Source organism: Dipodomys spectabilis, unplaced genomic scaffold, assembly GCF_019054845.1.
Source record: "Dipodomys spectabilis isolate Male_0828 unplaced genomic scaffold, ASM1905484v1 ptg000017l, whole genome shotgun sequence".
Lineage (NCBI taxonomy): Eukaryota > Metazoa > Chordata > Mammalia > Rodentia > Heteromyidae > Dipodomys > Dipodomys spectabilis.
In genome coordinates, this window is record NW_024870694.1 from 44,512 (window position 1) to 116,600 (window position 72,089).

At 40.5% G+C, this 72,089-nt stretch overlaps 2 protein-coding genes across 2 annotated transcripts in view; one reads left to right on the forward strand and one right to left on the reverse strand.

Moving 5' to 3' along the window:
• The first annotated feature begins 29,308 nt into the window (after window positions 1-29,308).
• On the forward strand, window positions 29,309-45,685 carry Tigit (T cell immunoreceptor with Ig and ITIM domains). Its single transcript, XM_042668841.1, has 4 exons — window positions 29,309-29,474; window positions 30,960-31,289; window positions 34,159-34,265; window positions 44,046-45,685. Exons 1-4 carry the CDS (start codon window positions 29,411-29,413, stop codon window positions 44,277-44,279), a joined length of 735 nt encoding a protein of 244 aa, XP_042524775.1. The 5' UTR covers window positions 29,309-29,410; the 3' UTR covers window positions 44,280-45,685.
• A 25,576-nt stretch (window positions 45,686-71,261) lies between these two features.
• The window catches only part of Zbtb20 (zinc finger and BTB domain containing 20), a 699,482-nt gene continuing 698,654 nt past the window's right edge, over window positions 71,262-72,089 (reverse strand). Inside the window, exon 13 of the mRNA XM_042667352.1 lies at window positions 71,262-72,089. This exon is cut by the window's right edge and continues 115 nt beyond it. Coding sequence (XP_042523286.1) covers window positions 71,783-72,089 — 307 coding nt within the window. The 3' untranslated portion in view covers window positions 71,262-71,782.

The window sequence follows — 72,089 nt, forward strand, 5'->3', positions numbered from 1 at the left end:
GAAAATGCCTTAGGGCAGGGCAGCAGGTGGGGCCATGGCACATAGTAGTTGGAAGGAATAGAATTTAGTGGACAAAAAAGAAAATACACTTAAGTAACCCATTGTGATCTATAGACGCGGCAATCTGTCAGGTTAAATCACTTCCTCTCAGAAACAGGAGGGGCTTGCAGCTTTCTCAGTAACACAGATGTGTAATTTCAGCTTTTCAGGTCTCTCCCACAACCCCAAAAAGGGGGAAAACTAGAATAATAAAGAATTTTTGTTTTTCTGGTTCTACTGTTTTCTAGGTAGGATTTAGAACCCTTCAAATTCTCAGCTCAGGGAGTCCTTGGTAATAAAGGTGTCTCTCCTTTACTATGGTCTAGTGTGTTTATATGTGCACCTGTGCGTGTGCATGCATGTGTGTGTATGTCACAGGGTAACTGAGCTTGAACCTAGGACCTGGGCACTGTCTCTTAGCTTTTTCATTCAAAGCTGGCCCTTGACCACTTGAGCCATACCTTCACATCTGGTGTTTTGGTGGTAAGTTGGAAATATCTTGGATTTGTCTGCCTGGATTGGCTTCGAACCACGATCCTCAGATTTCACCTTCCTGAGTTGCTAAGACTACAAGCATGAGTAACTAGTGCCTGGGATCTCTACTGTTTTAATACCCATGGGAGTCTCACTGCAAGGGTTCAAATTCCAAATCTGCTTATTTGTCCAAAACACTTTTTTAAAAAACACTCACGAGACATCTAACCAACACTGCTGTAGATGCTGAGGAAAGGGCAGTCTGAGAGCTCATGGATGTTAGGGTCAGGTGAAGGGTTATAAATATAAACAAACAAGTAAGTGAATAATGTTTCAAATTAAGTGCTATAGAGGGAGCAAAGGCCTGCCTGTATTCAAAAAAGGAGAAGTAGAAGAATTGGAGAGAGTGAGGAGAATCATTTTAAGCTCACTGAAAAGGAAAAGACACAGAATCCTTTGACTTAGATGTGGAATTAATGAAATTTATGTTGCTGTTATTTGTGGTTTTTCGCTGCAGAAATAGTGCAATGTTTACATACTCATGTGATGGAGAAAACAAAGGGATGATGCTATAGCAATGTCTCCTGGTCCCAGGAGAGGATGGGATGGGTTCTAAAGCTAATGGAGGGGAGTTATAGTGCAGAGGCAGGCAGTTCATCTTCAGCAATGGCAGAACACGCAAAAGTGCATGGCATATATACAGAAAAGTGGGGAAATACGACGGCAGAGTCAGAAATTCTTTGTCTGATCACTCCTGTCTACTGAGTGAGGTAGGAAGCAAAGTTATCAGCTCAGAGTGAGGAGCAAACAAAGGTGTTGGAGGTTTGAAGAGAGAGGAAGATGCGAGAGAGTTCTGGAAATGTGAGTAGACCTGGAAAACACAGAAGGCTGCCAGACAGCAGAGATGACTGCCTGGAGGTATGTGATAATGACTTGAAATGGAGACCAGTCTTTGGGGTTGTTTTTTATTCTCTCAGATTTGTTTCAATACCCAGGTGTAGGCATGCGGAAACAGAGTTTGGGCTTTAACTTAGCTGAAGGTTTGGCTATCTAGGATGCCGAATGGAGGGGATCTACTTGAAGGGGTCTACAGTGAGTAATCCAGGAAAGATCATGGGACTGGAAGTAGGCGGGGAGGGAAAGAGGTAAGCAAGGTGAGGGAGGACAAGGAATCGGTGCCAGGAGAAGTGGTTCGTAGATCCTGCTGCAGTTCAAGAGTTGTTGGAATTGGAAGTCTAGAGATCATGAGCTGGGCAGACAGGAGGTGGGCTGTGAACTGAGCATGGCTAGCAGAGTTGTGTACAAACAAAATCACTGGAGGAAAGGAGATGAGCTCCCTGGGGGCCAGCACTATCCTTGTAGAAACAGGACATCTTCATGGCCACTTTTCATGCTGTGCTTCCCATTGGTGGTGCACCTGGGAACCCAACTCCATGAAGTGTAGGTGGATGTTGAAAATACTAAGATCCCTAGCTTTGGAAACCAGTGTCTTTGAGTAATCCATGTAAAGGAAGCAGAGGTCAGGTGATTACAGTAAAAATTGGAGGGATGATGGATTAGAAGAGACAAAGAACAGTGTCCCAAGGTTCAAGTAAGGGCTGGGCCTCTGCTTATTACTTTTGTGATTTCAGAGAATTAACTTTCTGGTGCCTCATTTCTTCCCCCCGCCCATATAAAATAGAGACAATAATCCCTAATTTATTTACAGACTTGTTCTGGGTACTTCAGGACATAATATCTTCAATGTGCTCATCACAAGTACCTGGTCCAATGTCTCTATGTGTGTTGTGTGTGTGTGTGTGTATGCACACACATATGTGCACACACATGCATGGTTTTCTCAGCTCTGTGCTCTGTAACAGACTCCTAGCCTATTTGTTTGTTTATTTATTTATTTATAGCTCTGGGGTTTAAACTCAGGACTTCCTGCAAGGTAGATGCTCTCCCACTTGAGTCAATCCTCAAGCCCACCACCTCCTATCCTTTTGAATGGATAGGTGAATCTTAGAAGGTTCTAAGAAGCTTCTTAAAGAAGTTGAGGCGTAAGGCTAAGCCAAAGGTTTCTAACTTGGCCATGAGAAAAGAGATTCAGAGGACAGCAAACCCACATCCAAGACTGAGTGATATACTATGTGAGGACTGAGAATCCTGACAGAAGAAACAAAGGTAAAACATATTTCCAATCAGAGCTATGAGAAGGGCCACCTGGAGGCTCTATTGGTAATTGATGTGTTTCTAACCATAATGATAAGCAATTTCTGGGGGCTTACGGGGTAAAATCACCTAGTGGTATTATTTACTACAGAGAGTAGTGTCTGGAGGGAACGTAGATGCTACTGTTTCTTGAGAACCCATTAGAAAGTGACTTCACAATGAATAGATTTTTTTTCAAACTGTTTGACATTCCCTGACTTTTTATTTCATTCCTCTTAGTCACAGAGGCCATTACCATAAAGACAATACCTGGATTTATCTTTGTTAATGGCAGAAGACATGTAAGAAAGAAATCATCCCTCTGTGGACCTCCAACTTATGAATAGAATAACTTTGCCTTCCCCAAGCCTCTGAGACACCTGAGGGATTCTGGGAGTACAGTGGGCCCTGGGCACATCTTCAGTCTTTCCTTTGTTCCATACTCACCTATGAAGGCCAAGGGGCTGGATTGGCATGCATGGAATTACTTGTTTCTACTGAGAGCCGTATTTATGTCATTTGATGCTAAATCATATAATGTAAACAGTCCTTAACACAGGCACAGGCACAAAATGCAACTCATTACTTATTATTTTGGAGGGTTCTTCTGCTAAGGGACTTTTCATATTGTGCATATGCCACGCCCTAGTGACTGGGTTAGGGTTGGAGTAGAGCTAGTAGCATTACTGAGCCATGATACTAGTGGACTGGATTTCTCTGGGGAGGCCCAACTTGCAGCGGCGTGAGTTTTCTCATGACTTGGCTTTGCTTCAGATAGAATTCTAAGAAGCAAGATGCCAAATTCCAGATCACTTGCAAGAGTATCACAAAGGGACTTGGAAGTCAAAGCTTTTAGATCAGAAAGTATCCATGTGCCTTCCACTTCCTCTGTGCCGGAAGCTCAGTGGGAAGTGAAGTGAGGCTCAGGAAAGGAGACCCAGAGGTGCCCTACCTAATTGTAACCTAGTCTCTAAGCTAAAGAGTCCAAAGGAGTCTTGACAGCTCTTGCTAGGCTCCCAACCAGTTAGGAAACTCCCCAGACCTACAGCTGCTTCTCAAAATGGGTCCTGTTGGGAGAGTGTATCAAACAGTTCAGGATAGGTAGCATCCCTGGCTGATGCACATTCCATGCCAGTAGTCACCTACCTAACAAGCATCATAATGACCAGAAAGACCACACACATTTCCTCCAGTTGAGAACCTCAGTACAACAAGGTAACCAGCATATCCTCATTGCAAACATACCTCTGTGTAAATCTATTTTCATTCTAGCTGGTCAGCCAGCCACCTGGTCCCAGCTAGGTCATTTCTCATCCTTGCTTGAGAATGGAGGAGGCTTCAGAGTTATCTTCAGAGCTGAACATGTATCCAAACAATGAAGATCCTGGTTTCTTCCTCTGGGGAAGTGATCGTCTCCGGAACACCTGTATGATTCACACCGTCTCCAGCCTTGTATGAGTGTCCTTGTTTATCACACACCTCCAGCAGAGGGGCACTTATTCTGAAGTGAATAAGGCCTGGAATCCAGAGCCTCTTCCAAGGCTCCATTCTGAAATTTTACATGACATTCATTCCAGTAATGCCTCATTTGAGGAGCTTGGCTGTGGGATGATATCAAGAATGACTGCAAATTATTACAAGTCAGCATACAGAAGGTGCTTTCAACGGTCCTGAGAACTCCTTTTTTCATTACACCTGCGTGTAGTTGAGAAAACTGAGGTGCAGAGTGGTCAAATGCCTCTCTTACAATCACACAGCTCACATAAGAAAATCAGGACTAGAACTTCAGACTTTCTGAATGACTGGCATTCAGTTACACTGGTTCTTAAAAAGGGGAATGATTAATACTTGGAGATGCCAGTTAGAGCAGGGTTCTGAAGGGTGGGGCACCCTTAGCTGGTTTGACAGCAGAGGTGAAGCACGGGACCCCTGAGGCCAGAGGCATATGGCTGACAGGCCAGAATGTAAGCTGGCGCAGAGAGCCCTTCCCCTGAGCGTGGGCAAGACTCAGGAGCAAGATGGAGTTAGACCAGGAAGTGCCTGTTTCTAGCCATGGCTCAATTATGAAATTATTTTTCTTAGGGAAAAAATGATGCTATTCTCCTCTTTGCTAATAAGCGGACACAGAGCCCTCATATTTATAGGTATGAAGCAGAGTTTTAGGGCCAACTGAGTGAACAGAAAAGCCATCAGCCAACAGAGGGACCAACCATGGGAGGAGATTGCTGGAAAAGATTTGGTATTTCAGGTGTTTTTTTGGTCCAGGACAGGTGTTGAAAGTACACACTGGCTGAAAATAGTGACTGAATCATGTATATGGGAGAAGCTAATGGATAGAGAAAGGGAGTGATAGAGAATTCCAGACAGATCTTTAGAAAGGGTCACTTTTTTGTTTTGCAGTACTGAAGTTTGCGTTCAGGGTTTTTCTTCCTGATTGGATATAGACTTGATCAATCTATTATAGGCTTCCTGTCATTTCTGAGATGTCAGGAATATACTACTATTCTCAAGTCCTTTTCATTGAGATAGAGTATCATGAACATTTCTGCCAGGGCTGGCCTGAAACCTTGATTTTCTCAATCTCAGCCTCCTATGCCATTAGGATGACAGGTGTACACTACTGCACTCAGTTAGTTGACAAGAGCCTGGGCTGTCCTGAGTCTCCCCAATCTCAGTTTCCAAGGTCACTTGATTACAGAAGTGAGCTACTGGTGTCCAGCAAAATTACTAACAACATGTGAAATACTTCTCCAGTTTCAGTAGTGAGGAAGTTTGAAATGTATATGAGAAACCTTATTTATATCATTTATTCTGTCTTGCAAACCATTATGCTTAAGTAAGCTATGGGCAAAACACATCACAATATAGAGCCATTATCAACATCCTCCTCCTTCCCCCCCCCCCCCCCCCCCAGTCCTGGGGCTTGACTCAGGGCCTGGACACTGTTCTAGAGCCTCTCTGTGCTCAAGGCTAGCACTCTACCACTTGAGCCCACAGAGCCACTTCCAGCTTTTTCTGTATATGTGGTACTGAGGAATCAAACCCAGGACTTCATGCATGCTAGGCAAGCATTCTACCTCTAAGCCGTATACCCAACCCTCCTCTTTTTTTTTCTATCATGAAGAGGTAAAGATGCAAAATGTATATGATGTAGGAGTCACTTGTAGGAATGTATCATAAAGAGCTACTAGCATGCATATATAAAGACATATGGATAAAGATTTTTTACTATAGCACCTGTTGAAAGAAGCACATTTTAGCTAACCATCATCAAACGATATTGAATATTAAGTAAAAAAAAATCAACATGCAAAATAATTTCATTGTGCGATGTGTCATTCTATTAAAATGCTGCAGGAGCATATACCTGCTGACACATATTTGTGTAAACATTCAAGAAAAAAAAACATCTTGACATATACTGTATACCTCTGAGAGCTAAAGTTAGAAATAAGAAAGGATTTTTCAGCTTTCTCATCAAACGCTGAAGTAGTAGGATTGTAGGTGATTTTTATTTTTATTTTGTTGTGACTTTTCTGTATTTTCCAGCATGCAGGACATGAGATTGGTAGGGGATTGAGTGAGACTCTGTGTTTAAAAGGTGTGGCCAGCAAATGATTTATGTCTTCAGTGCTGCTAGCCTTGGCAATCTGTCCTGTACATGGAAATACGTATACATTTAAGAACTGATGGTTACAGCAGGTGGAAATGGTAAGCAGTCCTCACTGAGAAAAGGGGCATGTCACAGAGACAAAGACCAATTCACAAACCGTAGGTCATGGGTCACTTTAGCCATATATAGTTGTATGACTCAAGGACCTTACACTACAAACTCCAGTTTCTCTATTTGTAAACAGTATTCTTGGGAGGGATAGTCAATAGATGTAAAAATCATTTATAACTCTAAATGTTGATACCTTCCAACATCATATTTGAGTCATTTATTTCTTTTTTTTTTTTTGAGTCATTTATTTCTTTCCCAAGAGTTAGTATTGCTTCAAGAATATGCTGGACAGGGGCTGGGAAGGTGGCTCAGTGGCAGAGTGCTTACTTCGCATGCAAGAGGTCCTGGGTTCAACTCCTCAGTACCACAAAAGCAGAAAAAAACGGAAGTGGTGCTGTGGCTCAAGTGGTAGAGCACTAGCCTTGAGCTGAAAAGATAAGGGACAGTGCCCAGGCCCAGAGTTCAGGCCTTATAACCAATAACAAAAAGGAATATGCTAGACAAAAATTATGCACACACTAACATGCCAGTCAAAGGTAAGATATCACCTGGGAGTTCAAAAGACAGGCACTTTTCTTTCAATTTCTCAATATGAAGACTGTGAACTATAGATCACAATAAAATATCATGGTGGAAAAAAAAGGTGTGATTAGGGTTTAAGAAGAACTAGTTCCTAGTAGGTGGGAAGATCAAGTTCAGGGGTCCAAGTAGATAAGATGATATCAAGCAAAGGTCTGTGCTTTGCTCTTTTCAGAGATTGAAGGAAAGGACTCAACCAGACAGAAACAAGGTGTTGAGAAGATGAAGGTAGTAGACTCATCTAATTATTTTTCTCTCTAATGGATTAGGAGTAAGAGACTACAGGGACAGCTTTTGAAAGATCCATTATTTTTGGTTCCTCTCTACTTTCTTGTGTTCTAGTTATCTTTCCCTCATTCTTCCAGGCTTACCTCCTGTCTGTTTTTTGGGGATTGGAGTCTGAATGTGAAACAGAGAGACTGTTCTCATCCCTCCACCCTGACAAATCAGGGACCAAGGCAGCCCACTCTTTCCCCAAGGTCTGCAATCTTGTTATCAACTCTGGCCAGACCAGATCCATTGCTTTTTTATTATCACCGGCTTTCTTCATACTGAGGTTTAGATCAAAGAGTAGACACTAGGAGCGGGATTCTGTCCACAGTATAAATTGGTTTCTCAGAATTTACTGTTTGGCTCTAAGGCCATGGTTGCTCAAAATGACTCATGGCCTCGGTTGTGATTTCTTTTCAGATAAATCACAGGGCAGACAGTCTTAGTGTGTTTGAAAGTCACAGTGGCCAATTCGACTCTCAACGTGTTTGTGCCCTTTGACTTGATTGTTTAATGACTGCAGAAGGCCCCAGGTACAGAAAATGGTCACCTGGTAACCCGTGTTAGGACAATTACACCCTGAAAAAGAACTTGAGTATTGTGGAGCTCCATGTACAAGAACAAGCCCTTCCTCTTGCTAGTGAGACTGAGCTATGTCAGTTTGCCTCTTGAGGTCACTTTCAGCTCTGAGAATTCAAATCTGGACATACACGCATTGTTACTGTTCAGGATGATTCAATGTCTGGCCATAATTATTACAGCTAGCGTTTGGAACCTCCCACCAATTTCCCTTTCCTTCCCTCCTGGCTTGTGCTTTAGCCCCTCAAGCTTGCATGGAACACTTGCTCATGTCTGATAGTGGTATCTGACAGCTAAGATACATTCACCTCTCTTAGCCAGCACATGCTGTCATGCACAGAGCTTTTGTGTTACTTTCCCGATTGGCTCTCTTAAAGGCAAGATTTTCCACTTTTATTTCTTGGTTAAAAAAACCTGTAGGAGTTAGCATCTTTTCTGTCAAAGTCATTGCTTGACATAAGCGCTGCCATTTTAAAGGTAGCTGCCATCTTGCAAGAAACTGTTTTAATTAATTAAAGCTAATTTAATTAAAGTTTTAAGAATCGTTTTTCTAAAGGCTGGGGGCGTGGCTCAAGCAGTAGAGCATCAGCTGAGTAAAATTGTATTTTCTGAGTAACTGCTTTGGATAGATGTCCTGGGTTTAGATGATTGTTCAGGTCAACTTTTAACCCTTTCAAACTAGCCAAACATGCAAAATTGTGAACCTAAGTTCTGACCAATCAGAACAAGGGACCGTAACACATCAGGAATAAAACCCAGGCAAACTGGCTGCTAAGGATGTTTGTTTATTTGGCTTCTTGTCAGTAGATTTCCCTTCTTCATGCCGAATTCCTTTCAAGGTAGGGTGCTCTTGTTTCTATTTGACACCCCAGCATCATAAAACATTTTCAACACTTTGAGCAAACCAAGGCAACAAGGTAAGGTGTCTTCCCATTGTGGTCTGTTTTAGCCCTTGCTCATGGATTCTTGTTTTATTGTCCAATTAAAAGCTACATCATGTGGTTGTCCAAATGTGCCAAAGTTTTGTCAATTGGAAAGTTCTATGAGGTGTGTTATTATATTAGGACTTCAACTGAAGTCCCTTTGAAGATTTTTTGACTTCCCTTCCATGACAGTAAAAAGAACTCATCTGTGAGCATCCCAATGCTTTGTTGACTATGGATAAAGAGAAGATGGATAACTTTCATGCTAGTCTCTGGGTTTGCCCTATACATATCAGAATGATTTATCTCAGCTCATTCATTCTCCACTTTCTTCATAACATAGTGCTCAGCTTTATAGATTTTTTATTGTGCTCCATAGGTCAAAACTTTTTCCTCAGAGCTCAAAAAGAATAACTCTTCAGAGACCTAGAAAGCCCCAAAGCCAGGTTCCCATGAGAAACTCCTCCTAACAGAGGAGTTATACATCCTTTTAAATATCCAACTGGTCTGCTTCCTAAGTATTTCTCTGCTTCCTAAGTATTTTGCTTATTTATTAATTGTAAATAATGAAATTAATGGACTCTGGTGGGGCCTAAGATCAAATAGCGCCATTTCTCACTAGTCTTTTCTCTTCAATGTGAAAATTTTAGCAAATAACAAGTTCAAAAAGACTCTGAAAGGTGGGAGAAGAATACGACCTCAGGACTGTGGAACAATACCTGGTTTTCATTTATTTCCAATAGTTGCTGAACTGCACGTATAAGAGATGTCTGCAATCTGGAATTATCAATAGGCAAACACAAAAGAAGCTAACAAAGGCCGTTGAAAGAGGAAGAGGGAGACAAGGCAAGGCACTATGGTAGAGGAGGCGAATTTTTTCCAAGTTTACTGTGCACATGTATAGGAATAGCACAACAAAATGTCCTCATACTACAAATATATACTAATTCAAAAACAAAATAATTTTTTTATTGTGAAAATATTGTACAGAGGGGTTACAATCACATGGGCAAGATAATGAGTACATTTCTTAACAAGTATTGTAGCCTCCTCCTTTGTTTCCCCTTCCCATCCCTTCCCATCCTCCCCTGCCCCCCACCCAATTCTCCCTGCTCCCCTCTCCCCTCGTCCCCTTCTCCCCCCCTCCCCCACCCCGCACCAAAGTTGTAAAGTTCGTTTTCAACATAACGACTTGCACATCTCATTGTTGCAATGGGTCCACCTGTATCCCTATTTAAACAATTTGTTTTTCCCCTTCCCCTCCACAAATTATACCGACATCAAATACAGTGAAAGCAGGGGTTATACTGTGGGGGAGGGACATACAAAGCAACAAAGAAATCATCTTATAAATGTGTTAGAAACAATCTCATGAAAGAAAAAAAAATTTGAATATATATCTTAGGGTTCATTTCCCTAACATCAACTTTTCTGCTTGACTCATACATATACTAGATATTGCAAATAAGGGAAACCATGGGACCTATGTTTCTTTGGGCCTGGCTTACTTCACTTAATATAATTTTTTCCACGCCTTTCCATTTTCTAACAAATGGGGCAATGTCATTCTTTCTGATGGAGGCATAGAATTCCATTGTGTATATATACCACATTTTCTTGATCCATTCATCTACTGAGGGGCATCTGGGTTGGTTCCATATCTTAGCTATAGTAAATAATGCTGCAATAAACATAGTTGTGCTGGTAGCTTTAGTGTGATCTTGTTTGTGAACATTTGGGTAAATGCCCAAAAGTGGGATTGCTGGGTCATAGGGGAGCTCTATGTGGAGTCTTTTGAGGAACCTCCATACTGCTTTCCAAAGTGGTTGAACAAGTTTACACTTCCACCAACAATGCAGTAAGGTTCCCTTCTGTCCACATCCCCTCCAGCATCTGTTGTTATTAGAGTTCTTGATTTTTGCCATTCTAACTGGGGTGAAGTGGTATCTCAATGTTGTTTTGATTTGCATTTCTTTTATGGCTAGGGAGGTTGAGCATTTCTTCATGTGTCTATTGGCCATCCTTCTTTCCTCTTCAGAGAAGTTTAAGTCTTTAGCCCACTTATTTATTGGGCACTTGTTTCTTTGAGGATTTGTTGTTGAGGGATTTAATTTTTTAAGTTCTAAGTATATTTTAGATATGAGACCCTTGTCTGTTGTATGGCTAGTGAAGATCTTCTCCCAATCCGTGGGCTTTCTATTGATCTTGCTAACTATGTCCTTTGCCATGCAGAAGCTCTGCAATTTCATGTAATCCCATTTGTCCAACCTTTCTTTGATTTGTTGTATTTCTGGGTCTCTATTAAGAAAATTTCAGCCTGTGCCAACAAGACCTAGGGTTTCTCCTATTCCATCCTGTAATGTTTTCAGAGTGTCTGCTTTGACTCCGAGGTCTTTGATCCATTTGGAGTTGATTCTGGTGCAGGGTGATATATAAGTATCTAGCTTTAGTTTCTACAGGTAGTTAACCAATTTTGCCAGCACCCTTTACTGAAGAGGCTGTCTTTCTTCCATTCTATTTTTTTAGCTCCCTTATCGAAGATTAGATGGCTATAGGTCTGTAGGTTCATTTTTGGGTTTTCAATTCTATTCTATTGGTCCTGAGGTCTGTTCTTGTGCCAGTACCAAGCTGTTTTGATTACTATGGCTTTATAGTAGAGTTTGAAATTTGGTATTGATATTCCTCCAGCAGTGTTCTTTCTGTTGAGGATCATTTTTGCTATTCTGGGTCATTTATTGTTCCATATGAATTTTTGGATTGCCTCTTCTAATTCCTTGAAGAATGAGGTTGGAATTTTGATAGGTATTGCATTGAATTTTTAGATAGCCTTGGGAAGTATTGCCATTTTCACCATGTTGATCTTTCCAATCCAGGAGCATGAGAATTTTTGCCACTTTCTAAGTTCTGTTTTGACTTCCTTTTTCAAGTTTTTATAGTTTTCATCATAGATGTCCTTCACTTCTTTGGTTAAGTTAATTCCTAAGTATTTTATTTTTTGTGGGGCTATTACAAATGGAGTTGCTTTCCTAATTTCAGCCACACTTTTCTCATTGTTGGCATACAGAAAAGCCATTGATTTTTGAGGGTTAATTTTATACCCTGCTACTTTGCTGAAGTTTTGAATCAGCTTGAGTGATTTGGGAGTGGAGTCTATGGGATTCTTTAAATATAAGATCATGTCCTCTGCAAAGAAGGAGAGTCAAAAACAAAATGATTTTTAGAAAAGAAGCTCCAAGAGCAGAAAACAACCTACTTTCTTCCAGGCATATGTTAAAGGAAAAATAATGACTGATTTATAGTGACAGATATGTGAAATATGAAAATGTATGAAAAGAGATGAGACTAGAGATATAGTTGGGGTCTGTGAGTATGGAGAACTGGATGATGTACCTTTGTTAAGAATCTTTAGACTCTATTTTGTACATTTAGGGGAACTCCAGATACAGTGTAGGGAAATTACAAAAGGGTCACATGTGAGTTTTAGGTGAATCACTCTGAGGGTATGTGGACCCAATTGCACTGTTCTAATCAAAAGAGGCTAGGTATCTCTTTGATCAGGTGCTACGAGGGTGTGAAGCCAAGGCAAGGTTCCAGATGTAAAGGCTTAGTTACTGGATGTGGACGGGGGATGTGTGTGAAGATTACACGAGTGGTCCAGAAGGAGCTGACATGATTTCTACTTAGCTGACAGGGCAGATGGAACATCATCAACTGTAGATAGGGATCCCAGGAGGTAAAAATGTTGATTCAGCTTTGAGCCTAGCAAGTTTGAGGTACCTCTGAGTCATCTAGATAGTTTTCCCCACATCATTGTACAAGTCTGAAGAAAACTATCTAGATGGAAGAAGTAGGTTAGCAGCCAATTGCCATGTACTGATGACCACTAGTCTCATGCGCATGATTCTGGGCACATAGTCATGATGAAGCCATAATCTTTCCCCAGAATGCAGACTCATTTCATTCATGCAAGGCCTTTCAGGCATTTGTCTTCTCCCAGGCTGCACATCTAAAAGTCCAGGAGCTTTAGAAGAGACTTGGGTCATTTGTACTATTCACTACCCATCGATCACATCACATTGGGTCAAATTAAACTCTCAGAGGCATCCTATTTTAATGTGAATCCTCTGAACAGAAGTGAAGGGTTTGAACGACCATTCAAGTGGGAGCAATCTCCCCTCCCCCAAAATACGACTCTGATTTCCAGCAGGAGAGGAAGCAGGGAGTTGCTGTTGTAGACATCTTAAAAGGAGAGCCTGAAAAGACAGTGAGTTGTTCTATGAGAAGAGAGTGCAGTCCTCGGCCCTCCGCCACTTCCCAAACACCAGTGCTGTAACTCCTGGGATGGCTGGGGTGCGGCCTTAATAATATGTCTCTGAGAACCCTGGTCCAGACTATCTTCAATTAGCTTGAATTACTGGATGTTCTTACAGAGACAGCTGGCAGCTCTCAGATTTGTAAACCAGCAAATACCAAGTTAAGAGCCCAGGTGCTCTGCTTCCCTATCTGCAGGAACTCCCTAGTACACAGGGGTGAGGCAGGTGAGATTCAGACTCCCAGCCCCTGGCAACAAAGCCAGTCACTAGGAAAGGACATAGGCCCTGGCCAAGTTAAGAACAATACCTCATAATCCCACAGAAGTAATTTAATCAATGAAGCATGGATATGACATTGTGCTAGAAATACGCATGTGCGCACACACACGTGAAGATGAAGTCTAAAAGTCACTGTTTAAAATTATTCTGTTTATTCATCCATCAGGAAGAATGATAGGTAGTCTGCAGAGAAATGAATAGGCTTAGGAAAAAACTTTTGAATGAAGTCAATTGAGCTCAGAGAGACAAAGAGCTCAAATTTTCACTTGTACTCAGAAGTTAGATCTAAAAGATAAACATATATGAAAACACATACAGCCCCATGGGCCTGTACAAAGGAGCAAACTGACTAGGGTGTGGTATACTCAGGCATAGATTTCTACAGTGTGACCTCTGTGAATAATTAATAGAGAGCTTGATAAAATGAATACCAGGATGCAAAAACATGTCTCGTTTATGGGTGGAAGATTACAGGGAGGATAACAGTTAAATGGAGATGAGAATAGTGGGTGGATACAGTCACAATAGTCAATGTACATAGATGAGAACAGAATTAGGAAATGAAGATGGGTAGGGGTAGAACAGATGGTGAGGGAGAAGGATGGAAGAGGTAACACTGAGCAAAAGGCATTATAAACCTAAGTGGACATGTTAAACTGAAACCCCTTTATGCAACTATTTAGCAGTAGTAAAAACCTGTGAAATCACGAGAGATACAGTTAAAGCCAAAGGATAAGTAGAATACTTAGACTTATGCAGCAATTCTATTAATTTTAACTCATTAAATTTTTGGTTCTTCAAATAGCCCTTTAAGGTTAACAAGCAGGTGATCAAACTCACATTTTACAGATTAAGAATTTTAGTTCAAGCCTGGAATGAGGCTTAGTGGTAGAGTGCTTTGCCTAGCATGCATGAAGCCCTGGGTTTGATTCCTCAGTACCACAAAAAAATCGAAAAAGCTGGAAGTGGAGCTGTGACTTAAGTGGTAGATTGCCAGCCTTGAACAAACGCAGCTGAGGGACAGTGCGCAGGTCCTGAATTCAAGCCCCAGGACTGACAAACAAACAAAAATAAAATTAGTTCAGAAAGCTTGCAGTGTGTGAGGTTACAGCACTTCATAGTGGCAAGATCTGAACAAGGATATATGCTTCCTTGACTAGGCCTAGGCTGTAAGTTGCAAGGAAAGGTCCATGGGTCAGAAGAGGCCCTGCCCATGGCTCTATTCTCTAGGATGGGAAAGAAGACCAAAGCACAGGAGCAACATGGTGACTCTTCTTTTGCTATGGTTTGTCAGATCCTCCTTTGTAGATTCAAATGGAGGATGGCAATTTTGTGATTCGAACCTTACTCCTCTTCACCCCTATTCATTGATTGTAGCTTCCTGCTCCCAATTATCTTCCCTGGCTATTTATTTGCATCCTCACCAGAAGGGGGGGCGGGCTTCGTTTAGAGGGTCTCGGCTAGTAGATAGCACAGGAAAGTATCACTGGTGCCCTAGAGGTCCTCATTCACAGAAAAAGGAAGGAACTTCCCTTTTTTATTGAAATTCACAATCCTAAGGGAGACTCAAATTAGGGAGAGGAATAGGTCTTTATTTTTCTTTAAAGTCTAGATTTTCTCTGAGGGATGGGAGCCAGGAGGGATTCAGGGGTGATGCATTCAGAATCTAACAGAAACAGAAATTCTGAGAGCTCAGACTTTCTTCCTTATCAGAACATCAGGGTTTCACACTGGCTCCTCCCTGGAGAATCTCCTCTCTTGGGCTTTTCCATCTCTCTGGCAAACAGGTTCTGACAGATCTGCCCTAGTCTGGTTCAAACATACCCACATTCCCTTTTAACAACAACCAAAGGAGTCAGGATGAGAGGAGGGGGAGTGGCACGCAAGATACACAATGGTCGCTCTGAAGGAGCTGAGCCCAGGAAAATAGCTCTGAGGAAGATGGAAGGGATCATCAAAGGTCTGCCAGAACCTGATGAAGAGATGTAAAGAATGCAGACTCTGTGAAGTCAGGACTTCCCCATGACTAGACCTTGCAGGGAGATTAGTGAAAGAGCATTCTTTGTTCCAAAGTTGAAGTGTCTGCACTAGCCGCTGCCCTCCATAAAATATCTGACCACATCAGACAATCAGAATGGAGAGGTCGTGGATGAAGGCACGTTAGTCAGCAGCCATAACTGAGCTCAGCGTGTCGCTATCCTCACTGAGGCCATTTCATTCCCTTCAGACGAGCACATTTTCTAACTGAGTCACACTGAGTGACATCAGTGCACATTGCAAGGAGAAAAAAACCCCTCTTCTAGACTAATATGGGCTGAATCGTGTCCCTACCCCCTCCATATATCAAAATCATCACTTCCACAGCTCAAAATGTTACCATAGTTGGAGGCATAATTTTAAAGAGATGATCAAGGTAAAATGAGGTCACATGAACTGTATTCATAAGCAACTAGTATCCTGGTTAGAAGAGATCTGGTCACAGACACACACAGAGGCCATAGGGAGGCATAGGAAGAAGGCGGTCCCCAGTGAGCTAACGAGAGACCTCAGAAGAAATCAACTTCCCTAGCCTCCAGACCTGAGAACATATTTGTTTCTTTCCTTTGCAGCTTGTGGTACTTTGTTATACAGCCATATAGCCAACAAATATACTCAGGTAGCTGAGAATTGATCACACAGAGGAATTGTAAAAGATGGTAAGGTGGCTACTATTTTAAGTGAATAAATGTTGGCTTTGTTCCACAGCAACAGGAACAGGATGAAGCTTGGATTTCTAAAGTTCCTGTTGATATAAAGGTTGTCAATACACTGGGTAGGATGGACTTCAGTGGGCAAAGTAGAAGAATTGATGGACACCAGCAGAAAGGATGGGATCAAAGGCCAAAGGCCGAAGGCCACAATTAGGGCTTCTATGGGCCTTGAGATGCCATTAAAAAAAAAGAGCTTAAAAACACAGTCTCATGAATCTGAGAAATAGTAAAAACTGCATGCAATGCAACTTTCTAGAGCTGTTTTATGGACATGGCATTTGATCAGGTGGGATTCCTTGGGAGTGAGAATTACAGTAGCAGATTGCAAGCCTAGGGCCTCGTCTGACCCAGATTCTAATTTTTTAAAAGAGTGATTATAGCTCTGGAGGTGGGGGTCAGGTCTTAGGGCCTCTACCAGGAAGTGCTTTTCCTAGCCATGGGGGATACTATATTACAGCTAATTACAGGCTGTCTGCTAAGATTTTCTAATTACTTTATTTGCATTCATCTTGATTTCTAAAGGAGGCTCTTTGAACGCGTCTTGAGGACAGGAATATACTTTTCTGGGTTTTCCACCTAGGCAGAGGCTTCCTCAGTACCAGGCACCCCAAAAATACTGAACAGGGTCAAACACTGTAATTCTAGTCAAACACTAGTAATCCCAGGTACTCAGAAGGTGAAGATCATGAGGTTGTGGTTTGAGAGCTGCCAGGCAAAAAGGTAGCAAAACTTGATCTCTACCACCAAGGCAGGTTTAATCAAGTGCTTTTGTCACCCTACCTAAGTAGACTGAGGCATAGATAATGAGGATTGTGGTCCAAGGTGGGTACAGAGCAAAAACCAAGAACCTATTTGAAAAATAACCTAACGGAAAGATGACTGTAGGTATGGCTCAAGTGTTAGAACATTTGTCTAGTAAGTTCAAGGCCCTGAATTCAAACCCCAGTATTGCTAACAACCATCACAAAACTGTGCTGAATAGTAGAACGTAAGGCACTGTAAACATGGTCTCCGGGGTCAGCCTGGGAGGGCCTAACTCCAAGTAGCTATGGGATGTTGGGCTTAAAACCTTTTCAAACCAGTTTCTTCATCTATCCAACAGGAATATTAATAAGCATGTATCCTAGAAAGCACTTGGAGCAATGCCTGCTCATTTCTTGTTAGTAAATATTTACAATAATTGACGATTTGGCTCCTGAAGCACTACCATTAGGTTTAGTGTTTGCATGTGAGGAGAGAAATAGGGAGGCAGGTTGACAGATGCTGCAGGAGTTAAAGAACTTGGCTTTTGGAAAGTGGATCCCGTACCAATATGTTAGAGCTGGGTGCATTTACATGACCTGTGTCTTGATTCAGGGCAGGTAGTGGGAATTTTCAAGGGAGGATGATGTCCCTTCCTGCCAAAGTACTGTCTCCTCACTCCCACATGGATAAATCGAGGAGAACCATTTGGCTCCAAGATGTAGCCTGCTCTTTGTTTTCTTTTTCTTTCTTTCTTTTAAAAAAATACTTGGAGATCTCCACAAAGTGTCTAAGTATCCTTCCCAGTCATAGCAAGGACACTGAGAAATCAAAACCCAGCTGGTTTATTAGAACATGGGTTTTTCTAGTGGAAAAAGGAACTCGCTGAAAAGCAGGCCTTCACAAAGAAGGTTTGCATCCAAGAATTAAGTGCTAGAGGTGTTTTGTGCTTGTGAGTCTCAGATATGAACATTCCTCCCCCCCAAAACCAACTTCATGTTCAGTGTTATCATATTGGTAGCTTGAAACCAGTCATAGTGGGAGTGTTCATATCATTGGAGTAGACAAATGATCCAGACAGTGGTATGGTTACTAAAGTACTTATTGCCACATCACTGTGAAAATCTAACTTGGACTCCTCCTCAGAAAGTCCCTGTCTCTGGTGCTGCCTAGGTAGCAAATCTAGACACTTATCATGGAACCACAACCCTCACAATATCTTAATGTCTTTAAAGCTGATGTCACAAGGTAATTTGCATAAGACAGAATGCAGAAAGAAAATACTTCATTGCTTATTTTTAATTTTTGACTATTCTTGGGTTTTTGCTTTATAATATATGGCCAATAAGTGTGTGTGTGTGTGTGTGTGTGTGTGTGTGTGTGTGTGTGTGTGTAATTGAGAAGTCTTTGCTCAGTTATTTTTAACTGGTTAGAGAGAAAGAGACAAAGAGACAAAGAGTGAAGATAGAAGGAAGAAAAGGTGGATTTTTTTTCTATTTCATGTGGAGATACTTTAATTAACATGCAAGAAGTAAGGTAGGTCCCTGTAGAGATCAAGGTGGGTGTCTTCACCAGTCCTGGGAGGAGCATGATAATGGACATCCTTTAACAATTCCTGAGAAGCCTGAAGGCCTTGGTGTACTGCGGATTGCCAGGAGTCAGCCCTGAGATTTCGATGCAACAGGTCTAGGATAGGAGTCATTTGGGTCCCATTTTTTTTTTCACATCTCAGTTTTTAAAGTAATTATCAAGTCTGGGAATATAGCTCAGTGGTAGAGCATTTTCATAGTATGTACAAGTCCCTGGGCTCAGACCCTTAGCACTTTAAAAATCAATATAAATTATTAGTATATGAATGACCATTTTTATTATATTACTCACAATCAATTTGCTACAGACCTCTCAACTTCTACTCTCAATTTCTTTACTTCTCTTGTTATAGGCCAGTAACAAATGCTTAGTACTGGCACTCCAGTTGGAATAGAGATGATATGAATTCATCAGGGGTAAATAAATGAGGTATTCTTTAGATAAGCATTCTTCTCTGAATTCTTTTTTTTCCTGTGTTGGTTTTTATATCTAAACAAATTGACATAAAGTAAATCCAGATGGCAGTTGAAGGGAACTAACAAGTTTGGGGGTTTTAATTGGTTCTTTTGATTTATTTATTTTTATATAATTAAAAAATAGCCCTTAAGTAATTACACAAAAAGCTTTTAATTCAACATGTCAGTTTATGTATATGTTGCATCTTGATCAATGTACTCACAACTTTTTAAGAGATGTGATGCTATAGTTATACAGACTTTAGAGGTTCACAATCATAGATAGGTATTTTTGTTCTATCTCTCCTTTTTTGGGGATATGAAAGCAGATCTAATACCACCACAGAACACAGTTTTAAGACAAAAACCAATCCTGAGCCTTGGAAAAAAATCATATTAAGTGAAGTAAGCCAGACCCCAAAAAAAGACTCCATAGTTTTCCTTATTTGTAATAATTAGTATATGTCTAGGATAGTCCTAGCAGAGGATCACAATAGCTCAATAGCTATGTATATATGACCATATAAAAAGATGCTAATTGAAATGAACTCTAAGATATGGAAACAAGAGGTTTTGCTTTAAAATGTACTGTGAGAAGGTATTTCTTTTTTCTTTTCTTTTTTCCCCTTTGGCTTATCCCCTGTTGTCACTGTTTTTGATTTTGGTACCCTGTGTCTTGTATATATGCTTATCTGATATGGGGAAGGAAAAAGGAATAACAAAATGGCGAGACAAAGAACAAAAGGTGAACCAATGCAACAGTGACACTCACAAGACACTATGTTGGAAATGAACTTTACAACTTGGGAAGGAGAGTCAGGAAGGAGGGAAGGTGGGAGCAGGAGAGGAAGGGGGTAGCAATGTTCAACAAGAAATGTTTTCGTTACCTTCCCTATGTAACTGTATAACCCCTTGGTACAATAAAATCAAATTAAACTTAAAAGAAAGAGATGTGATGCTGCTGCTAGGCTAGGCCTACACTTTCAAAACCAGAAATTTGAAGAAAGGTTTTAAGATAAAAGGGATTTTGCTGATGACAACAGTATCAGCGGGCAGAATGGAGAGAGTCTGGAGTAGGGAATAGATTGAGAAGTATAAGAACTTGGTCAGCTTGGAGAAATTAATGAAGAAACCAAGCCAGACACCACAGGCTCCCTCCTATAATCCTGGCTACTCAGAAGGTTGAGTGCTGAAGCCAGCCCAGGAAGAAAAAAACTGGGAGACTCTTTTTTTTTCATTTGTTCATATATTTAATGAAAATCTTTCATTTCTCAACTACTGTGAAAAATGCTGGGGATACCAAAATAAATTCTTGTCTGCTCAATATGCCTACATATATTTGAGAAGCATTTTGTTTCTTTTTTATATGTTTTTTGTATTGTAAAAATACTGTATAGTGGGGTTACAGTTACATGAGCAAGGTAATGAGTACATTTCCTATCCAGCATTGTTACCTCCTCCTTTGTTTTTCCCTTATCCTCCCTTCCCTCCCCATCTCCCCAACTTCTCCTCCCTCCCCCGCCCCAAGTTGTAAAGTTCGTTTTCAACATAGTGTCTCATGCATCTCATTGTTACAATGGGTCAACCTGTATCCTTATTTCAGCGTTTGTTATTTCCCTTCCCCTCCCCAAATTAGAAAAATGTGTATATAAGATGCAGGGCACCGACATCAAATACAGTGAAAAAAACAGGGGTTATACCGTGGGGGAAGAACATACAAAAGAAACAAAAAAAATTACACGATACATTACAAATACATTGAAAACAACTGCAAGAAAAGATAAAACCACTTGTGTCCCTATCTTGGGGTTCATTTCACTTAACATCATCTTATATGGTCATATGTACATAGCTTTTGACCTTTTCTGCTTGTCCTAGACTTATACTAGTTATTGCAAATAAGGGAAACCATGGGACCTATGTTTTTTTGGGCCTGGCTTACTTCATTTAATATAATTTTTTCCAAGTCTTTCCATTTCCTAACAAATGTGGCAATGCCATTCCTTCTGATGGAAGAATAGAATTCCAGTGTGTGTGTGTGTGTGTGTGTGTGTGTGTGTGTGTGTGTGTGTGTGTGTGTGTGTACCCACATTTTCTTGATCCATTCATCTACTGAGGGGTATCTGGGTTGGTTCCATATCTTAGGTATGATGAATAATGCTGCGATAAACATAGTTGTGCTGGTAGCTTTAGTATGGCCTTGTTTGTGATCATTTGGGTAAATGCCAAAAAGTGGGATTGCTGGGTCATAGGGGAGCTCTCTGTGGAGTCTTTTGAGGAATCTCCATACTGCTTTCGAAAGTGGTTGAACAAGTTTACACTGGGAGACTCATCTCCAGGAAACTAGCAAAAAAGTCAGAACTGGAAGTGTGACGCCAACTTGTGAGCTTGCCAGCTGTGATTAGAAAATCTGAGCAAGAGCATGAGACCCTGAGTTTAAGCTCTAGTACCAGTACAGAAAGAAAGAGAAGAATTCGAATAAGCAGCAGCAGCAGTAGCAGTAGAATCCAGGCACTGAGCAGTGACCAATGCGATGACTTGGCTACAGGGACTGAGTTTTTATGTTATGTAGATGTATCTTCTTGCTCTGAGATTACAGAGCTTTGTTTCATCCACCCAATTACCTCATTGTTTTTGGATACAAATGACAAACCTACAAACCATCCTTCACGTGTCTGAACCAAATCTATTTGCTCTTAGGGGTTACCTTATTTTTAACATTATTTTTGTTTGTGTCTAAAACTTCCAACAAGTTGTAAACTCCTGGAGTAAACTTGTTCTTCTTTGAATCAACTACAATGTCTAAACCTAGCAGTTCTGTAAAGGAAGTTCTCCAGTACTGTTGATTGACATGAAGAAGGGTAGTTATGCTCTTAAATTTGTTATGACAGAGAAACAAACAGTCTTAGATTAGGAACTGTCTAACCACGATGAGAAATTGGGCTACATACTGAAAAACTCTTTTAATTATTATGACATCTTAAATGAATTCTATATTTCCAACTGCATTTTTCAGTATATACATAATTATTACTATGCCAAATAATGTTTATACTTAAATGTTTAGTAGTTCCTTTAAGCAATTAGGGTCAGTAATGTTCTATAGCCAATGTAAATCCATTTAAAATTTTCTTCTTTTCCAGCATTACCAATATTAGTGCTTCTGATGTAACATACAATTTAATTTTAATCATCTTATATAATGTTCAGTGGATAAAAAGAAAACAAAACAAGTGAATTCTAGACTTGATGATCTATGCATCCAAAGCACTGGGGAAACAAAACAACGGTGTAAGACCAAAATGGGAGGTTTGGAAAAATCCAGAGCCAATCCAGTAGATAACAGTATCCATTTCCTGAGGGCACCATAGAAGCAGAACACAAAGGAAGTCCACTCAAGTGCACACAAGACACTTTATACCACAAGCAACCACTCCACCAAAGGAAACCAGTTTCCAGCATACCAAGGTTTGACTTCATTTCTTGGCCTTATGATGTTATGAAAGTGCTATACATGCAGTAAAAATGGGTCTCAGCCTTTTGAGCTTTATCCTTTCTCCAGGCTAATGATGTAGGTAAGAAACTGTCTTGTGATGCCAGGCCTGGCAGGTAGCTGTAGCTCCCAATCAGCGTTCAGTCAGGAGGGTGAGCACCACTCATGCTCCACAGTGTGATGTGTTGTGACTACAGGCCAGGTGTGTTAAACGCATTTTGATTGATGACATTTTCTACTATGCAGGCTTTCTGAGGCAGCAACTCCACAATAAGTAGATGAATGTCCATTCCACCAAACAAGTTAGGTCTCAAGCTCATTTGAATCATGCACAACTACTTTGCCCAGATGATTATGTTATCATCTTATATGCAATTAGATTAATTTGTTTTTATTGGGTGACTTCCAGCTATGTCTTCACATAGTGGCGGGGCTAACCATCTAACTCCTCACAGCTTTTTAATAAACATACTAATCCCAACAAGGCTAGGATTGCCTCTCAGTAGCTGCACACTGGGCATTTAATTTCAGCCAAAGTATGGCGGGAGAACACAAACACTCAGACTCGAGCAACCTATATTCTTCAACTATGTAAAATGGTTATGTTTTAGAAGTTAAAGGCCATACCTAAAGAAGTTTCTCTTTCATCTCAGTTTCCTACCCCTCCACTACCTTGCCTGCATAAAGGTAAACAGTTTTAAAAACAAATTATTTCTGTCTCACTGTTTTGTTTTTCCCTTTCCCTTTGCAACAGCAATACTCACAAGACATTATGTTGGAAATGAACTTCCCCTTGGGGAAGGGGGTGGGGAAAGGGAGTGTGTGTGGGGAAAATAAGGATGGGGGAACAATGTTCGACAAGAAATGTCCTCCTTGTTACTTACTTATGTCACTGTAACCCCTCTGACACCACCCTTACAGTTAAATAAAATTAAAAAAAGAAAAGTAAAATATTATCTCCCCCCAAATATTTCTGGTTCTTACAGTTTTTAAAACAATTACATATAGAGGCAAAATTACATTCCCCTTGCTTCTGTCATAAAGATATCAGATTTTGTGCAGTTTTTGTCTTTTTGATTTTTGTTTTTTAAGTTTGGTTGTTTGTTTTGTCCCAGTTCTGAGGCTTGAACTCAAGCCCTGGGGCATAGTCCCTAAACTTTTCTGCTTAGGCTGGCATTCTATCACTTGAACCACAGATCTGCCTTTTTGGTGATTTATTTGAGATTACAGCCTTTCAGACATTTCTGCCAGGGGTGGCTTTGAACTATAATCATCAGATCTCAGTAGCCCAGATTACAGGCATGAATCACAGGGACTTGGCTTCTCCTTGCTTTTTTTTAATTAAAAAAATATCTTGTAAGGATCACTCCATCACAATATACTGAGCTCAATAAACGGCTTCCTAGTTCTCCATTTAAAGTGCTACTGAGTCTTTGTGTGTGTGTGTGTGTGTGTGTGTGTGTGTGTGTGTGTACAATTATTGCTAGCTAAAGATAAATTTATTTCTAATTCTTATACCTTCAGATGCTTCTCTTACTTACTTGAATTGGCTAGTACTTTCAGTATTTTATTCCTGACTTTAGTGGGGATATTGCTAGTGTTCTGTCATCAAAAGAGATATTATAATCACGTGGCTCATGCTTGTAATCCTAGCTGCTCAGGAGGATGAGAGCTGAGGGATGGTGTTTGAATTTAGCCTGGGCAGGTAAGTCCATGAGACTCTTATCTCCAATTAACCACTAAAAAGCTGGAACTTCTCTAGCCTTTAGCAACAAAAGCTCAATGATAGCATTCTGATCCTGAGTTCAATCCCCAGAAATGACACACACACACACACACACACACACACACACACACACACACACACACATACATTTAATGGCAGCAGTGTCCCATATTTTGAAGCATCATAGATATCCTGGAATAATATAACCATTGAGCTTCTTTTGCTCAAGGATAGCATTCTATCACTTGAGCCACAGTTCCACTTTGGGCTTTTTTGGTAGTTTAGTGGAGATGAGAGTCTCACAGACTTTCTTGCCCAGGCTGGCTTCAAACTGTGTTCCTCAGATCTCAAGTCTTCTGAGTAACTAGGATTCTAGGCATGAGTCATGGGCACCTGGCTTTAGAACAATAATTTTATTTAGTGATTTTCCTTCAGTATTTGGAAACAAGATTATGATCTGGTTTTCTTTAATTATATACAGCTTTAATCATCTTTATATCAATTTTCAATTCACTTCATAGAAATAATTAAGCAGTGTTTCTCTAAATTCTATCTGCACGTCCTAAGTCACATTGAAATGATCTACTCATTCACAGTTCATTGGAGTTGCCATTTAGGCCTGCTGCTGTTTTTGCTGGGTGATAGAATTTTTGTTGGCTGAAAGGTACTTGGAATGACATGCTCATCCATAGTTCTATCCCAGTCCTCATCATTCTAGATGACTGTGGGCTTCAGGGAATAGGAAACAGAAACTAAGCTTCAGGTGTACAAAATACTTCCCCCAGGCAGCTGGGAGCCAGGCAGTAGTTGATAGTATACAGGAATAACAGTAACAAAGCCTATTTACTTGACCTTACTTTTGCCAGGCTCTGAACCTTTTGGACCCATCTGTTTCTTTATAGAATCCATTCCTGAAAAAGTACCCTGCTAAGTCTTCTGAGCAGGAACCCTCTACTCTGTATCTGATCTGATCTGATCACACTCCTTGTCTGATAGGTTCCTCACCTTTCACTTTTTTTTTTCCAGGTGGTATTTGATTATCCTGCCCTGTCCCTAGCAAGAAGCTTGTTAAGTCTGTTTAGCCAAAATTCCTCTTACCCCTGATATTTCCCTCTCCATGGTGTTTCATGCTCTGACTATCCCACCCCCCCATTTCCACTTGCCTATGCTGTGTTTGGAAATAAGCTCAATTCTCCCCTCTCCCCTCCCCCCCCCCCATCTCCCCTACACAATCCCATTGCCTTGGTACTTATAGCATTCAAGATGGTCTTGAATAAAGTCTGCTTTACTGGGTCTGAACAAGTGTCATTGGAGAGTTTTTTCTAACTCTACAATATCATAATCCCATGTGGGATGGGGAAGGAGGAGGGAAGCCATGTCAGAGAGGCTGAGGAAGAGCAAGATGAGCAGGAGACAGAATCAGCCTCTTCCCAGAGATTTTCCTTCTGATTCTGCATTCCAACTTCTCCTGGAAGTCTCTGTCCTGTTTTTACAGCTGGGAAGGGAAAAAAAGCCTCACAGAGTCCACTGAATGTCTTGGCAGCCTTTGGGAGACGAAAGGATCCTCTGAGTCGCTTTACCCAAGAGAATGTGGACCCCAAAAAGCCAATGATTACACCCCTTGATTTCCCCTCATTTGTCTTCACCCTGAGCCAGTGTCAGCCCTGCCTCTGGGGCTCACGCTGATCAACTAGTCCCACATCATAGACGTTGCTTTCAGGTTGAGCCTTTGATTTTCTGAGGTCGCTCTCTGTGCAACTGGCTTTGGAACAAACAACTGCCACATGGCTCAGTCATCTCCACCGTGAGAAAGCTTTGCAGTGGTTGTGAAGTAGGGTACGAGGTCAGGACCTAAGGCCCAGAGTGACCTTATGGTCTTCTCTGCTCCAGCTTCCTGTCACATTCTCCCTTAGCTCTTCGTAGTCGGCACCAACAGGGCCTTCTTTCGGCCTTCTGCCAGAATACAAAATGCCACTAGGGGGCGCTGGCCTATGGGGCTGGATGAGAACGTCATTGCCCTCCACAGCCGATATTGTTAGATTAGTAAGTAGCTCTGATCAATGGCTAGGACAGGTGGGGAAAGACAATCGTGAGAGCCCTGGAGCCCTCACCACCACTTCGGAGCCCCAGTATGATTGTGGAGAGATTGAAGCCTGAACCCCTTGCTGAGCAATTGCTTCCAGAGAAAGCCCCAGGTTGTTTCCTGTGGGCAAATCACAGGCTCCTGCAGATGGGGGTTCATGAGGAACTCAGCAGGCCAAGAAGGTTAGGTTGTGAATGTATGTCTGGGGAGGGCTTAACATCTAAGCCCCCAGTTTTCAGGCAAATATGAGATCCTTTCCCCAACACCTGCACTCACCCAACTGTGTCAAAGGCTGACCAGACCTGTCCAGCCCACAACCTCAGAAGATAGGGGAGAAAAAGTAGCATGATGACTCATTTCAGAACTTTCCACTGGCAAGAAGTCAGCACCTGACTGGGCTCAGAGAGTCTCACTGTGCCCTAGGAGAAGCTGAGGGGCCCCAAAACACCAGGTGTTGCTGTGAACCTTCATACCAGGCCTGCTTCCCAGTGAGGTGCTCCTGGGGGCCAGGAGGTGCTAAGTGGGTGCAGGCCAGCCAGCTTCCCACGCTGAGTCCCATACAAGGCTCAGAGGGATTTGTACAAGGTTGGGATGAGGGATTTTTCTGTCATCTACTTTGAACCCAGGTAAGTAGTCTCAGGGGCTGGCTTGCTCGGGGGCCACTTTCTTGCCTACACTTTAGATCCTCATATTTTCACATCAGATCCATCTGAAGAATGAAGACATCTTTTAGAATCCCAGCTTTGGAGTCTGGAGATAAGGATTTTATTCTTGGTAAAATATGCTAGATAGAGAGGATTGCCTCCTCTGATTTTCCAGGCCCCGTGCTAAGCACCTTATTCAAATTAGTTCATTCTCACAACCACCCTATGAAGGATGTACTGTTGTCCTATATGCAGATGAGGAATTAGAGGCTTGAGGTGGCTGGGTCATTTTTTTTTTTTTGTTGGTCGTGGGGCTTGAACTCTGGGCCTGGGCGCTGTCCCTCAGCTCTTCAGCTCAAGGTGAGCGCTCTACCACTTGAGCTACAGCACCACTTCCGGTTTTCTGGTGGTTTATTGGAGATAAGAGTCTCACAGTCTCTCCTGCCTGGGCTGGCTTTGAACCGCGATCCTCAGATCTCAGCCTCCTGAGTAGCTAGGATTACAGGCGTGAGCCACCAGCGCCCGGCGGCTGGGTCATTTTTCCAAAGTCACAGAACCAGGATGATTTCGGTCCCAGATGGGACTCCATGGTCTAGTGCTACTCATGAATGTCTCTGAACAGCACCACAGATCAAAAGGTACTTGACCATGATCCTCTTTAGAAATAAACAGAAAACTTCTTACTTCTTTAATATTTTACTTTGCAGCGCAAATCATTTCTCATCATTTCTTCTTATGTAAGACAGGTCCTGTCTCTTCAGCTCCCTCCCACCTCACTCTGCAAGCATACAAACACAGGCTGAACTTTTCTTTCTTTATGTCAGCCATAGGGCTTGAACTCAGAGCTCTTTTACTCATGGCTAATGCTCTACCATTTTGAGCCACAGCGTCACTTCTGGTTTTCTGGTGGTTAATTGGAGATAAGAGTCTCACAGACTTTCTTGCCTGGGCTGGCTTTGAACTGTGATCCTCAGATCTCCTGAGTAGCTAGGATTACAGGCGTGAGCCACTGGTGCCCAGCTAGGCTGAACATTTTTATTGTCCCTTTTCTGTGCTATATACTCACCAGCTGTCCAGGGGTCTCCCACTCCTGGGTCCTCTCTGCCTCAGGAACTAATTTTGGCAACACCTTTTATGTCCTACTCCAGAAGCTTCTCTTGGACATATTGGGTATTCTTGCTTCTTTGGCCCAGGGACTGTGGCTGTTGGATGTCCCTTGAGAGACAGGTTGAATTTAAGAGGGCAGAGAGAAGTTGGAAAGGCATTGCTGTCAAAGGGTCTGGCAGAGGGGAAAGGAGAGCATATGGATTATGGTATAGAATTGAAAATGGATGCAGGGGTGGAGGGGTGGACAACTGGTCTGAGGTAGAGTAGCCTGAACAAGAGGAGAGGAGGACAGTGGGGAATGCTCAGAGTGTTTGGTCATTATGGCACCAGGATTTGAATGGATGGAAATGCAGATACTCGGGATTTCCACATAGAGCATGCCCAGGGCTGCTGCGGTGAGAGGTGGAGAGGCAGGGAATGCAGTCCCTCCGTCTTCTCTCCTTCAGGGGCTTCACCAGTGAACACACTCAGTAAACTCACTGCAGATGGAGACAAGCTTATGCATCTTTGTACCTCAGATGGAGATGAGATTATTCATCTTTGTATTTTCTGAACCTGGTGCTTGCTCAGTACAGTGCTTTGGAAGAATTCAGGAACTTTTAAATGGCAGGATGGAAAAAAAACAGAAGCAAAGGGAAAGGGAGAGTGGCTCAATGGATATCCATAAACCAGTCCCTTTCCAGGGTTAGGTGTGTGGGGCTCACCCGTCTCTACCCTACAGCCCTCGTAGGGTAACAACTATGTATTAGAAAACTCTCTTTTAACCTTTTCTGAACGTGCAATGTCAGAGGAACTGAGAAGAATTAAAAAAAATCTGCACAATTCAATCTGTATAAAAGAAATAAGATTTGAGAACAGGCTCTCATTCAAGAGACAGTTGCTCTGTTTATCCAGGACCTTGGATCTATCTACCCCAATGGAGTTATGACTCATCCATACACCTGTTTGTAAATACCTCTCCTTACAGGTGTCTGGGATGGTTGTGCGTTCTTCAGCAGAGTGAAGTCAGGGAAATGCAGTGGACAGACCCTATCAGTAGCAGGCTTCGCAGAGCCCTGCACACATGGCTCTGAACTTTTCACACAAGGGTTGACTTTTTAAAAAGTACAGTAAAACTGAAAGTTTAAAAACAGTAGCTTCACAAATTGTCACCGAAGACTCCAGTACCTGAGACCACGTCTTTTTGTTTATTTGTAAATGCGTTTCTGTCAGTCTTTCTTGTGGTTCACTCTATGTAGTCTGTGTACTTGTTACTTTATCGTGTTGACCTTACTTTCTTTTTTTTTTTTTTTTTGAGAGCTTCATCTTATTGACATTGCTTTTGCTGAACTCAGGTTTTTCAAGACCCACCTCTCTCAGAGGTTCAGTTTCACCCTGCCATCTGTAGTTGGACATTTTGGTCACAAAAGAGGCCACATCTGCTTCCTGGAGGCCTCTTGGCCAGAAGCATGCACGGCTGGCTGCTCCTGCTGTGGGCCCAGGGGCTGAGGCAAGCCGGCCTCCTCGCCTCAGGTAAGGCCTACAAATCCAGGAGAGCAGGGGAGAGGAAAGAAGGCCAAACGTGGTGCAGAGAAGGCCTGGAGTCTATACTACAAGTGTTTAGGGAAGGGAATGTGGATGTGAGTCCTGCGTACCCTCAGATGAGAAGATGAACTTCAGATCGGAGGTCACAGATTTTCATGGCTTGGGGTCCTGACTGGCCAGTGCAAAAAAGGAGAGGCGGGAGGGAGGAGGAGAAGAAACTAAGAAAATGGGGATGGGGGCCCAAGATGGAGGAATTCTCAATTGGGTTTTAGAATTCTTGCTCTATCTTCTATTTTTGACAGACTTCCAGATAAACGTGGCAGGTAGTTTTCTGTGGATGAAAAATGTCTCCTACCTAGCTTCCAGAGTCATAGACTGCATTTTGTTAAGTTTATTTCTTTTATATTAAAAGTCTTAAACAAATATTTCAGAGAAATAGAGGACACAGCACTTAAAGGTAGTATAGTTGGGCGCCAGTGGCTCACCCTGTAATTTTAGCAACTTAGGAGGCTGAGATCTGAGGCTCACAATTTGAAGCCAGGCCCAGCATACAAACCTGAAACTTTTATCTCCAATTAACCACCAAAAAAAAAAAAATGAGCAGGAAGTGAAGCTGTAGCTTAAGGGCCAACCTACTTTAACAACAACAACAAAAAGTTAAGGGACAGCATGCTGGTCCTGAGTCTAAGCCTCAGTAAGGCACACACACAAACGAAACACGGAACAAGACGAACAAAAAAACCTTGCGGTAAAAATGAATGAGCATTCTGAGGATGGAGTGCTGGTCAGTGTGCTAGGGAGTGATGTATTGAAGAGGTGGATTTTTCCTAGGAGAACAGTTTCTTGCTCAGTTTCCTTTCCTTTGGATATCTTGGCTCTACTAATACTTTTCTGGGTACCCTAAATGGCAATCCACCAGATAGCAGGATTTTATTTGAAGGGCAGGAGTAGGCATGAGATTAGGTTTCTTAAGGACTTGTAGAAACCATGTGTGGTGCTTAAGAGGGCTTATGTCATGTAGTAGGGAGAGAAAACAGCAAGCTAGTCATGAAGCTGTACAGCAGAATGCCCAGAGAGGGCAACACACTAAGTCATGGAGCCATATGACAAGTAGTGAATGTGTTAATTGTATAATGCAGACAGTGCAAGGAACCTGTGCAAGGAACACAGGTTGCTATGAGCTGGGGTCCTCCAAGAGGTGGAGGTCTTAGACGCTCTACGTGCATGGAGCAGATGGCAGATCTGGAGGCAGGCATGGTGGGCTGGATTGGAATGGAGATATGAGAACAAGAATATTAGAAAGGAGCCAAAGGCTTGGGCTTGGAACCTTGAAGGACAGGCATCCAGAGGACATGTCTCAACATGAGAAATCAGGAATCTATGGACTTTGGCAGAGCCGAATTGACTGGGAAACATCTACATGAAGGCTGGCTGCTGGCCAGTGATTCACGTGTGCTTCTCCCTCTCCTCTAGGAGTTATGACAGGAGTACTGATAACCAAGGGGAACATTTCTGCAGAGGAAGGTGACTCTGTCATCTTACAATGCCTCCTCTCCTCCACCATGGCTAACGTGACTCAGGTCAACTGGGAGCAACAGGAGAAATTTCTGGCCACTTACCATACTGACTTTGGGTGGCACATTAACCCAAGCTTCAGAGAGCGGTTGATCCCAGGCCCCAGCTTGGGCCTCACCATCCTGTCACTGACCAGGAACGACACAGGGGAGTACTTGTGCATCTACCATACCTACCCTGATGGGATTTATAAGGGAAGAATCTTCCTGGAGGTCCTGGAACGCTCAGGTATGCCTTCTGCAGAGTGGCTGATGAACCTCCTTCTCTAGCATAGAAAATGCCATCTTGGAAAACTCTCTGGGGACAAAGGGCTTCTCAGTTCTAGAGCACATTTGACTTATCAAAGATTTTTTATCTGGGAAGGGAAAGAGAATCACAGAAAGAGTAGCACAAAGGATGACCTAATGCAGCAGTGATACTCACTTAAATGAGAGAGGGGGTAACAGTGTTTTTAAAAAAATGTATTGGTGATGTGGCTCTAGAGGTAGAGTGCTAGCCTTGAGCAAAAGAAGCTCAGAGACAGTGCCCAGGCCTTGACTTCAAGCCCCAGGACTGGCAAAAAAAAGAAAAAAGAAAAAAGAAGGAAGGAAAGAAGGGAGGAAGGAAAAAAAGAAAGAAAGGAAGGAAGGAAGGAAGGAAAAGGAAGGAAGAAATAAAGGTATTCATTACCTTACATGTAACTGTAATGCCCTGCTTATCACCTTTACAATAAAGACAAAAAATTAATAAAATTTGTTTAGGTTGTAAGAAATACTACAAATAAAAATGTTCATAAAAGAGAGAGGGGAGAGAGAGAGAGAGAGAGAGAGCGCATCCCTAGTGCTTAGTGCTGGTGGGTCATACCTGTAATCCTGACATCTGAGGATCATGGTTCGAAGTTAGACTGGGAAGGAAAGTTCATGAGTCTCTTCTCTCCAATTACTCATAGAAAGAGCAGAAGTGGCACTGTAGCTCAAGTTGTAGGGTGCTAGCCTCTAGCAAAAAGAGCCCAGGGACAGTGCCCAGGCCCAGAGTTCAAACCCCAGAACTGGCAAAACAAATTCAGTTTCCTGAACAAACATACATATACTAACATATACAAACACTTATATGCATATATATAATGTATAAACATGTATTAAATAATACATGTATGTATTATTTTATGTATTTATATATTATATCAAAACATATACATAACATATTTATATACGCACATACATTTGTGTATATATCTATATCTATCTAGCATCTATCGATATCGATATCTATATCTATCTATCCATCTATCTATATCTATATCTATACAGAGAGAGAGAGGGAGAGGGAGAGAGAGAGAGAGGGAGAAGGTGAGGCAAGGGGGGAGAGAGATGAAGTCAGAGACTTTGTGGGCTGAGCTACCATGTGATGTTCCAGAAGCGTCTGTATCCTTGTCATGTATAACCATGACTGAAAACCACAGATTTTTGCATTAGAAGCGCATCTTTTAAAAAAATTATTCATTTTTATTGTTATTATAAAGGGGATGTACAGAAGGGTTACAGTTACGTAAGTCAGATAAAGAGTAGATTTCTTTTGGACAATGTTATCCCTTCCCTCACTCTCTTCCAGGTCTTCCCTCTCATTCCCAGCCACCAGTTGCATAGTTCATTTTCAACATAGTGTCTAGTGAGTACCACTGCTGAATTTGTTTACCTTTCGTCCCTCCATTTCTTATCCTCCCAAAGACAGATAAATGAGCGAACAAGATAAAAAGAAAACTAAAAAGCAACAAAAAACCCTCTTGTTTCCATTTCCTGGAATTCATTTGGATAAATATTATTTTATATGATCAGATGCATGTAGGTATTGCATCTTTGTGTTCTTCTCCTGAGTATCTTCCTTTGAGTTCACTGTGTGAATGTCTAGAGTTCCGTATAATTTCTCATGTCCCAGGGTATTTCTTATCTAGCATCTGTATATGAGAGAAAATGTGTGTCATTTGTCCCTTTGAGAGGAAGCACGTCTTATCTATGGACAGGACCAGGTAATGTGGTTACATGCAAAGGGTCATCATACTAGTTTAGTAATGGTCATACAAATTAGAATTAATCCTTATGTTTGTAAAGATTAGATTCTTGTTAAAAAAAGAAAACCAAAACCAAATAAAACAAAAACAACAAGGCACAACCAGTGCTATTTTAAGTGTACAATAATTGACATTTGTGAGATGCTTCAGAATTTCCAAGATTTCCTCATAGGTGTATCCACCTGGGCACTTAACTCAATTTTAAAAGTTGGAAAATGATGAGTATATTGTTATAGCACAGTGAATAAGAGCCCAGACTCTGATGCTGGAGAGCCTGGATCCAAATCCTGCTCTGTTGTTCACCTTAGCTCCTGGTGGATCTTTCCTCATCTGTATAAGACACTATGATGTGCTGATATAGAGTTGACTCACCCACTGCTAGAAAATGCCCCTAGGACAGCGGCTGAAACACGGATAAACATGTTGTTGACAATGAATCTGATTCTTGCCAATCACTTGCTCAGGCATCCCTTCATGTTGCTAATATCATTGAGCTTCTACTATGCATCAAGACCTGGGGAAACAGGCTCCAGGGTTTCACAGCCTAGTGGGAAAGAAGTATTATAGGGCACAAGATGAAGGAGAACTCTGTGCTTTTTCTTTGTGCAATGCGATCCTAATGTTATTTTGATTTCTAATTAAAAGGGCTTGACATTGATCAAGATGCATTGCATTCATAAACTGCTTTGTTGAATGTCCACTCTTTTGTGCAACTTCTGAAAGATAATAAAAATATATTCAAGAAAAAAGCTGTTATATGTAGATAGGAAGTGTGGAAGAAGAAAATGACTATTGACTAGAGGAAAAGAGAACCACCGTGGTTTGCTCTGGGTCAGGTACAGGGGGCATGCCACTACTTGGGACATCTCTCATTGATTTGATGACAGGCCAGATAGATGCTCTGTTGTGCCAAGAATTGGGCTCAATGATTTCAGAGTTGGGATTAGAGGAAGGGCCTGGGCCAACCCTGATCTCTGAGCAGTAAAACCCAGGCCAGGCAGGGTGGGGGAGGCAGCTTTGCCACTTACATATATTTTGTCTTCTCTCTAGCGAGTAAGAACAGTACCTGGGTCCTAATTCCATGGCTGGGAGCCATGGCCACAGTACTGGGGGCCATCTGCAGTGCAGTCATCCGGGCGGTCACATTGTCAAGAAAGGTAATGGCTCTTCCTGCAAATCCAGCCCCAGGCATCCCCATCCGTGCCTGCCCGCTGCTGTCAGCCGTCTCTAGGCCGGGAGACACCCCAAGGTCACCTTGCCGGTGCTCCTTGTCCCTTTCACAGGACTGCTCTACTTTTTCATGCACTCCTTCGTATTCTTCTGTGCTGCTCTTTCAGGCTCAGAGCTCCTGGAAGTTGGACCTCTATCCTTCCTGTCTTGATGTCTGTTACCTACAGTTACTAGTTTTTGCCTGTTGCATAAGCTGCTGCTTTGAGTGTGTGACTACTGTGAGTCTCAAGTATCTGAGTATGTCTAGTGTTGTGCGAGGGCTTTGGGGCTAGAGCCTCATTCAATTCCCAACTGGGTAATCCAGTACCCTTGGCTGAGTAAGGGTCTACATTTTAGTATTAATCTATTAGCACTTTCACCTTTTTCTGGATTATGCAAGAATCTTAGAGTATATTAACACATTAAAAAAATCTCCTCCCTCTCCAACTTCCTTCTATTGTTTTCAGGTCTTGTAATGTTCTCTATACTTTTGACAAATAGATAATCATTGTGGTTTTATGAGTCAATATTGACTTCAATCTATTCTTCCTGTAACTCTATCCTGAATGTTCTATTGTGTTTTATTTTTTTTCCATCTGAAGAATATCTGAGAGTAATCATTTAGTTCAGGTTTATTGGTAATGGAGTATTTTGGTTTCTGTTTGTCCAAAATTATTTTTACCCATTAAATTAAAAATGATATATTTGTTTAGCGAGGTATAGAATTCTGCGCTGGCAATTACTTTCAGCATGTGGAAAATATTATCCCATTGTCTACATTCTTATAATTTTATTGGGAATTTAGATTTTTTACCCCTTCTGTTTCTCTTTTGAAAGATGTCTTTAGTTTTCAGAAAGTGTACAGTGATATAATTAAGCTGTTTATTATATTTGGAGCTTGATGATGTCTGTCAGTTTGGGGTCAATCGAAGCCATTCTGTCATCATATATATCATTTCACTAGTTTTTGCTTTTTTTCTTTTTCTAAAGCTCTAAGTACAGGTATTGTAGACATTTTCTGTTTTGTCACAATGTCTCTTAGCCTCTTTTTGTGTATTTTTTTAATCCATTTGTCTCATTATACTTTATAGTGGATGTTTTCTTCTGACATACCTTCCAGTTAACTAAGTGTCTCCTTTCATGTGTCTCATCTTTAAGTAGTATAACAGTCTATCAAAATCCCCAATCTTGCTTTTTAATTTTTTTGAAAAATGTTAATTATTTTGAAGTGTGTGCCTCATAATCCTATTAATTGGTACTCTTGGGATTTTTTTTTCTGTTGTCTACTTTTACCTGTTTATAGGTCATATCTTGTCTCCTTGACTGATACATTTTTTATTGTGTGCTATAAATGCTACATGCAAAACTGATACAATGTCTTCTCCAGAGTGTTCCTACTGCACGTGACAGATGCCTCATCTGAGGCTCCAGCTATCTCTGTCACCAGATAAATCAGTCATGAGAAGCGGGGGCTAGATTTCCTGTTCTGCTGCTCCTTTCCTCTCGGATGTGGTCTTTGGGATTCCAGTTCAAATCCTATGGTGCTTTCCAGTCTCCTCTCCTTGGCAGTTTCAGATCCCCAGATGTTGCCTTTCTAGATAGGAGCTGTGTGTGTGTGTGTGTGTGTGTGTGTGTGTGTGTGTGTGTGTGTGTGTGTGTGTGTGTTGTTGTTGTTGTTGTTGTTTTAATTTTATCTGCTTCTCAAGTGTAACTTCAGGCAATTACCTCTAGGAGATAATGTCCCCAAATTCTCATCTCATTTTCTAGGTTTTCTTCTACTCCCAGTTCTTATTTACAGCCTACACATTCCACATGGGTTAGATCCCTAATTTCTTCAGACAGATGTTTCTAATATTTTCATCATCTTTTCTAGTTGTTCCCAGTGGAAGGATGAGTCCAAAGCAACACAGTCAAGCAGAGCTCTGCCAGAAGCACAACTTCTTTTTTTGATGTTATATCTTACACCTCCATTTTAAGTATGACTTTTGCAGGCTAAGAAGACTTAGCTGGCCTAGTGGCTCTGCAGGGTCAGGTCAGGACTCCACTAAAGTTCCAGGTTCCAGGTCAGTTCCTACTTCCTAGCCACCTCTTTTCCTCTCTCTGACCTAATATCAGTCTGAATGACAGGGGGAGCTGGAGAACTCCCTGGTCTTAAGCTCTTGCTTTTGTATTGTGAATTTTTGCCCTCTTTTTTCCTTTTCTTTTCCCAGAAAAAGGAGCATTCTCTGATTTTCTTTTCTTTCTAATTTAAGTTCTATTTGACTTTTTCTTTCTTTTTTTCCTTTCTCTTTCATTTCTTTCCTCTTCTTCCTTCCTTCCTTTCCTCCCTTCCCCCTCCCTCCCTCCCTTCCCCCCTTCCTCATTTCCTCCCTTTCTCTTTCTTCTTTCTTTTTTACTGTCGCTGCTCTTTTGAAGACCATAGAGACATCTGAGTCTGAGATGGAATGAATTGTACAAATTAGAATTACTTAATAAGGGAGTGTTGTTGAAATGTTCTGTTTAGACCTCGTGATATTTTAGTGTTTTATTTTATTTTGTTCTTTTATTGAATTAATTTTTATCATCTCTAGTTATACAAATATGATTCAATTCATGACCATTTATGAGTACAATGCATCTTGTCCAGTGTGACCCCTTCCATTATTCTCTGTCTATTCTAATACCACCCATCTTTTCAAGTTACCTAGTTTCATTTTCATGCAGGTATATATTGGGTATTATGACTGTTTATACCCACTATTCCTCTCTCCATTTGTCTGCCCTTTTCCTCTTAAGCTCCACCCACATTTTTCATTTTAAACAATGTTAGTTCTATATCCTTGCCTTTAATTGTCCCCACCATGTTTGTTTGTTTGGATTGTTAATTATTCTGTTATGGAGTCATGCCTTTTCTGCACAATCATATCTATTATCAATTACTAGTCTTGGACTACTTTTTGGTGGTATTGGGGTTTTGAACCCAGACCCTTATGCTTGTGAAGCAAGAGCTCTACCACTTAGTCATGTCCCCACCCCTGTTCTTGGAATTCTGTCCATTTTCTGGATAGGTAAACATACTCTATATTCTTTAACTAGCATCAGTAGCAAGGGTAATGGTATAATAAATAATGTTTTGTTTGACATACATTTTTCTCCAACCTTTGTTCTACAAACAAAGAGAATCTAAGACCTTTCACTGTAATCTACTTGATCAAGGAAAGGTTGGAGTGTACCTGGGGAAAGGTCTGAACCACTCTTCTAAGTGAACTGCCATAGTGCTTGAGGCACCTGCAGGATCTTGCTAACTGGTTCCATGGGAGTGACAGAAAGTCTCCAATAGCAGAAAAATCTCACATGAGAGGTGATTTCTCTTGAAAATCACCTAAGCCCTTATCCCAGTAGAAAGTTGTCTAACATACTACCTTGTTTGCAAAAATCCCATAATTCAAACCACTTCCCGGTTATGTGGCTAACATTGAGGTTGTGGGCCTACCTGGTTCATACTTCTTCATCATTGACAGATCTAGTTGAACAGGGTGTTAGGGACCAAGAAGTGGCTGAGATGTGGCTAGTGCTGTCAAGAAAGCCAGTGAATGTATTTTCCTATACATCTTGGATATTATGAGAGACATGATTAGGAAATGGGACTTCTAAAGGAAAGTGAAAATGAGAGAAATGCTTGACTAAACAAAGAGATGACAAGAATAACAGCTGATATCCCAGCTGGGCAGGGAACCACAGGGGGTTGGCAAATGTCCCCTTCTTCCACCAGCATTCTGCATCTCTGAGGTGGATCAAAGGCTCTTTACAGGTAGCAGTTTGGAGTCAAGGCTGGTTAATTTTTATGCCAGGCAACCAGATGAACTTTGTCCATCACAGAGGTTGCAAAAGAAGAAAAGTTAGAGTGGGTTGCTATCAAGTCCCGTTGCTCACTTCTACAAGGTTTTATTCACTTGTCCTCCATTTCACAGCCTCATTTCATCTTGTCTAGTTCAAGTCTCTGCTTCTTTGTATACTTGGGCTGGAGTTTCTAGTGATTCCTCCCTTTCCTCACTCGAAGTACTTACTTGCATTCGTCAAGGTCCCAGCAGGGTACATATAACTCTCTGAAATAGGTTGGTGGAAGACAGTTTAATAATAGGATTTACAAAAATGTAAGCAGAATATAAGGAAGCCATAGTGTTGGGTAGCAGTGTGTCATAACAATCCCTTGTTATTTTGGGAGAGGATAAATAGTTGTTACTAGAACCTGGAAGGAAAGAAAGAGTATATATGAAGATTATACCTTAAGAAATGTCATTTCCTTTGCTCACAACCAGGCAAGGCCACCCTGCAAAGAGGCCTTGCCTTACTCTCTTTTCCTCCTTCCCTCTTCTGTTGCTCTTTGTGGCAGATAAGGAACCCATTGGTGAGGTTCGAATAGTGAAGTTGTGCTAGTGTACAGAATGAAGTGGAGAAGGTTGGTGATGGGAGCAGAGGGACAAATGGGCCATATTTACACCGGTACTCTTCATGGAAATGGGGCAAGGAATATGGCTTTAGCCTTCTCTCATGTATTCTTGACATTTTTTGTTGCATGTGTAAGCAATGCTTTTGTTGGCTGTCCATCTATATTTCTCCTAGAACACAATGCTGTTTTAACCATCTTAATATCCCTGTGGATCAGGCTTCCTTGGTTCCACAATTACATCCTCTTGGCTTCTTAAGTGCTACCATCTTCCTTTCCTCCTGCCACTTAATGTCTTCCATCCTCATTGCTGCTAGGGACCCAGGTGTGTAGAAGTGTCTTCTACCATCACCCAGATTGGCAGAGTTTCTCTGGAGAGCAATAGATAGCAGATCTTCTAGGCTTTGTGGACTGTATGGTCTCTGTTGTAACAATAGCATGAGGACACAATGCATAATACACAAATGAACATGCTTCTCTTCCAGTAAACCCTCATTTATAAACACTGAAATATAAGTGTCATATAATTTTTATGTGTCATAAAATATCACTCTTCTTTTTTTTAAAAAAAAATCTAGCTGCTTGAAAATGGAAAAAATCACTTGTGGTTTGTGGACTGAACAAAATGTAGCAATGGGCCAGAGCTGCTCCTGTCCCAGGACCATTCTAGAATTCTTCCTCTGTGAGAATTCTATTTCCTTTTCTCTGCAGTTTTCCAAAGCAGTGTTAGAATCTCTATGAAAAGCAGTGTCCTAGAGATTTGTCTCCCAGGGCCCCTGTGAAGTATAAAATCTAAGTTATGGGATGAATCCCAATATTATCAAGTTTTCTCTCATTTAACCTTACAGTCTACTAGACTTGCTCACTTCTGATTCAGCACCTTCAAGATTGGCTCCTAGGCATCATCTCCTAGCTCTTGCCAGGTACTTTTAGTGACATCTTTTTCTGTATACTCTTCCCCTTCCTTTAGCTGGCCAAGCACTTTCTCCCTTAGTGTAAAGCTGATGCTTTACTGTAATTAAGAGTTTGCTGGCCAGTAGAAATGTTGGAGGCACATCCTACTAGGGCATATTTTCTATCAGGAAAGTGGCAAGTTCTGCAGCTCCAGGTCATACAAGAGGAGCAGCTGGTTCAAGGTTCTCAAAAGCATTTGCCCAGAAACATCCATCCAGGACTCAAAGACCCTTGCTTTCCACTTGAGACACTGATTTTGGATTAGGCCCTGTGAGTACAGTGTGACTACAGCCTTCTTTGAAATTCTTTTACTTTTATCCCCTGTGCCTGGTCCTCAGATGCTGTGGGTAAAGATGTGTTTACAAGCTACCAACGAGTAGCTGTGCCTTTCTGCTTGGCTTTAAGTTGATAAAGATGAGCCTGTCATTTTCTCTGCTCAGGGTTATCACTGGGAAAAAGTCCAGTTCATAATCCCTTTCCTTCTGTGTCTCTTCCCATTTCACCATCACCCATGGACACCCAGTGCCTCCCACGGTGAGCAACCCCTCTGCCTAATTCAGTCCTCAGAGGCTGCCTGAAGCATCATTGAGCAGGAACGACGAGTTTGCATTAGGGTCTCAGAAAGGGGTTGGCATGCAAATGCTGCTACAGTCATTTATCATGATAGGCGTCTGCTGTGAAGACAGAGTAGGGTCCAAGTCTGTCATGGATGCAATTTCTGCTGGGGGATGTGATTTCCTGACTGAAGCAAGACTTATATTCAGAGCTGGTCACATCTTGAGGCAGGGATCTGGTCTTTTGGAACCTGACTGCTAGCTGCTCACTCAGGAGGACCCAACCTAAGAATGAATTACCTGAGAAGGAGCAGCTGTGAGCTTGCAAGCTGTGTTGCCAGCATCTGAGGACTGGGAGCACCCATCAGGTAGAAGAATCAAAGCAAGGCAGCAGCAGTCATTATGGTCCCCAACAGCCAGCCAATAGAACTGTTTAGGAGCATGTTTTGGGGGGACAAGGTGGGGGGGGTGCAGACAACAGATCTAGCTTTGGATCCTAGCCTTATCCTTCAGCTCTACCATACAACTTTTCTGAGCTTCATTTTTCTCTTCCGTAAAATAGGAAAAAATGTGATATTACCCTTATATGGTTGTGGATACACTTGAGTCAGTTCACATAGATACTTGTGATTTATTTCTGACATGTATTCATGATTACTATGTATGAGGTTCCTGTATTTATTCTAAGCATATTACAAGTATTTGCAGTGCATCAACTTACCATGAATACATGCTATTTGCTAAGTGGTTACTGGGGAAAGTGTTCTCAAGGGATTTTTTTTCCATGAAGAAAAGGAAAAATATGTATGTCAAGATCTTGGACAATGGATTATGCCAACTCCATAGTTCACTCTCCTCACATTCTCCTCCAGGGAAATATTCATTTGTTCTGGGAGCACTTAGCTGCAATCTCTGAGCCCCTTTTGTTCTAGAGGATAATACATGTTCTCAGTGCATTAATCTCAGACGTAATTTTTTTAAAACATTGATTATAATTATAGAGTCTTCCACGCAGCATAGATGAAAATGGAACCACCAGTGTTAAGATTACAAGCTTGTACCAACAATAGGAACAAGGACACACAGTGCAAAAGGTCAACATTTACTTGAAGAATTGACTATTCATGTCTTCAAAATGGATTAGAGACACCAAGGGCCGTAGTAGATATTTTAAACTTATGTTCATGAGCAATGATAGCCTTTTCCTTTCTTCATTCTAGAGTGTGTGTTTAGTTACTTCTTCTGAACATGTATGAATGAAGTAGTATGTGGAGAGAGGTCGCTGACTTGTGTATGTGTTGCTGAGACCATGGTCTCTTTTTAGGAACAAATCCTCAGGCCCCCAAAGGGAGCTCCATTCAGAATTTCTGACACCTGCTTGCCATGCACAGACCCATGGCCCCTGAACCATCTGTCTCAGCCTCTCTGCCTATATTGGTGCACTGCACTGCTAGGCTTGACTCTGGTTGAGACTGATGCTGGTGTTTCCTGTCCCGGAAGCAGAGAGTGACAGAGGGAGATTTGGTATGTGTTTGTTGCTGTTATTTTCCAAGTCTTTGGCTGTTTATAATTCTGTCACTCAGACCTACAGTAGGGTGCAATGCGGGAGTGGGGGGAGGTGGGGTGTGACTTGCGTTAGAGGAGTCTTCAGTGGTGCTGGGATGGCATCAACATTGCCCTTAGACATCAGTAAGCATTTCTCTTGCCATCCTACAGTGCCTGCTGTTCTTTGATTTTCTTTTCCTTATCTTCCTTTCTGCCTAACTCTCACCTACAGTGCACTTCTGCGGATGGGGTGGTCGTTTTGACATCCCTGATTTCCCTAAATAGTTTGCTCTGTGCTGTTTGTCACCATGGGCGAATCTATAGTTGGCTGGCAATGAGATGTTTCCTTGATTTGGAACATTAGGCTCTTATAGGACAAGGATGTATGAGAGTATGTGTGAGTGTGTACGCATAGGCATACGTGTGCCCAAGTATGTACCACCAGTTTTCAGTTGGAAGACATATATTGAATCTCTAATGTTATAAAGAATGTAGCACAGACCCTTCTCCTGTCTGTGCCTTTTAGTGTATCCCAAAGTAGGTACAGTAATGGTGTGGCCTCTGAGCTCAGGGGGAAGCTAGCCCAGCTCCAAGTAGAGTCCTATTTCGGTATCTCTCTGGTATCTAAGCTTCAGAAGTCAGGGTGTTGTTTTTGGGAGGCACGGCAGAAGAAGCTGGAAAGGCATGACCGAGTTACACAGGTTATTGGGGCCATCATAATTTTTTGTGTGTGGGGAATGCAATGAATCATGGACCTTTTTTTCTTTTTCTTGCCAGTGCTGGCAAGGGCTTGGGCACTGTCCCGGAGCTGCTTCTGCTCAAGGCTGGTGCACTGCCACTTTGAGCCATAGCACCACTTCCAGCCTTTCTGAGTTTATTGGAGATGAGAATCTCATGGCTTTTTCTGCCCAGGCTGGCTTTGAACTGCCATCCTCAGATCTCAGTCTCCTGAATAGCTAAGACTACAGGTGTGAGTCGCTGGCATCCAGCTTGAATTATGGATTTTCTTCCAGAAGAATGTACCTTTATCTAAAAGTCTTAACAGAATTTGAGAACATTTACACATGTCCTGTGCACCCCGGGTGAAGTGACCCTTCTGTAGGGGCTGTTGAAGGCTTTTAGGCAGAAGTATGGGCTGATCCAATATTCATCTTTTGAGAGATCATTGTGTTGATGGCCATGTAAAGTTAAGAGAAGTGTAGTGGTGGATGAGTATGAATGTAGGCAGGAGAGAAGACATGGAAGGGAGGAAGGAGTCAGCCTGGATGGAGGCTGTGTGGGTCACTGGAGTGCAGCGTTAGCTTTCCAGGTTCTGATAAGTTGTGACATAGCCAGAACAGACAAGGTCGGTTGGGGTATAGGAGACACCTTGGTTTTTGGTGGAGATACCTTGGTTTCATTTGAGACACGCTGAGTCTAAACTGGCTGTGGATCATCTTGATTTCATTTGAGACAAGTTGAGTATCTAAACTGGCTGTGGATCATCAGTCAGCGATGCCCACAAGTTAGTGGGTGGACATCTGGTTTTGAAACTCAGGGCAGAGCCTTGGGCTGATTTAGGTAGAAATATTGGATCTTCAGAGGACAGATGGTGATTATGGAGTTGTACAGGAATGAAAGGATGCTGGGAGAGTACAGTAATGTAAACACAAGGAGCAGAATCCTGGGGGGACCCCTTGGCTTGGGGGACTGCTGTGCAAACATCAGACCTGTCTGAAGGCAAAGGTGTGGGTTCAAAGGAAAAGAAGGAGAATGAGGGGAAGTGATGCTATAAGAGGAGGAAGGAAGAAATCATAGTGTATGGCTTAGTATAATAAAAATATAAGTAAATTCATTACTATTGTCAAATGCAGTAGAAAGTAAAAAATAAAAGGGCGGACTGGTGCATGGCTGAAATGGCAGAGCACCAACCTAGCAAATGTGAAGCCCTGAGTTCAAACTCAACACTGCCAAAAAAGAGAGAGAATAAATAAGAAAGTACGGATTGCCAGAGCTCTCTCCGGACTTAGGGAACAGGAAAGAAGTGGGTATGGACACATTGCATTGTAAGTGTGACAAGGTGGTTTTGGTAGACCAGTTGGTATTTGGTCTGTAGTTATAGCAAGATGGAGAAATCAAGGACTAAGGCACTGCTGTGGTAAGAACCCAAGTTGGCCACTGTGTGTCTGTATGTTTGCACATGTGGGGATAAGGAAGGGAGCAATTTCTGAACAACATCCCTATATTTTCACTTTGTTTGCTTCTCGCAGAAACCTCTCACAATCACTTCTGTGGAAAGTAGACCAAGAAGCACACCAGCTGAGCTACAGGAGTGGAGCCCCAGCATTCCCTGTTCCTCCAGAAGCTGTGTTCAAGAGGAAGCCAGCTCAGCTGTCCCCTGTGGACAGGAGAGGGGAGATGACTATGCTGAGCCACATGACTACTTTAATGTCTTGAGTTACAGAAGCTTGGGGAGTTTCAGTTTCTTAGCAGAGACTGATTAGTGACCAGAGACATCTTCTGTCTTTGTATTTCAGGTGGATGTGTAATCCTCTGTAGTGCCCAGTGTGTGTGTGTGTGTGTGTGTGTGTGTGTGTGTGTGTGTGTTGAGTGAATGGCATCCTCTTCTCCATCTCCACACCGTCCACTTTTCTTTTCCATTCTTTTTTGGCAGCCTTCAGGGGAAGATCCTGTACCTTCATCATGAATGTTCATTTTGTAAAAATGAACATAGCAATAACTAGGCGCTGGTGGCTCATACCTATGAACCTAGCTACGTGGGACATTGAGATTAAGAAGACAATGGTTCAAGGACAGCCTTTGCAGAAATGTCAGGGAGAATCCATCTCACTGCAGGGAAGCTGGACGTGGTGATACCCACCATCAACTCAGCTAGGACAGGACGTCTAAAATAGATGGATGGAGGTTTAGGCACACTGGGAAAAGAAGCACGATCCAAATTTTAAGATCACTGGTGAACAACAGGGCTGGAAGCAGGGCCTATTAGTAGAGCACCTGCCTGCCTGCCAAGCATAAGGCTCTGATTTCAAACTACAGTACGAAAAAAAATACAAGCAAAGAAGATCCATGTTGGTCTGGCTTTAAAGCCACTGTTTTGAGCCATGTTGGTGCTTGAACAAGCACATTCCTCACAATAGCACAGAACAAGGTTTGGTGATACAGGTGGATGATGAGGGTGGCCTAATTACAGAGCCATCCGTCTCTCACTTCTTGCTGTCATGGATACTGATGCACTGAAGGTGTTTAAGGCATGCTACCAGCCTCTGGGATGGGGGATACAAGGATGACAGACATTGCTTTGTGCCCTTGGGAATATACAGGGGAGTAAAAAGATAACTATAAAAAATAGTAAAGAGGTAAGGATAGTACATGAACTCTGGGGAAAAGATGTCAGCTCAGGATGAGGTGGTCAGATGGAATAAGCAACGTGGACTCCCCTGGTAGCACAAAAGAGCTCAATGAGTCTGGTCTGGTATGGAGATCCCCTCCCCCCCACCCTGGGGAAACTTTGGATCTAACGCTGGTATTGGTCAGAGTCCCACAAGAAAGGCTCTGGTACCAAGGCAACCAACAAACCAGATTTTCTTCTTTTGGAAGTCATTCCAAGTATCTTTCATATATAATGTTTTACAAGTCCTTTGTGATGTCCTGATAGAGAGAACCACTGTCCATCCAGATGTGCATTGGGTTTATCCCCAGGAAATACCTATCCAGCCAACAAGCTGAGTGCCAGTGCCGGAGCCCAAGATCCATCTTGGGCTAGAATCTATCTTCCATTGAAAGAAAATCTAGATTTCAAAAATTGGAGTTTTCCTTGGGGGGAAAGTGTATATGTGGTGTGTGTATGTGTGTGTGTGTGTGTGTGTGTGTGCGTGTGTGTGTGTGTGTGTGTGAGATATAGAAAGTTTAAAATGGACAATGGTACTCACTAGACACTATGTTGAAAATGAACTATAAAACTTGTGGGTGGGGCTGGGAGGGCAAAACTTGGAGAGAGCAAGGGAAAGGGTGACATTGTCCAAGAAGAAAAGTACTGTTTACCTGACTTATATGACTGTAACCCCTCTGTAGATCACCTTTCTAATAACATTTTTTTAAATTAGAGGTCCTTTTCATCCTTGGCCTATGTGTGGAGATTAAGATGATTGAGCCATTGATTTCTATTAAACAAACTTAGGCTAGATCTAAGAAGACTTTTACCATTTTCTAGAGGAATGAGCAAGGACACTGGGTTTCCAGTGCATGATGTCCTTGCATGGACACAGAACTGAGAGAAAGGAAAGTGAATTTGTGTCTTGCCAGGAGCTAAAACAAAGCATTGCTCTGTTTAAAAATGTGCTATAAAGACCGTTTACTTCCTTCCCCTCTTTGGATTTTCATTTTTACTTTTTTCTCCCTTCTGCCAAATGGATATTAGTAATGACTATTAGTAACAATTAGTGGAAACATTGTCCGAGCATCAGCTCTTTAGAAGAAAGCTAGGATATGTGTGAATTCTGTTGCTCAAAGTAACAGTTCATAGGCTTTTTTATTCTCTTGCAAAACTAGTGCAATGTCTTGGAAGTAGAACACAACTCATGAATTGGAAATGGATGAACATATAACTGGAAAGGTATCTCTGGCTGAGGTTGGACTGGGATGTGAGCTGGATGTTACTTGCCATAATTATGGTAATTGTGAAACATTAAGAAATGCCCTTTAGATAAGTGATTAAAAGTACAAAAGAGCCTATAGATGTTGGAAATGGGTCAGCTTACTAAAATGAGATTCAGTTTGACAGAAAATCAATTTCAAGATGGAACTCATGGAATGAGGTTCTCCTTTGGGAACCAGCGAAGACAATCTCCCTGGAAGCTGGACTCAAGGAGACATGTGCGGTTTTCTACATGTGACTGTCTCAGTGCTTGTGCTGGGGGTAAACTCAACAGGACTGCACCACGAGTAAAACATACACGAGATTTTTTTTTAAGACAATGGGAGTCATAAAATGTAAACTCCCATTGATTTTAAAATACTGCTGACATGACAAAATGATGTTTTAGATATATTGGGTAAAATAAAATATATTGTTAAAATTAATTTCATCTGTTTCCTTTTGCTCATTAGGCCCATCTCCTTGGAAATCTAAAGTTGCAAATGTGGTCCTCAGTAGATTTCTAGTGGATGATGCAGCTCTGGACTGTAATCCCAAATTGGGCTGATGATCAGGGTGGGTGTGGTGTCTCTGTCTGTGGATTTCTGTTTAAAGTTGAGGAGGAAAAACTGGAGGAAGTTTTTCTTTCTTAAGTCTTTCAAGAAGTATCCAAGACAGAATCATAAAGGAGACTGAGAGGCAGGAGAGCACTAAGTGCTGATAGGTAGAAACCTCAGATTTTCTTGGATTCCCTCTTGGAATCTCTGACAGGAAGAAGTAAGGACAAATGCAATAATGAACAAGAATTCAAGAATGAACTCATTTACCCATTCTCTGCACACATTCCAAGGCTGGGCTTATATAGCCTGAGCTACCATCCACAGAATTATACTGATCAAATGTGAAATAGTTTCAAATCCTGCAGCTTTGAGATAGGTGTTCTTCATGAGTGGACAGCACTGAATTTCACATGGGAAAGGAATGACAAAATGTGGATTCATTTGTGCAGTGCAAGTGAGCTGTGTCATCAGTTTTGAGGCTGCGACAGGTGTAGGTTAATGTCACACACTGACTTCTACATCACCACCAGTCCTGAAATTCCAACTTGTTGTGTCAGGAGCACTGAAGGATCAGTCTATTTTTCTGGCCTTGTAGGTATTATCCACAATTTGGATGATCTTAGGTAAGGCTAGACTACAGTCTACGGAGTCTAGACTAGACTAGAGTGTATGGAGAGCTACTTCTTGCCTTAAAGAAGACACAACAGGAAACCAAGACAAGAGAGTTTTTTTTAATTATTCCTTCATATTCAAACTTCACAAACAGTGTGAACTTGTACAATACCTCGGAAAGTGAAACTTACAAAAAAAGTGCTGGTAACATTTAAAAAAAAAACAACAAAAACCCCAAAAAACAAACATCATTCTTAGCAACATCAATTACTCTTCCACACAAAACAGAAACCTTGTAAAATTTATTTTCGTATTTTTAAGGCGTAATACTTCCGTATAAAGTATATGCAAGAGATAAAACTTCACAGTATTCCAAAATGTCACAATAATAATAATAATATAATAGTATAATGAAGCGCTACAGTTAATTTTTCTTTTTTTTTGAATGTTTTTTTTCCTGTTTAAATAACAAATACAAGTCACAGGTAAATATACGTGAGAAAAATACGAGGCTAATATTAAATGGCAGGTAAGGATACTGTCACTGTAAGAAAAACTGGCAGGATGTGTGTATTTAGTCTATATTTTTAAAGCACTTGATAGAAAAGGCGTATGCAAGGTTCTTCAAAACAATTTTTCTGTTTGTTTGATAACTGACAACAAGTTAAGAGTATAATGAGAGAAACAAAAAAAGGAACAAACTTCCTCTCAAAACTATTGACCTGCTCATCACAAACCATGTATCTACGGGAGGATGGGTGTGTGTTCATGTATGTGTGGATTTCTACGGCACACGGATTGGTACAAGCAGTGTTCTATGCCCACCTGTCAGGACAGAGGGTACATCTGCAGTCATTCCGCTCACGTTCCTCTTAGAACATTATTCTTCCCGTCTAAAGCTGTCTTTCCTTCTCTCTCTCTCTCTCTTTTCCCAAACACTTCCCCAGTTCCCAGGTCTTCAGTCTGAAAAGATAGTCTTGGTCAGAAAAGTTTCCTTCCATTCAAAATTCACTGGGAAATGGAAACTGCAGAAACAGTCTGTGACACCCACGCGTACACTGGAAATATCACTTGGACAAATGAATTATGCTTGTGTGTGTATATGTGTGTGGTGTGCGTGCGCATGTGCACGTGTGTTTATGTATTTAGGTCTGAATATACAGTGTGTGTGCGCATATGTCTATGTGTATGTATACACAGTAGCAATTGCAAAAAAGGGACCACATTCCTTTCTGTATGAAGATCCAATGTGATAAGAAATGTTCCTGTACAGGGAAAAGGGTTCCTTCAAATCTTATCACAACACTGTGGTGGGAAAATCAGGAAATGGGTTCACCTTTCAGCAGTCACCACAGTAAACTTCATTGAGGACACGCATGCCCAGATGTCTGGTCTGCGCACATATGTGTGTTAACAGCTAGCTAGTCAGCCAACAGGTAACAGAAAGACAGCAGATAGCAAAAACACGTCAATAAGGTGCTCAAAGAAAAAAGTGGCACCCACTCCTCAGATGGATAGCCACGTTAAGGTGCTTCAAAAAGTTTTTTTTTTCAGTTTTTATTTCAAACATTAAAAGAGTATTGATTTGCACATGATAGCTCTGAGCCAGGCCAAGGGTTTTGAGATTTCTGACATCTTCCTCTGAAAAGGGCTTTCACTGTAGTTGTTTTTGTTCACTTGAATGTGGTCACTTGAGTTTAGAACACTTTTTAATAGCCAAGAACTGAAATCAAATCAACATGACTAAAAGAAAGCAGATGAAATGGTATAGAACATTACTGCATTGGATCGAGATGGTTTTGCCCAGTCTCCCTCTCTTCCCTAACACTGTTCCTTTTGTTCTTTGTTACAATCCATTCCTTATGAACATACAGAAATGACCAAAGTCACTGCAAATGGCTGTTTTTATTTTTTGTGATCTGTTGCAAGAGTCCAACCTTGTTTCCTCTGCTGCTGTTTGTGTAGCATCTGGATTTGTAATGAGCATCTGGATTTGTAATGAGCATTGATTCTGTTATGTGCACGTGTGTATATATGCACATACAACACACCTATATATGTATAATATATACACTATATATGTGGCTATATATAGCAAGTGTGTATACATTTATACATAATATAGTGTATATTGTTTCAACTGGAGATAAACTGAACTGGGTTCAGACACTATAGCATGTTTATCTTTCCCCTGCTCCCTCTGTATATTTTAAACAGTCTGGAGCTTTTATTTTATTTTTTAAAGTGCATTTTCAATGCAGAGTAACTGTAATCCATTGATTCCTTGGAAAACATTTTTGATGAGAAAAAAAATCTGACTGTTCTCAGCCCCAAACAAGAGAAACCTGAGTTTGGTCGTGCCAGGGGCTGGTGTGGCAGTGCCAGGCTTGTGCCTGAGTGATTACTGGGCATTCTGGACTCCGGGCACCTTCGCAGCAGCAGCAGCACCTTTATGAGAAGGTAGAGATAGAAAACGAAGCAGGAAGGAAAGCTAAGACTAGAAAGAATGAATGTGTTGTTTGTGTGTGTCTGCATATGAGATTTGCTAACTTTGACTGGAATAGATTTGTGCAGTCCCTGCTTGGCTTTAGCTGAGATGTCATCTATTTTCCCTCACCAACTGACACTGACCTCCTATGTGACCCCTGCATACTCAAACTTCCCCCCTAAAAAAATCCCCACTCCCGAGGGTGATTTCTGTGTCAGTTTCTAGAGGGTATGTCAGTGCCAGCATCAAGTAGGAATAAGGCACCAGAGAAATCAAAATGTTACAAAAAGATGCAAAACCCCATTTCAAAGAGCCTCTTCCATTGCTCCATTAAAATATTGCATGTGATACCATTCATTTTGTATGCAAAGTATGTCAAAAACAGTCTCTGAAAGGCCCTTCAGCACCAGAGATCTTTAGGAATGCACCCTTTGTCAAAACACCCCCCACCCCACCCCCACCCTCACGCCCATCCTACAACAGGAGCAAAAGCACCAATCAGGAGAATGAGGCAGCTTGCCATGCTCACCTCATTTTGATAAAATCAAAGAGGTCCATGCAATAGAAACTGCAGGAATTGCTCTAAATTCAAGTGGATTTAAGTTGTCAGGTATCTGATTATTTGATGATCTAGATGTCTAAAAGGTGTTATGAAGGGCTTCAGATGTTTGTGTTGAATAGGGGGAGTGTGCTAAACAAAAATTATTCTTCAAATGATGCCCAAGACTTCCACTAACACTTCAGCCTCCCTATCTTTTTTTCCCCCTTAACATTGTAAAAAAGAAGAGGTTCATCTAACTATAAAAGGGAAAAAATGAAGGCACATGATTTTATTCGGTCCCACAATCCTTAAGAAAATGATACTTTCCAAGTGTGTGTGTGTGTGTGTGTGTGTGTGTGTGTGTGTGTGTATCTGTATATGAAGTGAGAGGCTGAGAGCAATGGAGCAGTCATTTGGGGGAAATTGGAACAAGAGAGAATTTTGAAACAAAGAGAAGAAAGGAGAAAGGAGAAGATGGAGGCCTCTCTTCAGCTTTCTATCATTGACAGTCTCAAGATTTGGCTGCTTTAGAGTCCAGAAAAGAACGTATTTGACTTGGTCTAGAAAGTGCCCCAGTTAAATATCTCCAGTTAATCATATTACAGCTTTTGGTATTTCCCTTTTCCCTTCCCTCCAGCCAAATGATTTTTTTCAAAAAAAAAATACCACAGTTTCTTTTTTTAAAATTATGTTTTTCAATGTTGAAAAACTATGGAAAAGCTATTGGAAAGCCTCAGGGCACACTGCCTCTCCATCTTCACAGTGAGCAGATGGATGGACAATCCACAGAGTCAAAGAGGAGGCCGGCAAGGTCCCATGTGCTGAGTGGTCCCCTGCCCTGCCCAGGGCTGATGGTGCCCTTCACAGCACCAGTAGCCATATCTTCCATTTGGATTCCTGCCCCCTCCCATCCATGGGATGTCAGCTGCTGAGAAAACACAGCCATGGGAGGGAGCTAGAAGCTGAAGGTGAAGGAGACAGCAGTCATTGTTGGTGTTGTGCTCTCCAGGCAGCCTTGCCTAGGATGGGGAAGGTTGGCTGCCCCTGAAAGACTGAAGTCCCACTTACATTTGTTTCTGTGAGACCTCAGCATTCAGGTTCACCACCTTTATGCCTCTCTCTGTAACAGAGTTGCCCCCCTGGTCCCTAAGAAGGCAATGATCTAAGATAGAGAGGCAGAGCCTACTGGCTAGGTTATTAAAACAACAACAACAACAATAAAGGCAATGGACAATAGGATTTCAGAAACAAATTTAACTTTGGTTTTCCAACTTTTTAAAACCATATAAATTAAAGCAGGGCTTCGGTGGCTTCAATCATCTGAGAGCTGTTATATTTTTTTTTCTCTCTCATTTGGCAAGGCGAAGGCAGGGGGAAGAGAAAAGGGGTTTCCCATAATTGGTTGAAGACACAGGGTGGTAAAATGCTTCCACACTTAAACTCACAGTCCAGTGTTTTTGACATTTCATAAATAGCTTTTTTCTCTAAAAAAAAAAAGAATAAAACAAGAACAATCCCTTTACTTACTCATCTGAAACAAAATAAACAGCAGTGGGTACAAACTTCTTCTTGTAACAATTACAAAAAACAACAATATAATCCCAACTTTTAACACGCATCTTGAATCAGTTTTTTTTTTTTAACCTCAAAACTGCAGCATATCCTTAAGGGCAAACTTTTCGATTAGTTTTTTTCTTTTTTTTTTTTTAAATAATGTCTTCACCAAAAAAACAGTCTTGTACCAATAAAATGCATTCAAAAATAGAAAATATTACACAACAAAAATATGTATCCTTCCTTTCCAAAAAAGATTCTTCACAAAAAAATGTAGAAAAAATTCCAACAATTTTTCCCCTCTCCTAAACATTAACTTTCAGTCTAGGGCACAATTATTTATTGATTTAAATGTCTATTTTTGCATAAAACATGGAAGATGCAAAACATTTACTGTATTAGGATTGTGAAGTTACATCCACTCCCACCCCTACTCCAAAACAAAACAAAACCAGAAAAACCCAGCAAATATCACACAAGTGATGTAATCAGTTGGTAAAGAGCTATGTTTTCACTGTGCATTGGTACGGCTAGCTGGCCCTGTTGGTATTGGGAAGTACTGATAAAGGAAGAGCAGTCTGGATTCAAGAGTTTCTTTAGCATATGCCAATATCCAATGAGTCACTGGTGGTCTCCCATGTTGCAGGACCTTCACTGTAAATGAGTGAGGTAACACATGGGCGGTCAGGATGCCAAAGTGTGTGTTTGTGTACTGTATACAAATCATTTTCAATATGTGTGTGTTTATATGAGTAATTTTCTTCTCTAAATGGAGCTGAAGCATAGGATACAAAAATAATGCAGAGCTCCAGTGACATCAAGAAGGCTTGTGGTTATTTCCTTGACAGTCCACAATCTCCTCCATATCCAAATTGTTTAGTATTAATGGGGACAATGACAAGATCTCTCATCAAAAAGAAATTCCTTGTTTTCTACATTTCCATTGAACACAGGCTCCTCATTCAGCATTGGACACACACATATATCTATAATTTTTTTGCTTGCTGATATTTATCTTTCACGTGGGATGTAGTTTGCGTGTGTTTTCAGAATGGACAGACTTTTTCAAAGCTTATTCCCCCTTTTATTTGCTTGCTGGTTTTTTCTTCATGGTTGCTGTTTTGTTTTGTTTTTGACTTTTAAACAGTGAATTGTGTCCAATTTTATTTCCAGTGCATTAAACAAATTTTAAATTAAAAGAAGAAATAAAACTTTCCCCCTCATTCTTCTAAAGGAAATGACTGATAAAATTACAATATAATAAAATCAGGCATTGTCAAAAATAGCATGATGTGCAACCTCAATTACATCAAATAAAACAAACAGACAAATAAGAATTATAGAACATAAGCTTGAAGAAGCCAAGATAATATACTTCCAACTATGGTATGATTGGCAAGCACTGGTTAAAAACTAGGTAAGGCTACTCTTAGATTTCTAACTCAACATAGTTAACCACTGCTCTTCTGTCGTTCAACTCTTAAATCTTTCACTCACTAGTTCTTTATATCTTTAAAATGAACAAATTTGTTTTTATATTTTTGGTCTACAGTAGAATTACATATTAAAAACATAATAAAAAGATACTTCATTAACAGGTTGGTGCTGCATCCATGTAGGGAAAATAGAAAAAGAGCACTCAAATAGACATAGCAAATGGCCTCTATTCTTATAAAAATAACCACAAATGCAATAGAAATGACCATCAAGGGCAAGAAATTAAACTGAACACAGGTGTAGAAAGATATATTTTGGAAAAGTAAACTCTCCTGACAAGCTGTGCCCTAGAACTGCAGCCTCTGAACTTTTCTCATGATATCCACCTTTCTATAGCCTCACCCAAAATTCAAATGGAAATAGAACCAAAAATAAAAATGAATTATCTTTGTTGACTTGTCAAGACCAGGTAGATACCATTTGGGAAACTGGCTGGCCACAGGGAAGCTATTAATGGTATTTGTTTTTAATTTTGGAGGAGTTTCCAGACCACTGAAAAAGAGAGAAACCAAGAAATCAAATAGTGTTTCTGGTAACCTATGTGAGATGAAATATAATTCCCAGAGAGAGAGGACATGGTGGGAAGGCAGGTAAAAGAAGAGACAAAAGAAGTAGGCAGACTTTGGGTATCATCTCTTTTTGTTTACTTCAACACATTGGTTTCCTTCCTTCTGAGCACCATTTAGGATGATGTGCCTTTAGGTTCCAATGTCTTTCAGTAAATATATGTCAGCTCATTTGTTAATACAATATCCATACTTGCCTCCAAAAAAGCTGCTGGGCTGTGTAGGGTGAGTGTATGTCTCTCTACTCCTCTTTGCCCACGGTTGCCAGCCCTTGATGATTCAGAGAAAGTGAGAAAAGGGAGGCTCCTTGTATGAACTATCCCTGACCAATGACTGATCCACACTGATGGCTTGGCGTGGGGCAAAAAATGGAAAAGAATGGATAAGGGTTGATCTTGTTAAGGAATAGATGTAAAGTATCCTCCCCCAAAAAAAGAAGAGAAAGAGGAAAAGTAAGCACAAGAATGAAGAGGTAGAAGAAAAGGTGGAGGGGAAGAAGGGAAAGAAGGAAAAGAAAGAAGAAGCAGAAGAGAAGAAGAGGAGAGAAGGAGGAAAAATAAGAAAAGAGAAGTAATAGGAGAAGGAGGAGGAGGAGAAGAAGGAAGAGGAGGAGCAGGAGGAGGAGGAGGAGGAGGAGGAGGAGCCGGAGGAGGAGGAGGAGGAGGAGAAATCAGGCAATACTGCTACTGCTTTTGGTTTTTTTTCTTCCTTTCAGTTGTCCTTGGTTTTTCTCTCATTCAGTCACTCCAGTTAAAAAAGTTTAGAATCTAGTGCAAACATCAAATCACAGCATTCCAAGAGTAATATCCCATCCCTTTATCCTAAATGGATACCATCCTTTTAGATCTCTTCAGAAGACTGGGGAAAATGGTCCAAAAAATTATAACAGAATAAATCATTAATTGAGTACTTGCTACAACAAGAAAGGCACTATCATAACAGGTTAGCCTCCAAGTATTTTCCTTGCCATGGTCACAGACATTTCAATTACTCTAGGAATACCAACACCACCTATCTAGATGGTGGCTTTTCATTGGCCAGTTGTCTGTTACCCCCACAATTCACTACTGTTGGCCTGGGCCTCACAGAGACGTTATCTGCACTTGTTACATGCTGTCCTAGAGTTCACTAATGATCCTTGTTCAGTTCCAAATGATTTAGCTCACTCTCAGCCATGGAAATTTCTTTGTCTTTATCAGACTCTAGGTCATGACTCTATTAAAAATAGTTGACAGGGCCAAGCACTAGTATGTATTTTCCAAACCTCTGACCAGACCCTAAGTCATAAGGACAGTTCAGTAGCTCCTCCAATGCCCAGGTCTCCTGTAAATACCACTGTGAACAGAAGAAAAACCAAAGTTTCATCCCTTGACCACCAAAAGCATAACCCTTGACCCCACTGTAGCTCTTTTCTCTGGGAAAGAGAAGGTTGGGTTGTAGAGATGAAAATCTTTGGTGACAGAACCAGAAGGGATATGCGAGATTCAAGGAAAAAGTTCTTCCTCAAAGCTTCACGAGAAATATCCTAGGGCAGTTAATAGAAGTATATGTTTAAAAGGTCTATGTTTTTCTTTCTAAAGCTTTGGTTTGGTGCAGTTATGTTGTCTTAGAGCTTACCCAGTACTCATTTCTAAGTATCTGTTAACAGATCTGCATTTATAATTCTTATTTTAAATAGAGATAATACTCTGAGTGCTTAAGGAATTGTTAGGTTAGTTGTGAAAGCTCCACATGGAGTTTGTCCAACTAGCAAGGCTGATCACTTGTGTAAAACCTATTTTTAAATTGCAATGGTAGACTTGGGCAGATACTAAGGAGGAGAGAGAAAGAGACAGGTATCAATATTGTAAGCTTAGAAAAGAGGCCTCAATTGAGAGGTTTTCAAACTGATGCCCTCACAAGTAAGAGTATTCAGAGAAATTCAGTATTAACCGTTTATATGGACTGCATTTCTTTCTTGCTGAACCACAATTTTCAAAAGCAGTCAACTTCAATTCTGGAAGAGTCTCAGCATCTTTATGTTCCCACAGACACAATCTATTGCTTTTCTGGTAGGACAAGATTCTCTCATTAACAGTTACTATAGAGCTGTCAAACTCTGCGCTTCTAAAGTTTTAAGAAAAGGCAATAAAAATATATCCTCCAATGAAGTTAGGGAAGAAACAACTAGACTTTTAGGCACTGTTAAGATCTCTTCTCAATAAGGATAATCTATGACAAAGTAGCTGTTAGGTTCTGATTAATCTGTTAATACTTCCTCCAATTTTCAAGTTGGCCTAGCTTGTTCCAGAATAAGCCTTTTACCTCACTGGTTTTCAGTTTATTGCACTGCTCCCTTACTGTCACCGTATAAAACTTTACCATATGCATGGCCTTCCTCTTTGGTTAGCCCGGTCTAAATATCACCCATGGATGGAAAAGTATGCTCAGATTGAAAGGATATCTCAACATGGACAAGGCTATGCCTCCTGCCTTGCTTTTCTTTTCTTTCTTTCTTTCTTCCTTTCTTTCTCTTTCTTTTTTTCTTTCTTTCTGAGTACATACCACTGCCTTCTATTACACCAACATGTGCATCAGCAAGGGCTTTGTGGTGTGGGCCAAGGTCAAGTCCTCCATGTGGTATCAGTTGGCTTCCTCACTATGTCAGCTCTTACTGAAACTTAGAAAAAATATTAGGTAAATTTTCTTCTGAAATGTCCTCAATTTGCTGTACTAATCCAACTTCTTTACAAAAAGAAAACAGGCGTTATCAGCATGGCTGTTTCTAGGCTTGGTCAAGAGTCAGCAAAGATCCTATAGATTCTCATCTACTCTGCTAAGAGCAAACATGACAGAAATGCTCTTCCATTTCAGTGATGCTTTTGGCTTCCCAACTTGCCTCTTTCTTTCCCTTACCTAACACACTCTTTCCTGGCACAAGTAAATACATTTCAGTAGTGCAATACAGTGCAGTCATACTTAGTGCAAAAAAAAAAAAAAAGTCCTATTATATACTCAAAGCTCAATCCTAAACAGCTCTTACTTACTAAAGGTTATACCAGTGCTACAAAAGTGGGAAATTCAGTCTTCACCTCACACATCTGTGAGTCATCTCCTTTGTTGCCCCTGTTTGTTTCAGCTCAAAGACAGAAACAACTAGTATACACCTATATATTATTTTGTAAAGCATTATGTCAATAGGCAAAAAAAGGAAGGGAAGTAGCTGAGTGGAAACGAGGGGTGTTATTTAAAAGATTCAATGTAAAGGTCAGTAGTGGTTATTGTTTAATGGGTTTTGTCATGTCAGATGGTTCCGATGCTAAGGGGAATGGGCAGAGAGAAAAGAAAACAGAACTTTCCTGCTTCTTAAAATAGGCTCCTAAATTTGACAGTTTCAGATTTGTATGTTTCAATGGGGCAATCAACTATTCTTCAAGGGCTATGGGCAGCGGCTACCTTACATAACATAAATAAGAACACCAGGGGTGTTCACCTTTCTACATTGACCTCTCTTTCCTTCATGTGATTCCTCTTCTATTCATTTCTTTTGTTCCCTGACTACACACAGATACAGATATACATACACATACACAGAAATTCTCAAGGCCTCTCTCAAAATGATGGATTGGTAATTGGTACAAATAGCTAAATGATACTCTCATGCAAATGTACAATTATTAAATACAAAAGTAAATTATTATTCCAAAATTGAGATTCTGCATTATATCTCTTTTTTGTATTAGCAAGAAAAAAAAAAGAACATACTCAAAGCAGGATTTCTTACAGAGCTTACTTCTTGCTTAGGATTCATCTAGAATTCATTTGAGATGTGAGAATATCAGTGAGTCTAGAAAAACGCTGTGCACTTGATACCAGTTAAATATCTGTCTTCTGTTTGTCTGGGTCCTCATTCTGCAAATGTGAACCTGCCTATCTGCTCAGACCCATACGTGTGTGCTGGGAGTTTCAGAAGAATCAATATGTCATAGCTAGAATAGAGTAGGACATAGAAACAATTGGCATAGTGGGTTCGGCATATTACTTTAAAACAACATTATTACAGATTTTCTCTACCATCAGGTTTTCACTTATGTTTGCCAGGCTGAGGATGATTAAGAGATCACGTTTTCATCTGTTTTGAAAACTGTAATTCTTTCAATGATGCAAAAATGAACTTGCATTAGATGTATGCAAATTATCCTTAATTGATGTCTATGGAGGCCCCTGGAGAAAAAAAATTAAGGTTCAAACAAACAGGACTAAGGAAGAAGGTGACTGTTAAAAAATACTTTCAAAAATATTCTCATACAAATTTATAACCAATTGCAAATCAAGATTTGGCTCAAGGAAAGGAAGAGTAACTAGGTTTCTTTTCCAAGATTTGCCCGGCTATGAACATGCCAAATCAATTTAGAGTCTTGGAAAATCTCACCTCAAAGTTGAAGCCTTTTATTATGTTCAGTTATCTCTTTGCACACCCCTTATGTACTAGGGAGAGTACCTTTTAGGTATAGAAGCAGACGAGAGTCTCTATAAATTCTTCAGATGGGTTGTATACCATTAAGAAGCATATAGAATCACAAAGGAGTGTAGCTGCCATACCAATTCTTGGAACTGTCAAAAGGGATAGGCAGAAACAATGGGACGAATGTTGACAACTTTCTCTAATGATCCCCAGAGCTTTTGGAATTCAAAACTGTATAGTCCCATCATATTATCTTGAACCCCTTTTTGTTTTTTTCCTGTGTCCACTTAATGAAAATTGCAATTATCTTAAAGTTTGAGCCAAGAATATAAATTAAAGCACAAGGCAGGTGGAGAAGTTGTCATGCTATTTGCAAATGGAGATGAGTTCAAACACTTTGCTTCAAATGAAATACTACAACTTCCTCCCCTACACCCAGTTTCTGATTTGGTTTATCCTTCTTTTGTAATGCTGAGTTTAGATGGTTGAATCTCAGTTACCTCAGTGCTGGGGAAGGGAGATACAGGAGGAAGCACTGTTTCTTTTTCTAAGACCTCTTGAAGACCTGAATACAGTCTTACAGTGTGAATATAAAAGAAATCGCTACAACTGTAAAGATCTATAGATTGATTTTGGCATTCTTTTTAGCACCCCTTCTTTTTTTCCTGGATTTTTCTATACTAGATAATAATTTACTCCCAGCCTTATTTTTAAAAAGGTTTTGAGGAGACAATAAGGATTTGTAGCATGGCATGCATGACCTTCACCTGCAATTGGTTTCCATTCTTTGGCCCCAGATCTATTTGTTTAGGTACAGAGGGTTTCTTACTCAATAAATAGCTATTTTATCTATGCTATCAAAGTGCAGCTAGAATTTCTCTCCTCAAAGCCATCAGAATAAAAGAACTTAACTCTCTCAAGTGCCATTATAAAAATAACATTTTCATGGAGAAAAGACTCCTTAATGGGAAGATGGCAGATTTTTGTAAGAGGAAACTGACTATGGTTGGGTGGAGGGCAGAAATTTGCTGATAAAGTATCAAATGAAAGAATCCAAATCTTTTCCTATCTTGAGAAGAGATAAAAGAAAACAAACAAATCAACAAACAGACTTTACTAAAATACACATTCCTCCAGTTTCAGATAACTAAAATGTTATAATTATGCTTAAATCAAGGTTTACAGATAGCAAACAACTGTTTTAATGTGTAAAAGTACTATCCTTTTGCTTTACCATGTTTCACTTTCTTTGAAGGAATTGCATCTATGCACACTTGTCCTAAAGTCCAGTGCAGAAAATAAACATGTTGCTACCAGCTTCAATCTCAGAACATTTGCTAAACTATATCTGCAAATACTAAAACTACCTATCTGTAAAATGAGATGCAGTCTTTCTGAAATGCGTTGTAAGGGGTTGGGGGGAAAGCAAGCTTTTTTGGGGGGCGGGGAGAGGAGAAGAAAAAAAAATCCCTTTCTAAACATCCAAAATATATTCTATAATGTTTCTGACCATTATTTGGCTGCATTAATTACTGTTAGGGCTCTTGGTGTTCTTGACACATATCTTCTCGGACAAACAGGAGGCTTATGAAGAATAAGAAATCCACACCTGGTAGCCTATTAAATATTGGCATTAGTCTGTGACTAACATAGATTTGTGGTGAGAAATCCTGGGTCTCAGGGTACTCTTTTTGGGCAACTTGAAGGAACACAATCAAGAAGCAACCTGGATCAATTGGATCACATGGGATCTTTCAGAACCAGGTCTTTTTCTACGCAACATTATAGTTGAAGTGATGACAATGTTTTAGGATGGAAAAGAGAATCTTTTATTCCTTTAGAAGCCAATGCCTGAGGAGAAGAGTACTTCAGATGAAGGATACTTTAAGACAGACTTAGAACGGACAAAGGAAAAGGACATAAAACTCACTTGGACAGCAAGTGAAGAACACAATCTCAAGCAATTTAAATGTTGGATTTAAGAAACTAGTTTCCTGTTAGACACCTGCTGCAGGAAGGCTTTTGACCTTCCATTTATTCTACTGCATTCTTTGGTGTGAGTTGATGTTACAAGTTGCTTTGATCAAGACAAAAGCTGGGTCAAGACTCAAATAAGAACACATTTGTGATATTAAATGATGGTTTTGCTTGTTACCTGTAAAGCAAGAAATGAAAGCACACATCTGTGCACTTCCAAATGTCAGGGGATTCATCTTCATATGAGCCAGCCAGGCAATATGTTGCCATGACAAGAGTATTGGACTAGAAGTCAGGATGACTGTGTTACAGGATTACTGTAACAATGACCTCAGCAGCATCCTGAAAGAGATATGCTCAGGATGACATCAGTCTTCTGAGCAGTGCTTGGGAGACCACACAATTGAAATCTATTGGAATGAAATTTAACACAATGACCGAATTATATGGTGAATGCTTAGGAACTGGACACTGTACATTCTGCACAGCCCTTAAAGTGCATATCCAGCCTTCTCTTGTCTTCTTTATGCACATATTATGTGTGTATTTAAACAATCATTGGTCAAAAATAGGCACTTGAAAAACTTTTTATTCCTTATAGATTACTGTTCAAAGTTCTAGACCAATGGATTTTTCCCCCCCCAAAAGGTAGCAAGTGAAGAACTTCTGAATTTTTTCCTTCAATGGGTAGTGGCTTACTTGTATGAGGAGAGCTTTTTAAGACCTGGAGAGTTATCAAAATTATTTTACAGTGTTACTCCTTTCTCCAAATTCCTATACATAAGCATATCATTTAGTTAAGTATTTGTAAGAGTTGAAATATTTGACATTAGTGATTTTTTTTCTCCCTCAGCAGTGGTATACTCATCTCAAGAATTTGATTTTAAAAGCCAGAAAATACTTTTCTCTTTATCTTTGGCCTAATGTAAAGGTGAGAGGAATTATTATCTCAGCTAGTACAGTTGACATTTAAGAATATGACTCAGGCTCTCCCACTCTCAAAAGAATATTGACAGCTTTTAAAATCTCAAGCTGCAAGGAAGCCATCATGTTTTGCTCTACCTACGAGTCTCAAGTTTAAGAACTCATTTAAAGAAGGACATTAAAAAAGGTGGGGGAAGGATGAGAAATAAACAGCCAGGCATTAACATGTAATATTAGAGTTGTGGGGGCCAGTAATGAGACAAGTAGCTCATTCAACGTTGCTTCAAAAAGGAACAAGAAATAACAAGAATGCGTCCAGAGAGGAAAGAGAAAATAATGATACTGATTCACTTTAGAGAGTATGTGATAATTTTACCAATTTTACCAATCCTCAGTCCACAAATATGTTTGTCTAGTAGACATGTTCTCCATGAAAATGGAGAACACAGTGGTAATTTCACTACTATGTTCAACATTGGCCCCTTCAGAAGAGAGTATGAGTGGGCAGCTACTTAATGAGTACCAAACTTCCTGGTGTGAGAATGCTGAGGATTTGGTGGCGTGGGAGCAGAGACCTGATGGACAGCACAACAGAATCACAGGACTCAAAAGCAAATTTGAGAGAAGATGGAAGAAGAAATTAGTGTGGTCACACTAAGAAGACTTAAGTTGATCCAGTGTAGAGAAGGCTTCTGTAGTGGATTTTATTTAAAAAGCTGTTTAAATCATGTCTTGAATATTTACAAGGAAGGGAATAACACTGGTTTCAGAGACTCAGAATAGAAGAAAGGTTGATATAATTCTGATGTCCAGGCATTGAATTGAACAACTGAGGGAGGCTGGAGAAACTATCTGTAAAATTCTCTCAGAAAGTATACCATGCATGGAAAGATAGACTGTCTGATTTCTGGAAGTTTCATAGTGGCCTGGCTAAAGAAGAAAGGCACCAAATTCCCACTTCAAAAGCCGAGTGGAAATATCAAGGACCAGATACCCAAGAGCCACCATTTTATAGACTCTGTAGATTGAAAAATGTGATATGCATTTGAGTTCTGTCTCTACTAGCCTCTGTCAATAAAAAGTTTCTCAAAGCCTGGTTTTCATTTTAATACAGATCTCTTGGGAAAACGAGCACTATTCGAGCCAAACTGCCTCCAGGGAAATTATGAAGACTAGTGAAGATAATTGTAAGCATACTGAAAACAGAAAGTATTTAGTAAAGAACCAGTATTAAAATCAATGTTGGAGAATATGGTTGGAATAACGAGAGCTTTCACTTGTACTTCTCACCAGAGCAGCCCTTTGAAATGCAGCTTATCATAGATAGTTGGTCAGATCATATGAATGCTAAGCAGCTCATTGGTCTATTTTTAAAAGCAACATGGGCACTGCCAGTCCTAAAGGTGGAAAAAAATCACAGATACATTCATATGTACTTCTTTTTGTCTTCAGATATGGCGAGGGTGAGCTAGACGAGATCACTTTTGAATATGAATCTCTTTACAACAGCCACATCAAAAACAATTTTTTTAAGTTTTCACTTTCCTACATTTGCCAAATCTGAGCATTAAAAAAATCCTCTAAAGACAATACTGAAGCTGATAATATAAAAAGCAAACTAGCACAGTCACAATGATTATTAAATGTACCAGGTTCACTGCAGCAGGTTGGTGATAGGTGATAAATGTGAAGAAATAATATTTAAATCAACTTATGATTGTAGACAGATTTGAAAGTTAAAATGAATATAATGTAATATGTTTCAGTATAGAGTTGTTATATATAACGTGTACGTTCTAGTTTTCAGAAATACTGCAATGTAGTGTGATGAACTTAAGTAAGCTTACCTAAATAGTAACTCATAATCTTCCACAAAGTCACTACCCCTGTTGATCAAAAAGAAAAAAGAAAAAACACCCCAGAAAAACAACAACAAAAAACAAAATTCATTTTTCCAGTAAAAGAAATACTTATGGCTACCGTCACAGACTTATTCTCGATATAGAAAAACAATGTACATTTAAAAAATAATAACCAAAAAAAATGTTGCAACTGTTAATAGCCTGTAAATGAGAAAAGGGAAAAAAAATCACCAAAATAGCAGAGGAAAATGTCCTCTAAATTCTGTGAAAGAGAAAGAATCTACCTATCAAAAAATAAGAAACTATCTAGTAAAAGAAGGATATGAACATGAGAAACTGAATCTGTTTCTAGGCCACCAAGCCATCAGAGTCAGCCTGAGAGCTGGGTTCATTTATTCAGTATATTTTGCTAAAGTGGCATTCTATTTTAACTCTTGACATGGGTAATAGCCAACAATTCTTAGAGATTTCCCTCAAAATCTTTCCCCTGGTATTCTTTTGGTTTGCTAGATATGGAAAACAACCCATTCCTGGAAAAACTTGGGCAAAGGCCACATTGGTTTCAGGAGACACAGTTCATGCAGGTTGCAGGCTGCACTAGGAAGCTTTAGTTTGGGACTAAAACTCACATGTGGGTCCCTGTGTGTGAGTGTGTGCTCACACTGGGTTTTAGAGAGCCCTGTATAGCCCTGTGATGGTGAATGGCCCTTGTCTGCCTGGCCTTATCCCCTCTGAGAGTCTGGATAAGATACCCTGCTCTCCTTTGCCACTCTCTGGTCTGCTTCCCAGTTGAGCACTTGTGCTCCACCTTCTTTTGGAGGAAAACAGCCTGTCCTGTGGGCTTGCTGTGGAACCAACAAGCTGCCTTTGTTTCTCCCAACTCGGAAATGCTACAAAAAGCAACAGAGTGGGCAGGTGACTGTTTCCTGGGAAGGAAGCCACAAGTCTGAGTACACTGATGAGAACAAACAACCATATCTACGCACCAGGACTCTGCCTGTGAGTGCTTCCTTTGAGAGGCACACACATGCGCCCAGACGACAATAAATATACACACTGACACACATGCACATGTTCATGTGTGGGTTCACACATACACACCTACACAAACACACACACACACACACACACACACACACACACACACACACACACACCAGTAAATCCAATTGAAGTATAGCATTTGTTCAAGTTTCTCACCAAAAGGATACACAGAAATTACTGATGGTTGAACTCCTTCAAATGCCCAAAAGCTTGGTCACAGATAACGGAGGCACCTGACTAAGGCAACACAGCAGAAGCAGGTATGCGAGATATGTGAGACCTTCCACTTCTAACCAGAAATTTCCAGACTGATCTGGTTGTCACTAGAGACTGAATGTGAAACAGATTTGTACTAATAGCACCTCGCCTGTGGTACACTCATGGACAGACATTTTGGACAGCAGCTGTGACCTGCCCGATGGGTTAAGATCCTTTTCTGACTAGAATCTACACAGAAATCATGAGGATATTGGCGGGCAATAAGAACTGTTGAGACAGTAGTAGAAACAGGTGTCTCCCATGGGTTAATGCAGTTGTTTTTGTTTTTTCTGTCTTGGGTCTTATCAGAATCTCATAAGTATTCTAAACAAAGAAATCTCTGAAATTGAAGGTGGCTCAGGAGGGACTCCTAGACCATCATCATACATCCCTGAAGCTGGGACTTCTATGACTGTGGCTAGATTTTTGTCTATATCTGCAGATTATGTTCCTTCACTGAAGACGTGAAAGTTCTGAGTTTGCATTTTAACAAAGAACCACCAGAGAAACCAGATGCATTCCAAAACCAAGAAAAAAAGAGTTTAGAGATAAATACTGAATGAGGAAAGCAAAGCTTTCTGCTGGGATCATTCTCCCCGTTAAGAAATGTTTGAAACTAGCATTCCAGGCACCTGTGAGGATATTTTTAAGGGATTCATGATAGAGTAATAGGATGTTTTATTTTACTTGCAGCCTATGTCTGCCAATGAAATAGAGGAGATAGGAAGTAGCAGCTACTTCCTGAAAACAGCCAGGTTCCAGACAAGTTTGGATTCTCTTCCACAAAGTCACTGTTTCCATGGTCCTCAGTCATGAGTAGGGCTTTATTTCTGTGATAATGCAACTAAGCAAGTAATGAATGCTTACATATCTTCATGATCTTCTAACTTCTCTCTCTTTTGTTCTCTTCCCAGGACTTTCTTATTTAGGGCAATAATTCTATACTATTTAAGTGGCTTCTTGGAAAATTCTTTAACTGAGTTTACTTTACATTTGGTTTTAGTCTATGGAGAAACAGGTGAGACCATAGGAAGTTAGTGGAATGGGCAGGTTGTTTCAGTCAGTGGTGTGGAAAGATGATGTTTTTGGTTTCAACCCAGGGTAATTGTACCCACATTCAGAGAGGAGGAAATACGTAGTGCTAAAAAAGAACGTGTGCCACGCAGCCTTCATATTTGCCTATAAACCCTAAAAAAGAACGTAAATAAATTCAACTGTCCCATGACCATTTTCTGGCATCTGCTAATGTGCATCATTGACTATTATGGATGCAGTGTTCAAGGAAAAAAATCTTGAGAGACGGAGAAAAATCTTTGGGGTATTTTGGTTAGGCTGATTATCTTGACACTCAAATAGTATTTTGGATTAGTAATTTCCACATGTGTGCTTACAAAAATACAGAGTCACCACTGCTTTGCCTCTAGCGGAGGATTAAGAGCTATCAGAAATGGTAACTGGACATAGAAAGCCTTTGGGAGTGTGAAAATAGTCTCTTTCAAGGGCAAGAGCTCTTCTGTGCCCTTTTTCTGCCTCCCTTAGGCAGCCTGAGCACCAGGGCAGAGATTGCTTTTGAATGTTTGCCCCATGTAACTAAGAGAACAGCCCTTTTCTTCATGAAAATACTGAGAAGAGAAAGAGGCTGCCCTAGTCTCAGTTGGGAAGTTAAGGTTAGCCTCAGAAAGCCTGTAGCTGGGTCAACTCAAGCACTCTCTTCACTCCCTACACACTGACAGTCTGCAGTCCTAGGCATTGGGTTGTTCTGCTTTTTCTATGGTATTAGGGAGTCTATTGAAATTCTAGTGTACCCTCTTTTTTGTTTGTCACCAGGTCACATGGTTCTGTCTTTAGTATCTTTTCTTTTTTAATTTCTTTTTCTTGGGGACCAAATAGGTCATTTAAATAAAGTTCTTTTTTTGTGAGTAAAGAGGTTTCTTAGAGCCAGAAATCACTCAAAAGAAAGTCTGTCGGCCCTTCCCATGGAAAAGCCCAAAGATTTCTTTAAATACCTCCTGCCAAACTTTCTAGTTTTGTGATTGGCTGCTTTTTGCTTTAGCATTGTTGGGTGTTGAATATATATTTTCTTTCCAATTCTTTTGTTCTCTTTCCCAGAGCTTCCATTACCCTGGACTTTAACTCATAACTAAATTGAAGAATTCTTTTAGAAGATCTCTTTTATAAGTTAAGTCACAGTAGAAAGGAGGGCATCCTCATGTTCTCTTCAGCCCCCAAAGCATCTCAGGTTGTGTCTGCTTTGTGTTGCATTTTGTTTTAATTTCTTCTTCTTCTTTTGTGTGGCAGTATGCTGGCCATAGCAGAGGCAGCCTGGTGCAATCAACTGATACCCTTTCCTGCAGAATCATGTATCTCCTGTGCCTAGCCCCATCTAATTAAATTACATCTTCAGTGACAACAGGAAAAGATGGGTATCTTTCTATTGTGCATCCTAGCTAGGTTTACTACATTTTCCCCTTTCCTAAGGACAACAGGCATTTAGAAATGGAATTTGCAACAAGAAAGCAACGTAAGTCTTTGGGATCTTAGGGCACACCTCATTTTTAACTTGTAGGCTGAGGGCAAACAACTGATTCAGGAGAGCATGAACCGGGAACATACTGCTGGTGTGCTTGTGTGATGGAAGTACACACAGATCAAGATGATAGAACTTAAAGGAGAAATTCACATACCCAGAAGAAATCTTTTCTCTTTTCATTAACATGCAAACTCTCCCTGTTTATGGGTTGGGAAAGGATTTTCTTGGCCCTTAAAGAATATTAGGATCAGATAAATTAAAACCTCTATGACTTTTAACAAAGCAAATCCAAGTGTTTCTAAGCTTAAGAGCTATTGTGACCTCTAAGTTGCAAGGAGGCGGGAATGGACAGAAATAGATGGAAAGCATTAGGAACTGGTAGAGGAAAAGTCTACAAAATTGTTAGAAGGAATGAAAGCTTGAAATTCATTTAAAATATACAACAAAAATATTTTGATATGGAGATTCTTATCTCAGATGTTTAAGGGGCTGTCTTGTTTCTCACTTTTTTTTCTTAATGTAGAGCTGAATTCCATGAATTCCAATTTCTCTTTAGTTTTGAATTATGCTTTCTACATTTAGGGCTCTTTATTTCTTTTGCACAAATATTGACATATAATAGGAGGGAGTATTTCCTACTATGTTGAGACATTATCATTGTTTTTAGTGCTAGGAAATTTTATTTCCATAAATTATCCAAATGTTTTCAGATGAACATTCTCCTTTGACTTTTTTCCTTTCTGTTGTTTAGCAAATTCCTTTTGAAATCATAGATTGCTAATTTTTTTTTCTTTTCTATATTAGTTCTTGCTCTCTGTGCTTGTTTTAAGAGATCTTAAATCTGGAACATCTGCTTCCATCTTACCTAAAATTTTCCTGGCTACTAAATAGAATTTTAAAAACAGTACTGATAAAATCCTGGCATGAAGATCTAAATAAAAGAAAATTGTAGAATTTAAAACCAAAAGGCAAAACATGTTTCCCTCTTTTGAAGTTATTTGTGATTCTTGAATTGTGATTGAAACAGATACAGACTGGATTATTTTCTAAAATGTGGGTCAGTTTGAAAAAGGAGCCCTTCAGAGACAAACATACAGCAGTAGCTATGACAATATCTTTGAGATCCACTTGTATGTAGCTTCTTCCTGCTTCCAGAGGACAACTTGTCAACTATTTTAGGTTGAGAGATATTTGGGAGGAAAAGATGCACAGTAGGAACAAGTGTACTAGCACACAAATCTGGGTTGTTATTTTGTCCTTGACTGTAAGAATCATACTATTTCACCAACAATTCTTTAGGGACCCCCCAACATTTTTTTTAAAAGAGATACTTCCTTTACCGGATATAGTATGTAGGATTTACTATATATTATCCTATATAAGATAATACTGGGGTTTCAAGTCATCTGGAATTTTTTCTTCCTGTACATGCTCTATAATAAAAAGGTGGGTTTTCGCCCTGTTGCCTAGCTTTTTACTGACAAACCAGCAGGATAGTAAATGGATCTCAGATTTGAGAAATAGCTAAATGTGGCTCAAATGGCACTCAATATTAGCTTTTCTAGAGCTGTTATAAATTTTTTACTTACTTTGCTAAGGTTTGAGTACAGACTATTTTAAAGATACTACTGTTGAATGGTTGAAAATAGTATAAAGTGGCTTTTGGCCATCTGTCATTTGTACTGAGTCATTTTCCTGCAGATTAATTTTTTTTCTAATTGCTAATTTTTTTTATTTTAGGGGCTGAATGGCTTGTTTTTCAAACTATGGAAACAATTCCATGATATAGCTAATTAATGCTCCCTCTAATGGTGGTAAGTGGAAATATTGTCAACGCTGATTTTTAACAGCAAAATTAGAAGAAGAAGAAAAAAAATGGACCTTTTGTGTTTCTGAAGTGAACTTCTATAACAGGTAACCCAGTTCCTGGCAAGACTCCTCACAGAAATTGCAATGGGGTGATACTCAGTAGTCAGTTAATCATCCAAGTCTACCTTAAAACTTCTAACAAAATATCCAACAAATTAAGCACCATAGGACTAAATCAAACTCACAAATACTCCAGTTGCACGAACTACTAAACATCACAAAGAACTTATGGCAAAGAGCCAAGTTAACCAAATGTCTGAAATATATGAATAAAACCAATTTAGTCATTATAGGGTTGCTTGCCTTGGAAGATTTTCCTTCGTTTGCGGCACAGTTTTTGTAAATAAAACTCTAGCAGGAAAATTAAATTAAAATGTAGAGTAATTTTAAAATGAAAATATCCTCTTTTTTCTTCATTATGAAATTGAAGTTAGTGTCTCTGCTTTGTTTAAAGATTTACTTTTCTTTTTAAGTGTGTTAAACCATGCCCAGTAATGAAATCATTCGGAGAGTATTAGTTAGGTTTAAAAAGTCCTATGTTTGAATTGGAATCCCTTCAGGACACTGTGTATAATGGAAAAATCTCTATTATGACTTCTTGATCAAGACCGAGAAGAGAAATCTCAACTAAGGAAGAGAGAGGGGCATCTAGCATGATGCAACAGATTGGTGGACTTTTGAGTGGTGAATATTGACAGGGAAATTGTAAATTTCCCTAAGACTTTCCCAAATAAAGCTAGGATATATATGCACGTCATCTAAAGAATGATCACCTTATTTAGTCCTCTTAGCCATGGTGGAAAGAGTCAGAAGGTAATATCTCAAAGGAAGAAAGAAATTTTGGCATCTATGCATCATGGTTTGTAACAGGCTACTCATAACAATGCTTGCTGTTATGAAGGGTGAGCAGGGATGGCAGAGTTCTGTGAAGTCCTCCTCCTAGCTGACTACAAAAGAATTAAATCTATTTGTCAAGACCTCTAGACCTACTATAGTGTATCGTCCAAGTAAAATAGCAAAGTCCATAGAAATGATAGAATCCTAAGAGCTCAATGAAATTTTGGAGAAGCATAAAAATCTGCTTCTAAAAGATAAAGTCCTTCCTGTGAAAAAGAACAGACTTCTAGATGAATGAGCTGAGTAACTTAAGCTTGCTAAAATTCAAGGAACTACATATCAAAATACAAAGCAGCAGTTCAAATTACAGCAGGGATGTGGGCGGGGCCCACAGAGGCCCCCCATAAACCCAGGCAATACTTAAAATAATAAAAATTAAGAAAAATAAAAAAAAATATGAAGAAAATAACCTTCCTCTCTTTCAAATATAACTTTAGTTGCTTTTTAGTCTTTCTATCTGGAAGCAGTATCGCTAACCTTAACAGTCTTGACTTACCAAAAAAATATATATATGTGTGTGAAATAAAATAAAGAGAAGGGATTGGTGGCAGTGTATGCATAACCAAAATGAAAAAAAAATTACTTTTAACAATCTCACTTTTTTTTGTTTTTTTTTTTACACAAATACTGTTGTAAATATATTAAAAAAATCAGCATTCTATCTGGTAAACGTCACTTTGCCCTCTATAAAATTTTGAATTAAAAAAGCCTCAAGAACATTTTATTGTTCCCCCCACCCTCCATTTCTCTCTTTTTCTCTTCCACAAGAATATATCCTGACACTTTTTTTTTTTTTTTTGCAAAGATTGTTGGAAATAATCCTTCTCTTGGACCTAGAAACATAGGTGCAAATCTCTGATATCTTTGTTTTATCTGCATTCCTGCCTTTCATGAAAGTCCCTCTTGATTGTGCTGAGGCTGTGGCTCAGCGAAGACACTGAATAAATACGATAGCCACTGTTGCTTGTTGCTTGTCCAAGTCTTCCGGGCTTCTGCTGAAAGGGGATGTGGGGTGGAGGAGATGGGCCAGCTAGGACTGGGCAGAATGGGGGGGGGGGGGAGAAGAAGCCTGCCATGCCATTTTCTTTCCCACACCACTGAGCCCCCTCCCACCCCTCCCACAGCCCTTTTGTGAAATCAGACATGGTGGTAGGTGGAAAACAGCAGGGCCTTTCCTCTGGGTTTTCAACCAGAAGTGATTTTTCCACAGTTTTTAACTGGTTACTATGAAGTCCGAGCGGCCAGAATTGTGAAAATGTCCACTGAAACACTGCAAGCGGTGTACTTAGAGACAGTAGGCCTTTTAGATTTTGTTATATATTTTGTAGTGCTCTTCACAAGTGAAAAAAAAAACTTTTTTTTTTACTTTTTTTTTTTTTAGAGATTTTTTTTTTTTGTTTTTGTTTTTTGTAAAGAAGGGTTGTATTTAGAGGCCAGTAGCTAGAGATCCAACCAGTGGACCTCCTGAAGCACTACCGGGCCTTAAGGCCACCATCCGAGGGAGGGCCGGGGAACGCAGGTTCGCCCGGGCCTCCGGAAATGTAATGTACCAGCAGGCAAAAAACAGTTCTTCATGTAGTACAAAATAAACGAAACAGAAACAAAAAAAACAGAAGGTAAAAACGAAACCCAAACATTTCTTAAATTCTAGTGCCATAGCTTTTTGTTTGTTTCTTTTGTTGTTGTTGTTGCTGTCGTGTTGTTCATAGGAAAGAGAGAAAGAGGGCTACTTATCCGTCAGACACATGCATCCTCATGTGGTCGTTGAACTGCTCGATTTGGTCAAACTTAGCCGGGCAGACGGAGCAGACGTACGTGGTCCCCTCCGCGCAGGCCCCCACGCCCGGGGGGCCGGCGCGGGCCCCCGGGGGCGTGCCTGCAGGAGGGGTCCCGTTGCTGGCGCTGTGCAGGGCCACGTGCCGCTCCAGGAGCGTCTTGTGGGAGAACTTCTTCTTGCAGATGTAGCACTCGTAGGACTTCTCCCCGCGGTGGAGGCGCATGTGCACGTTGAGCGAGCTCTTCTGGGTGAAGCGCTTG

What these genes read in the sequence shown, in the direction of transcription:
- Tigit (XM_042668841.1), top strand. Translation starts at nt 29,411, where the DNA reads ATGCACGGCTGGCTGCTCCTGCTGTGGGCCCAGGGGCTGAGGCAAGCC. An exon ending in GGAGGTCCTGGAACGCTCAG is followed by an intron (nt 31,290 to 34,158) that starts GTATGCCTTCTG and finishes TCTTCTCTCTAG; the next exon opens with CGAGTAAGAACAGTACCTGG. An exon ending in CGGTCACATTGTCAAGAAAG is followed by an intron (nt 34,266 to 44,045) that starts GTAATGGCTCTT and finishes TGCTTCTCGCAG; the next exon opens with AAACCTCTCACAATCACTTC.